Genomic DNA, 72,089 nt, shown 5'->3' with positions numbered 1-72,089 from the left:
GGGACTTTGTCTTTTTTTTGTCCACAAGTTTCATAACTTTCTGAATTTCTAATGTCTTTATTACTGCACAGAGCACGGGGCTGAAATTCTATGTTGTTTTTGTTTTCACAGGTTGTTATTGCTGACTTTCAATCATGATAGTTTAAATCGTTAAACCAAGAATTACTCATTGCCAAGAACACAAAAATATCTGATGAAGACTAGATGAAACCTTTGAGCATAAACATTTCTAAAGTGTGAATAAAATCCCAATATCCTAATTCGGTTTCTATGTCTCTATTGATATACATTGGCTGTATTCTTACTATAGAGTGTTGAGTAATGTTGTAATAGAAAGGGATTGTTAATGAGTACTATTGCACTGTTGACAATTATCTTAGCTTATATAAATCTGTGACATAATTTATTCCTTAGACATCAATTTGGGATCAGGCAATAAGAGAAAAGTAGATGCCAAAATTTTTTTGAGCTGGAATATATTTGTCCTCAGTACATTATTGTATTTAATGACTCTAAAGACGAATCCTCTGAAAGAATACAACAACATTCTCAGTGTAGTAATGCCTGCAATAGTGGAATAGCTTCAAATTACACTGTTGCCACAACCTTCACAGTGGGGTTCAGTATCTGAAGGAGGGGCCAACAAAAAAATGAAAATGCTATACAAGAAATATGAATTTAGAAGGCATGGGGGCCAGGTGGAGACCTCTTTCTTGAAGAGGCACACCAACTTCTGGCCTGGTCTGCTATTTATTTACTTGAATATACATTTGCACTTTAGCAATACATACAGGTATATCAAAGGCAAAGTTTGGTAAACAGGAAAAGGATTACCAGGTTAGGGAACTGCCTTGAGCCTTTGAGCCCATAGCAGGGCAATATTAGGCTGATTCTCAGCCCTCCTGAATATGAAAGTCCATTGTCCTTCCAATGATTCTTTTTGCATTAATATGCTAATTGCTGCTGGCTTTAGCCTCAGGCACACTGTCAGACTTTCTATGCATCCCTTATAAATACTTTCTTCTTCTTCCCTGAGTGTTTTCAAATTCATCCATATGTGTATCCTAGTTACCACATCTCCTTCACTTTCATTCATGGCCTAATCAGTGTATCCTCAACTGTAACAACCTATTAAGAACATATTTCAGTGGATCTCAATGAAATAAAGTAGAAAAGAATGGGATCCTCATCAAGATGTGAACAGTTAACAGGAAAAGATCCTGTTGTGTGTGTGTGTGTGTGTGTGTGTGTGTGTGTGTGTGTGTGTGTGTGTTTATGAATGCACAAATACAGTGTGCTTCTCAGCTTTGTAGCTCACCTTCTTGAATGACTTAGGAGAAAATTAGTGGTTGTCAGGATCCTCTCTAACTATGGACCAACCTACCTATAATTTGTACCACCCATCATTAAGAACAAAGATTTTTGAGATTTCATATGGTAAAGGGAAATATAAATCCATTTCCCTCTGTCTCTCATTTAATGAAGTTTCAGATTTAGCAAGTTAGAAAAAAGACTTTCTCAGTTACACACCATGCAACTGTCTAAAGTTCCTTAACTTTGGGCCTTCACCACCTCCATCTGACCTTATTTCTAATTTCTCTTTACTATGTGAATAAATCCAGCAACCTTTCTCACCTGCATCCTATGTGCTCTCTACTCACAGTTGAAACACTTCCAAGACTTTCACTCATAACACCCTCCTGTTTCCAGATAATTTCCTTAACACTGAATCATACTATTGAACACTTCAAGATCCGGGGGGGAAAAATTGCCTCCACTATACAAACTTCTCAAAAGAAACCACACATCACTAATCACCTAGCAATCTCTTTTGAATGTAAAATATTATCACAGACATTAAAAATCTGCATACAAAGCTACTTTATATCAAAGGGAGAATAACATTAAATTGTCAGCAAGAAAAGACAAATGTAAAATTTAGAGGAAGAGAGATGTTAATAAAACAAAGGATGTGGGAATAAATTTAATTAGTAAATTAACTAGCAGATGAAAATGCTCATCTGGGCAATCTACATTTAGCATAAACGATAGAAACAAGTTTACTAGTAGTTATTTAGTACGGAGAGTTTAGCTGTGTGACAGAGAGGAGATTTTCTCTGGCATTGTCTGCCAGTGTCTTTCTAAGACCCTAAATACAGGCCATTTTAGTAAATACAGACTTGTACTTTTCCCTCATTGGATTTTCTCATTTTTCCATAGCTTTGGTTACAAATAGGTCCTAAAGAACTACATTTGACTGACCGTGAGGTTTTTAATTTCTTTGGCTTAGTTTAATGGTTCTGTAGTAACATTCATTAGATGAGTAGGAGGGATAAATAGGTGATTAGGAGGGATAAATATATATGCATTTTGAGAAAAATTTGGTCCTATCCAATTTTCTATATGCTCTACTCTTAATTAGAAGAACATATTAAGAGATTAAGTTAGGTAACTTTATTGTGCCATGTGGTTTTCTTTTCATAATTGACTGTTCATTTTATATTACTGACAAGTCTTTACCCAGGTATAAAAGATGTACTAGTTATTGTATGGATTTTGTCTTGGTGACCAATAAATACTTGAAAACTATTTATTTATTTAAGACTATGTTAGTCATTGATTTGTTGAGTTTCTAAAGTTTGTTTCTTTTATTTGGGACAATCACAGAAATTGTGAATCACATGTTTTAGTTTATTAACTTTGGGCCAGAGTAAAACCCTAATACACATATAAGTAAAATCCTGTGTCTTAGATTGTTCCAGATAAATAACTACACATGCCATGTATAAAATATGAGCCACAGGTGCGGGGGGTGTGAGGGGCATGGTTACATAAGTACTGAAAAATTCCACCTGTCTGTATTCAAAACACATTTTCATATGATAAACACAGGAAGTCTATTTGATTAATTAAGGAGCATATTGAGAGGTTTGCATTAAAGAGATAAAGATGTTTGCTAATGGTTTCAGTAATAAGTAATTATCTACATTCAATTAGTCCAATATGTAGGAAAAAGTAACCAGGGAGAAATTAAAAAATCATGCAATGTTTTATATGGTTTCCTAAGAAAATAGTTGAGCTCTGATTTATATAATTAGTTTCTTGTTCTGTTATTTTCTGATATTTTTGGGGGATTTATCTGGAGATCCAGAAAATATTAACTATTAGATAATTTTTTAGGTTGTACTCAATGAATGTAGAGGCTTCCAGATTCATAATATTTTAGAAGATATGGGGGCCAGATAAATATAACAGATGGAATAAAATGGCAAGAATTGCAATTATTAGAGAAAGGCAAATTACAAAATTGAAAGACCTAACAAAAAAGAAAAGGGAACCCTAGTATACTGCTGCTGGGAATGCAGACTGGTGCCATCCCTAGGGAAAACAAGTATGTGATTCCCTTAAAAAATTTTAAAAATAGAGCTACTAATTTTAAAAACAGATCCAAATTCTAGGAATATATCCTAAGAATCCTGAAAATTCTATTAGAAAAAAATATATGTACCCTTATATTCATAGCAAAACTATTTACAAGAGCTAAGATCTGGAATCAGCCCAAGTGTCCATCAGTAGATGAGTGGATAAAAAAGCTGTGGTACATTTACACAATGGAATACTATGCGGTTTAAGATAGAAAGATCTTTTACTCTTGAGACAGCGTGGAAGGGCCTGGATAGTGTTATGTAAGTGAAATAAGCCAGTCAGAGAAAGTTGAAAGTTCTTATCAGACTTGGGCAAAAGTAGGTTTATAGTCATTTGTATGGATAATGATACAGTAATTAATAAATAATAAAAAATTAACCTGGAAAAAGAAAAAAAATCCCAGCCAAATAGGCAGCTATATCTGGAGCCTTATTCCAGATCAGATAGAAGGAGCATTTATCTACACTAATAAAAGAGAAAGATGCTAATTGACCGTACCTCCGCTGTGCCCACAGCCAATCAGGAGTGATATGCAAATAAACCCAACTAAGATGGCGGGTAAATATGCATATGCAGGTGGGGCAGGTAGTGCCTGAGGTAGCCCGCAGGGTCCAGGCAGTGATTGGGACCAGGCTGTGGCATGGACAGCGCCTGATGCTGCCCATGGGGTCCAGGCAGCGATCAGGACCTGGCAGGCCCGGCGGACAGCGCCTGACATTGCCAGCAGAGTCCAGGCGTGGATTGGGACCGGGCAGTTCCTGCAGGCAGCGCTTGATGCTGCCCATGGGGTCCTGGCGGCGATCGGGACCAGGCAGGCGGCATGGACAGCGCCTGACATCACCTGGGGGTCCGTAGGCAGGGGTGGCCAGGATCTCCGGGATCACTGTCTGCCCCTGGGCCACCTGAGGACACTGGTGGAGCAGTCTCGGGTTGAACATTTTAATGAAAATGGGATGCCTGTGCCCTGCCCCACCGCACCCTGTCCCTGGAGAGGAGAGGGAAGTGGGCAGTTAGGAGGCACTGGGGCTCCGAAGTGGCTGGGAACAATCTGCAGGCGAGCTACCAGGAAGAGGTGCTGAACCATGAGGATGCAGAGGGCTGGCTGATGGAGGCGAGCAAAGATGCAGATGAGGTGGCTCTTGCTGGTGCTGAGCTGGAAAAGTGCATCGACAGCCTGATGGACAAAATTGCCTTTCTGAAGAAAGTGCACAAAGAGGAGATCACTGAGCTGCAAGTGTAGATCCAGTAGGCTCAGATCTCCATGGAGATGGATGTGTTCTCCAAGTCCGACCTCTCCACTATGCTCAAGGACATCCGCACCCAATAGGAGAAGCTGGCTGCCAAGAACATGCAGAATGCCGAAGAATGGTACAAGAGCCACTTCACCGTGCTGACCGAGAGCCCTGCCAAAAACACCTACACAGTGCGGGCCAGCGACTGCTCAAGGCCAAGACCCTGGAGATGGAAGCAAGCTGGGGCATGAATGAAACGCTGGGAAAACAGCTGCAAGAGCTGGAGGATAAGCAGAACTCCGAAGTTAGTGCTATGCAAGACACAATCAACAAATAGGAAAATGAGTTGAGAACTACAAAGAGTGAAATGGCACGATATTTAAAAGAATACCAGAACCTCCTCAATGTGAAGATGGCTTTGGACATTGACATTACAGCTTACAGGAAACTCTTGGAAGGTGAGGAGACCCGGCTCAGTTTCACCAGCGTGGGAAGCATAGCCAGTGGCTACTCCCAGAGTTCCCAGGTCTTTGGTGATCTGCCTACGGTGGTTTACAGACTAGCTCCTACTTGATGTTCGCTCGCTCCTTCCCTTCTTAATACACCAGCCACATTCAGGAGGAGCAGATCAAGGTGGAGGAGACCATTGAGGTTGCAAAAGCTGAGGAAGCTAAGGTTGAACCCCCTTCTGAGGGAGAAGCTGAAGAGGAGGAGAAGGAGAAGGAAGAGGCTGAGAAAGAGGAAGGAGAGGAAGAGGAAGAAGGTGCCAAGGAAGAATTTGAGGATGCAAAGAAGGAAGAAGGAGGTGAAGGTGAAGGAGAAGATGCCCAAGAAGCTGAGGACGAGAAGAAAGATGAAGGTGCTGGGGAGGAGCAAGCAACCAAGAAGAAAGATTGAGCCCCCCTTTCCTTAATTATTTCAGGAATAATCCTCCCAAAACCAGGTCAACCCCATCACCAACTAAGCAGTTGAGTTCCCGATACTATATGAATTAAGAAGTCAATATATATAACATTCTGAGGTGACTCAGGTTGGACATTAAATGTTATGCTATGACTTTTCTCCTTATGCAGAGTATCTGTTTGCTTGCAGAGTGGCTTCCTGGCTTGCTGCCAGCCTGTGCATGGTCCACACTTATGAGTTCAAGATCTATGACAATGTGAATAATTCAGATATTTACAGTAAAAACAAATGAATACACGAATTCACTGATGTTAATGTTAAACTTCATGGAAAAAATAGTCCTTTGAATCTTTAGTGGTTAGAAATTAAAGACCTCAAATCATGTGCAATAAACAGTAAATAAAGTTACACTGAATGACCAATAAAAAATACATTATAGGGCCAGGAAACGTTCAAAGAACTGGGGAACCATTCCCAGATCAGGAAGAGAAGTCACAGAGTGTATATTATTGCTACAAATACAGTATTTCCTACTACTTACAACATATACAATGTAATGTATTACATGCCTTCCTATCGCATGAAGTAAGTATTCTCATAGAGTAATACTGGTACATATGTTATAGTTCTGGCAGTATGTCATATCCTAACTATATTAATAAAAGGGTAATATGCTAATTAGACCATGAGACCTTCCAGATGTCCTTCCGGACAAAGCCATGGTGGCAGGGCCGAGGCAGAAGCGGTTAAGGGTGATCAGGCCAGGAGGGGAGGGCAGTTGGGGGTGATCAGGCTGGCGGGGGGTGCAGTTGGGGTGAAGCAGGCCAGCATGCAGAGTGGTTAGGGGAGATCAAGCAGGCAGGCAGGTGAGTGGTTAGGAGCCAGTAGTCCCACATTGCGAGGGGGTTGTCTAACTGCCGGTTTAGGCCCGATCCCACAGGGGTCCCAGATTGGAAAGGATGCAGGCCAGGCTGAGGGACACCACCCCCGTGCATGAATTTCGTGCACCGGGCCACTAGTATTGAATAATATCCACCCAGAATTGGCAAAGTAGACAAAGCTGGTGAGACAACTCACAGCCGGGATGGGCAGAGGATGCCTGGAGAATAGTAGGATAGGGGTTCTGGGCAGAGCTGCTGGTCTAATGAGCTGAGAACGTCACAAGGAAGCTGCAGGGCAACAAGTCCTCCTCCCTTGGAGACAGGCAGTAACATCCCAGTGTGGAAAGGAAGTCCACAGGGCTGCTGGCGGTAGGTGATTCTAGATCTAAGTCCACAAATGCGAGAGGCTCAGCCCCAGAAGGTCCGCCTGAAGAACTGCCCCAGCTGTGCGGTGCTGGGGTTACAGAAGCTAGCAGACATGTGGTTGTTTTTCCTCTGTTTTGACTTTGTTTTTATATGCTAACTCCAGGTCATTGGACCTTTCAAAAACACTCACCCTTGGCTGTGGTGCAGGTGGAGGTGTGGACTTGTGGAGTCTGGGGAGAGACTGTGGAGGAACGTGGCTTGGGGAGAGGTGATCAGGAATCCAGCACAGAGACATTCCAGACCCTCCAAACCTAAGGAGCCATTTTTCTCCCAGCAGCCTCAGGGCAGCTAATATAGCCACACTCAGACTACACCCTGAGCTGTACAAAGGTCACAAAAATGGTGACTATCCCCAAAGAGCCCTCAGGGACTGGGTTGAAGACAGGACTTTCAGTCCCAGAAAGTGTGATACAGCACCCTCCCTACTTATAGTCCTGAAAGAAACAGCTGCTTGAGTGATTAAGATGGACAGCAGACAGACAGGTTAAGTGGGCAGATTGGTCTTGCCTGCTTGCAGTCAAGGCTGTGAAGATAGACACAGAAGACTGCTGGATCACTTGGAACTTCAAAACAGTGCTGAATACCTAACAAGAAACAGGGAAGCAGCACACAGAACAGAAGAATTGGATCTTAAACCAGCCCCCTTGGGGCAGTAAAACTCAGGTTAAATGAACAGCCATCTTTTATTTTTATCTCTCGATTAAAAATTTTTTAAAATTGTTTTCCCTTATTTTTTAGTTATTATTTTTTCTTCATTCTATTTTTTAATTATTGCTATTTTATCATTTTAACATGTTATTTAATTATTTTTAAATTTTCTTTTATTCTCTCTGTTTTCTTCTTGTTCACTCATTCTAATTCTACCTCTTCTATACTGAACTTAGGTCCTCCCTCTATTGATTCAATTCCTTAACCTTACTTTCTGTACATAAGCTCTGCCTCTACAGATTCTGCCCCCAGCCAGCCCCCCCCCCCCCCCCCCCGCTTTTTCTGGGTGTTTGTTCTTTGCATTTTGTGGTTTATCTCTTTGTTCTATGGTGTTTTCTCCCAACATAAAGTTTTTCTGCCGTTCTTTTCCTTTTCTCAATTACTTTTCTTATTTTTTCTCAGTATCATTTTTGCTCTCTTTTCTTTCTCTTAATTCTCTTTTCTCTAGTGATCAATTATATAGGGGTTATTGGTTTCGTGAGTACATTCATGTTTTGCTCCATTTGTGTCGTGTCTTGTTGTGTTGTATTTTGTGCTGTTCACTCAACGTGGTAGAGAGCTAGACACGTAACCAGACACCCCAAGAGGAGACTCCATTTTTGAATGGGACAATAAGACTCAAGATGCAACTGACCCAAGAGAACACAAATATTCCAAGTGGAGACATTCCTAGATTACCCAGCCCAGAAGACTGGAGAGATTGCACCACTGGGTCCCACAAAGCATCTACTATATAAGACAAACACAAAATAAACCTGGGTGGCACAGCAGTTTGATCTAATACATAGGAACAATCACAAAGGAATAGCAAAAAATGGGAAGACACAGAGACAACTCCCATTCAAAAGAAAAAGAAGAATCACCAGAAAAGGAAATGAATTAAATGGAGCCAAGAGCCGAAACCGGTTTGGCTCAGTGGATAGAGCATCGGCCTGCGGACTGAAAGGTCCCGGGTTCGATTCCGGTCAAGGGCATGTACCTTGGTTGCGGGCACATCCTCAGTGGGAGGTGTGCAGGAGGCAGCTGATCGATGTTTCTCTCTCATCGATGTTTCTAGCTCTCTATCCCTCTCCCTTCCTCTCTGTGAAATATCAATAAAATATATTTTAAAAAAAAAAATGGAGCCAAGTAATTTCTCTGAGAAAGAAATCAGAGCAATGGATATAAGGACACTGTAAAGTATGGAAGACAAATTCAACAACATGTGTAAGAATCAAGAGGAAATGAAGAAGAATCAAGAGGAAATGAAGAATGACATAACTGCAATAAAGAATACAATGAAATGTTTCAGCAGTAGACTACAAGAAGCTGAGGACCTCATCAGTGAGCTAGAAGACAATAGAAGACAAGGGAGAAAAAGCCACCCAAGCACAGCAGTAACTGGAAAGAGAACTTAAAAAGCAGGTGAAGAGCCTAAGAGAGCTTTGGGACAATACGAAATGATGCGGCATCCACATAATAGGGGTGCGAGAAGGAGAGGAAGTGGAACACGGAATAGAAAACCTGTTGGAAGAAATAATGACAAACCTGCCCTGATTTGAGGAGGAAAAAAGCCACAAAAGTCCAAGAAGCACACAGAGTCCCAAAAAAGATGAACCCAAAATGACCAACAACAAGACACATCATAATTAAACTGGCAAACATCAATGACAAAGTGAGAATCTTAAAGGATGCCAGAGAGAGACAGAAAGTTACCTACAAGAGATCTCCCATTAGACTGTCAATTGATTTCTTAACAGAAACACATCAGGCCAGAAGGGAATGGTATGAAATTTACAAAGTGATATAAAACAAGGGACTGAATCAAAGAATACTATACCAACAAAGGCTATCATTCAAAACTGAAGGTGAAATCAAGAGCTTCACAGACAAAAACAGGCTAAAGGAAGTTATTACCACTAAGCCAGCAAAGCAAGAAATGCTAAAGGGACTGCTGTAAAAGTAAGATATAGAAAGGGAAGAAGGAACACAGGCATAAAGAATAAAAATGGTGACAAGCAAGTACCTATCAATAATAAAATAAAATATAAATGGATTAAATTCTCCAATCAAAAGACATAGGACAGCTGAATGGATTAGAAAACATAACCCATATATATTAGAAAACATAACCCATATATTTTCAAGAGACCCACCTCAGAAAAAAGGACTCACATGGACTGATAGTGAAGGGATGTAAAATAATTTTTCAGGCAAATGGAAATGAGATAAAAGCTGGGGTAGCAATACTTATATCTGACAAAATAGACCTCAAAGTGAAGGCCATACCAAGAGATAAAGAGGGCTACTTCATAATACTAAAGGGAGCAATTTAAAAAGAAGATATAACTCGGGTAAACATATATGCACCTGATACAGGAGCACCCAAATACATAAATAAACTTCTAGAAAATGTCAAGGGAGAGATTCACAGCAATGCAATCATAGTAGGGTAGTAGGGTACTTTTATACCCAACTAACACTACTTGATAAATCCTCTAAACAATAAATCAGCAAAGAAACATCTATCCTAAATGACTCACTAGATCAGATGGAACTAATAGAAATCTTCATAACATTTCACCCCAAAGCTACAGAATATACAGTCTTCTCATGTGCACATGGAACATTCTCAAATATAGACCACATTTTAGGACACCGACAATGTCTCTTCAATTTCAAGAAGACAGAAATTATTTAAACCTTCTTCTTAGATCAAAATGGCATAAAATTAGAAATCAACTACAATAAAAACAATGAAAAAAAATCAAACACTTGGAGACTAATAGCATGCTATGAATCAATGACTGGGTTACCAAAGAGATCAAAGAAGAAATAAAAAAGCATCCTGAAAATAAATGACAATGAAAGCACAACAATCCAAAATCTATGGGACACAGTGTTGAGAGGGAAGTTTATAGCTCTACAGGCCTAACTCAAAAAACAAGAAAAAAAATGGTAATAAATTATCTAACCCTATAACTTAAAGTATTTGAAAGAGAGTAACAAGAAAAGCCCAGAGTAATCAGAAGAAAGGAAGTAATAAGGATCAGAGTGGAAATAAATGACATAGAAACAAACAAACAAAAACTAATACAAATGATCAATCAAACTAAGAGCTGGTTCTTTGAAAGGATAAACAAAATTGATGAACCTCTAGCTAGGCTCACCAAGAATCAAAGAGAGAGAACCCAAATAACCAAAATCGAAATGAAAGAGGTGAAGTAACAACCGACCTCATAGACATTAAAAAGATTGTAAAAAATACTACAATTATACTCCAATAAACTGGACACCCTATATGAAATGGACATATTTCTAGAAAAATACAATCTTCCGAAACTCAAAAAGGTAGTATCAAAAAACTTAAATATCCTGATACCTACCAATGAAATTGAAGCAGTAGTAAAAAGAAAAAATCCTGCAAACAAAAGCCCTGGCCCAGATGGCTTCACAGGGGAGTTTCACCAATCATTCCAAGAAGAACTAAAACCTATCTTTCTGAGTATTCAAAAAAAGTCAAGAGGATGGAATACTTGCAAGGTTTTTTCCATGAAGCCAGTGTTACCCTAATCCCAAAACCAGATAAAGACACTACAAAGAAAGTGAATTACAAGCCAATATCCCTGATGAATGTTGATGTTAAAATCCTCAGCAAAATTCTAGGAAATTGGATCCAGCATTACATTACAAAGATCATACACCATGACAGTGGGATTTATTCCGGGGATGCAAGGCTGGTACAATATCCTCAAATCAATAAATTTGATACATCACATAAACAAATTGTAAGACAAAAATCAGATGATCATATCAATTTATGCAGAAAAAGCATTTGACAAATTCCAAAACACTTTCCGGATGAAAACTCTCAACAAAGCGGGAATAGAGGGATCTTATCTCAACAAAATAAAAACCTTATATGACAATCCTACAACCAACATCATACTCAATGGGCAAAAACTAAAACCATTTCCACTAAATCAACATAGTACTGGAAATGCTAGCCACAGTGATCAGACAAGAAGAAATAAAAGGCATCCAAATTGGAAAAGAACAAGTAAAGCTATCATTATTCACAGATGACATGATATTGTACATAGAAAACGTTAAATACTCCATCAAAAAACTACCAGACTTAATAAATGAATTTGGCAATGGAGAAGTATACAAAATTAACACCCAGAAATCTATGGCTTTTTTATACAGCAATAATGAACCCTCAGAAAGAGGAACTAAAAAAAAAAATCCCATTTACCATTGCAACAAAAAAAAAAATTAGAGGAAGACATAAACAAATGGAAGAATATACAATGTTCAAGAATTGGTAAAATCAACATTATTAAACATCCATACTGCCTAAAACAATCTAAAGATTCAATGTAATCTCCATTAAGGTGCCAATGGCATATTTCACAGACCTAGAACACTCTCCAAAAATTCATATGGAACAAAAAAAAAGACCCAGAATAGCTGCAGCAATCCTGAGAAAGAAGAACAAAGTTGGAGGGATCACAATACCATTATCAAGCTGTATTACAAATCCACTGTTCTCAAAACTGCCTGGTACTGGCACAAGATCAGACGTATAGACCAAGGGAACGGAACAAACAACCTGGAAATTGATCCAAGCCATAATGCTCAATTAGTATTTGACAAATGAGGCAAGAGCATACAATGGAATCAAGACAATCTCTTCAATAAATGGTGCTGGGAAAATTGGACAGATACATGCAAAAAATGAAATTAGACAACCAAATTCCATCGTACACAAAAATAAACTCAAAATAGATAAAGGACTTAAATGTAAGATGGAAAACCATAAAAATCTTAGAAGACACCATATGCAGCAGAATAGCAGACAAATGTCATAGCAGTATCTTTATCAATACATTTCATAGGACAATAGCAACTAAGGAGAAGATAAACAAAAAGGGACTTCATCAAAATAAAAACTTCAACATCAATAAAACAACAAGAAAGCCCACTGCATGGGAGAACATATTTGCCAATGCTATCTTTGATAACGGTTTAATCTCCAAAATTTATAGAAAATTCATACAACTTAACAAAAGGAAGAAAAACAATCCAATAAAAAATAGGCAAAAGACCTAAATAGACACTTCTCAAAAGAGAACATACAGAAAGCCAAAAGACATATGAAAACATGCTCAGAGTAACTAATCATCCCAGAGATGCAAATCAAAACAACAATGAGGTACCATCTCACACATGTCAGAATGGTTATCATCAACAAATTAACTAAAGACAAGTGCTGGTGAGGATGTGGAGAAAAAGGAACCCTCATGCACTGCTGATGGGAATGCAGACTGGTGCAGCCACTGTAGAAAACAATAAGGAGATTCCTCAAAAAATTAAAAATGGAACTCCCATTTGACCCAGTAATCCACGTCTAGGAATATATTCCAAGAAATCAGAAACACCAATCAGAGAGGATTTAGGCACCCCTACATTCACAGCAACACAATTTACAATAGCTAAGATTTGGAAACATCCTACATGCCCATCAGCAGCTGAGTGGATTAGAAAACTGTGGTACATCTACACAATGGGATACTATGCAGCTGTAAAAAAGAAGGAACTCTCACTCTTTGTAACAGCATAGATTGACCTGGAGAGCATTATGCTAAGTGAAATAAGCCAGTAAGAGAAAAATAAATATCACATGATCTCACTCATTTGTGGAATATAATGAACAACATAAACTGATGAGCAAAAATTGAGCCAGAGGAAGAGAAGCATTGAACAGAGCATCAAACTTCACAGGGAAAGCAGAGGAGGGTTGGAGGGGGTGGTAAGAGATCAACCAAAGGACTTGTATGCATGCATAAGAGCATAACCAATGGACACAGACAGTAGGGAGGTGAGGGCATGTGCTGGGGGTGGGAGCAGCCTTAGAGAGGTTAGTGAGGGGAAAGAAGACTTATGAAATATTTTAAACAATAAAGAATTTAAATTATAAAAACACAAAACTGTTTTGCTTACTCATGATGGTAAACCTATTTTTGTGCACCCCTGTAGTATTTATAGCAATAATGTGCAGGCTGAAAGTTACAATCTTTGTAAAGACTAACCTTGTTAATGAGGCATGACGGGAATGAATAATAATAAAAAATTTTCCAGGTTTCCAGTCTCCCTCTAGTTGCCAACTCTTACAGAAACACATAATGAGAAGACTGGCAAAGAAGAAATTTAATTTCTATGTTTGCATTCCCTGTGTGACAAAGCAGAGTACAAATAGGAAGGATGGTTAGAATTGACAAATAGACATTATCCATTAGCTGTACCTTTTCTCAGGAAACACAAAGAGAATACTTTCATGAACAATTAAACACTACCTATTTCAAACAATGAAAAATAGTAATAACCTAGGATTTAGGGTATTTTATTAATTGTTTAATGGACAATGTTTATGATCCCAAATAAGTTTTTCAGGCATTATGCCAATGGTCTGTGACACATTCTGTACCATTTCTGCACCCAGGAGACTAAAATTCTGTACATGGGAAATTGGAAAAGACCAGACTTCATTTTTGAAATTATAAATTGATGCTTTTCCTTCAAAAATGCAGAAGAACATTTCGTTGTTCTTCCTTAGATGAAATTGGAACATCTTGCTCTTTTTCTTTAGGTAAAGTCTTGACATTTTGTCATTCTTACTCATCTGTAGGTGACACATTCATTCGGCTCTTCTCTCTCATCTGTTCTTTTGCATGTCAGAAAACCCAAAATTGAGAAGAATGACAACATAATTAAAGGAATGAACCAAAGTTGAAGCAGGTAATTGGTTCTTTGCCCCATTTTCTTCCTTTTTTTCCCGAGGAGGTGGCCCACTATCAATACTACCTCCACTGCCTTCTTCAGGCAGTTGGGAGGGTACCACCCCGGGTTGCAATGGCAGTGCTGTCTGTTGTAGCAGACTCCTTTCAGATTGCAGGTCTTAGGTTCACAACCAATTGTTAGATGTAACCTATGGTAACACCTACTTTTGATGCAGACATGTTCTGCCCCACACTCTGTCCCATCTTTCACATCACCAATGTCAGGTGTGGTCATCCCGAAGTGATAGTCGGTACCCCAGCAGATGACACCATTGAGGTGAGTCCAATGCACAGTAGAATGATCTCTCAGATGGGGAAGTTCTGTCACGTTTTCACACTGAATCCTCCCGCACAAGGTATCTGAGATGTTACATTGTACATATCTAGCATTCATTAAACCATAATTCCCAAAACGGTCACCTCGGGTGTTCATTTCTGTGTAGCAACTCTGATTTGCACTCTTGGCCTCTTTGCCAAAAATGTTCCTACACTGCTCTTCACGGTTATTGCATCTCTTTTCATAGCAGTAACCACCGCCCTTGCATGTCGCCCCATTCTGCACATACACATCCTCTGGACAATGGTAGGATGTCCCATTGCACCACTCTGGGAGATCACAGTCATTTTCCTCTTGTCTACAAACTTCGCCTGTTGGCAGGATCTGGCAGTCTTTACAACAAAGCCCAAAAGCACAAGCAGCCCCAGCGCTGAGAGTGCAGTTGGACTCACAGCAGGGATCTTTCATACACAAATGTAAAGCACCACAGTCACACTCTTCTCCTACTTCAACCACACTGTTCCCATACTGTGCAACTGTGAAGATGTTCCCCCTATTTGATGAAAGGTACAAGCAATTTCGACTTGCAGTGGTGTTCATGAAGCTAGCATAACTGCAGTTGCTGAATTTTGTTGTACTTGTTTGATATGAAAACATTATGCACTGTTTATGTCCACATGTACAAGTTTTGTCATCATCATGATGCATACCCAAATTATGACCAATCTCATGTAACACAACATATGCAAAAGAATACACATTATCATTGATAAAACTTTCAACTCCACAGTTAAAATTAGGGTCACATACTACTCCAATAGAAGATAAGCCAAGGTCAATACCATACCCACGCATTACAAAAATATGTGCAACATCATGGGGAAAGTGCTTATTAAAGTTAGCTTTCTTCCATTTGCAAAATGCGTCTGGGAGACTATTTATTTTATCTATTGAAATGGGTTTTTTTGCAGTCCAGACCTCAATTCCCATTAAAACCACTTCAACATCCAATGACTTCAAAGACTTATGTACTCCATTGACCACAAGGAATACTTCATAGTGCACAGCTGTGGTGTTACTTTGGTGATGAAGATAGCGATTGTGGTCCACCACCACTGCCAGTTCAAGAAGCCACCTGTGGGTCCACCAGCCTTCATACCCACTCTGCATCAAAGTGAAATTAGCACTCTCCTGAAATTTCAATTGTCTTGCTATTTCTTCATCTGTTAAGCCACATTTCATGGGTGGCAATTGTGTCTCTTCACTTTTCATCCTATATAAGAGATGTTCAAATGTGGTAGAAAGTGTCTTGGGCTCTATTTTATAAACAACGTCATTTGTCTGTAATATTCCTTGAAAACCGTCCAAACAGGCACTGAGGGCAAGCAGTGATTCTGGGTCTCCTTCCACATAACCATGATAGTAGCAGTCAACCTATATAATAAAAGAGTAATATGCAAATTAACCATCACTCTGCTATACCCAGAAGCCACACCCACCAGCCATGCCCATCAGCGAATCAGGAGCAAATATGCAAATAAACCCAACCAAGATGGCTACAGCCACAGAGAGCAGGAGGGAGGCTTGGGTTTCCCCAGAAATGGAGGAAGCCAAGCTTTCCGCCTGTCCTTGCCGGCCTAGGCCTCCACTCAATGCTACAAAGTTTCAATGATAGAAGATACATAAGTCCAAACAGAAATGGCGGCAGCCACATAGCTGGAAAGAGCAGGAGGCTAGGGTTGCCCCGGTGATGGAGGAAGCCAAGCTTTCCATACACCATGGCCAGCCCAGGCCTCCACTTAAGGCTACAAGGTTTCAATGATAGAAGATACATAAATCCTCCCAAAAAATGGCTGCCGCCACGGAGCAAGCAGAAGGCTTGGCTCTGCTCCAGGCTACAAAGTTTCAATTGTAGAAGATAAATAAACCCCAGATACCAGGGCCTCCGCTTGGGTCACCAGGGGGAGTGGCCAGCCTGCAAACCACCACAGGCCCCTCTCCCAGGCCGCCCCATGCCCCAAGGGAACCCCCACCCTGATCCGGGACATCCTTCAGGGCAAACCAGCTGGCCCCCACCCATGCACCAGGCCTCTATCCTATCTAATAAAAGAGTAATATGTAGATTGACCATCACTCCAACACATAAGATGGCTGCCCCCATGTGGTCAAAGATCCTGCCCCCATGTGGACACAAGATGGGTGCCACAAGATGGCCAGCAGGGGAGGGCCGATGGGAGGGACCAGGCCTGCAAGGGAGGGCAGTTGTGGGCGATCAGGCCAGCAATGGAGGGCAGTTGGGAGGGACCAGGCCTCCAAGGGAGGGCAGTTGGGGGCGATCAAGCCAGCAATGGAGGGCAGTTAGGGGTGACCAAGCTGGCAGAGGAGGGAAGTTGGGGGCAACCAGGCCTGCAGGGAAAGGCAGTTGGGAGAGACTCAGGCCTGCAGGGGAGAGCAGTTGGGGGGGACCAGGCCTGCAGGGGAGTGCAGTTAGGGGAAAACAGGCTGGCAGGGGAGCAGTTAGGCATCAATCAAGTTGGCAGGGGAGTGGTTAGGGGGTGAGTAGGCTGGCAGGCAGAAGAGGTTAGGGGCAATCAGGAAGGCAGGCAGGTGAGCAGTTGGGAGCCAGCAGTCCTGGATCCCAGTAGGATCGGGCCTAAATGGGCAGTTGGACATCCCTCGAGGGGTCCCAGATTGGAGAGGGTGCAGGCTGGGCTGAGGGACAACCCCCTCCTCCGTGCACGAATTTCGTGCACTGGGCCTCTAGTCCTATCTAATAAAAGAGTAAAATGCAGATTGACCATCACTCCAACACACAAGATGGCTGCCCCCATGTGGTCAAAGATCCTGCCCCCATGTGAACACAAGACGGCCGCCACAAGATGGCCAGCAGGGGAGGGCAGTTGGGAGGGACCAGGCCTTCAAGGGAGGGCAGTTGGGGGCGATCAAGCCTGCAAGGGAGGGCAGTTAGGGGTGACTAAGCTGGCAGAGGAGGGAAGTTGGGGGCAACCAGGCTTGCAGGGAAAGGCAGTTGGGAGGGACCCAGGCCTGCAGGGGAGAGCAGTTGGGGGGACCAGGCCTGAAGGGGAGGGCAGTTGGGGGGGAACCAGGCCTGTAGGGGAGGGCAGTTAGGGGTGACCAGGCCTGCAGGGGAGGGCAGTTAGGGGAAACCAGGCTGGAAAGGGAGCATTTAGGCATCAATCAGGCTGGCAGGGGAGTGGTTAGGGGGTGATCAGGCTGGCAGGCAGAAGTGGTTAGGGGCAATCAGGAAGGCAGGCAGGCAAGCAGTTCGGAGCAAGCAGTCCTGGATTATGAGAGGAATGTCAGATTGCCCGTTTAGGCCTGATCCAGGTGGGCAGTCGGACATCCCTCGAGGGGTTCCAGATTGGAGAGGGTGCAGGCTGGGCTGAGGGACACACACCCCCGTGCACGAATTTCATGCACCAGGCCTCTAGTCTATCTAATAAAAGAGTAATATGCAAATTGAACATCACTCCAACACACAAGATGGCTGCCCCCATGTGGTCAAAGATGGCTGCCCCCCTGTGGACTCAAGATGGCTGCCACAAGATGACCAGCAGAGGAGGGCAGTTGGGAGGGACCAGGCCTTCAAGGGAGGGCAGTTTGGGGCGATCAAACCTGCAGGGGAGGACAGTTATGGGTGACCAGGCCGGCAAAGGAGGGAAGTTGGGGGTGACTGGCCTGCAGGGAAGGGCAGTTGGGGGGGTGGACCCAAACCTGCAGGTGAGAGCAGTTAGTGGCGACCAGCTAGCAGGGGAGGGCAGTTAGGGGTAATCAGGCTGGCAGGGGAGCAGTTAGGCATCAATCAGGCTGGCAGTTGGGGCAGTCAGACATCCCTCTCGCAGTCCAGGCCTCTCAGAGTCCAGGACCCCCCGCTCATTATCGCCTGCCTGCAGCGGAGGTGGCAGAGGCTCCTGCCACCACCGCTGTGCTCACCAACTGAGAGCCCGGCTTCTGGCTGAGCTGCGCTCCCCCTGTGGGAGCATACGGACCACCACGGGGCAGCTCCTGCATTGAGTGTCTGCCCCCTGGTGGTCAGTGCATATCATAGTGACCGGTCATTCTGCTGTTCAGTCGATTTGCATATTAGGGTTTTATTATATAGGATTAGAGGCCTGGTGCATGAATTCATGCATGGGTGGGGTTTGGCCAGCTTGGCCCGGGGGACAGGACATGGGAGGTTGGCTGGCCTGCCTGCTGGTCGAACTCCTGGTCGAGGGGACAATTTGTATATTAGCCTTTTATTATATAGGATATACACTGAGTGGCCAGATTATTATGCGTTCAGAGATTATAATAATCTGGCCACTCAGTGTATATTAGTTTTAGGAGTACACCCAATTTATTAGATCTTATAAAACTTATTAAGTGATTATACTGATAAATCTCACCGCATCTGATAAAATGCATTCATTGTTATTAGAGTACTAGAGGCCCAGTGGACAGATTTGTGTATGAGTGGGGTCCCTTGGGGTGGCCCCAGCTCATGCCTCCAGCTTCGCATCCCCTGCTCTTGACCCCAGCCTGGCAGCCCGGTAGGCCTGCCTGGCACCTAACCTTGGCCTGGAGCTGCCCCCATCACCTGATCCACCAACACACCTGCAGGATGATCGATCAGGGCAGGGCCCTCCGCCCTGCTACCTCAGTGCCTGGGAGCCGGGCAGCAGCCCTGCCCCCACCACTGCCAATGGTCACTGTCTGTGGGGCCATCAGGTCCCTTCTTGCATCCATCTTGACCTGGTACCACCCCCTCACCTGCTCCACCATCCTGCCACAGTCCTGCTCTTGTTGGGGCCCATCTGGGCCAGCAGCGCCTCCACTGCTGCCTGCTGCCATTCCGCGTCACTGACACCTGTCATGTTCCATTCCCCCCCAGCCCTCGTGGTCAGCACACATCATAGCAAGCGGTGGAACTCATGGTTGAACTCCCAGTCAAACTCTCAGTTGAAGATCGCCCAAGGGGACAATTTGCATATTAGGCTTTTATTATATAGGATTATTGACCACATTCCCCTTGCTATAGTTTACATCTCCATGACTGCTCTGTTACTACCAATATGTACTTCTATATTTCTTCACCTTTTTTAAAATTTTTATTTTTTATTAAGGTATTATATGTGTACATATCTTACCATTGCCCCCCCACACCCAACTCCCATACATGCCCTCATCCCCCAATGTTTTGCATCCGTTGGTTACTCTTATATGCATGCATATAAGTCCTTCGGTTGATCTCTTATTTCCCCCACCTCTCCCTAACCTTCCCACTGTAATTAGACAGTCTGTTTGATGCTTTACTGCCTCTGTATCTATGTTTTTGTTCATCAGTTTATGTTTTTTATTATCCACAAATGAGTGAGATCATGTTGTATTTTTCTTTCATTGACCGGCTTATTTCACTTAGCATAATGTTCTCCAATTCCATCTATGCTGCTACAAATGGTAAGAATTCCTTCTTTTTTATGGCAGCATAGTATTCCATTGTGTAGATGTACCACAGTTTTCGGATCCACTCATCTGCTGATGGGCACCTAGGCTGTTTCCAAATCTTAGCTATTGTAAATTGTGCTGCTATGAACATAGGGGTGCATATTATCCTTTCTGATTGGTGTTTCTAGTTTCTTAGGATATATTCTTAGGAGTGGGATTACTGGGTCAAATGGGAGTTCCATTTCCAGTTTTTTGAGGAAACTCTATACTGTTCTCCACAGTGGCTGCACCAGTCTGCATTCCCACCAACATTGCACGAGGGTTCTTTTTTCTCCGCATCCTCGCCAACACTTGTCGTTTGTTGATTTGTTGATAATAGCAATATTGACAGGTGTGAGATGGTATCATTGTCATTTTGATTTGCATCTCTTGCATAATTAGTGACTTTGAGCATGTTTTCATGTGTCTCTTGGCCTTCCTTCTGTCTTCTTTAGAAAAGATTCTATTTAGGTCCATTGCCCATTTTTTAATTGGATCATTTATCTTCCTTTTATTAAGTTGTGTAAGCTGTCTGTAGATGTTGGAGATTAAACCTTTATCAGTGATAACATTTGCAAATATGTTCTCCCATACAGTACGGTTTCTTGTTGTTTTGTTGATGATTTCTTTTGCTGTGAAAAAGTTTTTTATTTTGATGTAGTCCCATTTGTTTATTTTCTCTTTGGCTTCCGTTGCCCTAGGGGCAGTATCAGTGAAAAAGTTCTTTCGGCATATGTCTGAGATTTTGCTGCCTGTGGATTGCTCTAGTATTTTTATGGTTTCCCATGTTATATTTAAGTCCTGTATCTATTTTGAGTTTATTTTTGTGTATGGTGTAAGTTGGTGATCTAGTTTCATTTTTTTGCATGTATCTGTCCAATTTTCCCAACACCATTTATTAAAGAGACTGTCTTGACTCCATTGTATGCTCATGCCTCCTTTGTCAAATATTAATTGTGCATATTGGTTTGGGTCGATATCTGGATTCTCTATTCTATTCCATTGATCTATATGTCTGTTCTTGTGCCAGTACCAGGCTGTTTTGAGGACAGTGGCTTTGTAATACAGCTTGAAATCTGGTATTGAGATCCCTCCTACTTTATTCTTCTTTCTCAGGATTGCTGTGGCTATTCGGGGTCTTTTTTTATTCCAGATGAATTTTTGGAGAGTACTTTCTAGGTCTGTGAAATATGCCGTTGGTATTTTAATGGGGAGGGCATTGAATCTATAGATTGCTTTAGGTAAAAACATTTTAATGATGTTGATTCTACCAATCCATGAACATGGTATGTTCTTCCATCTGTTTACGTCTTCCTCTATCTCTTTTTTCAGTGTCCTGTAGTTTTTCCCATATAGGTCTTTTACCTCCTTGGTTAAGTTTATTCCTAAGTATTTTAATATTTTGGGGCGATGGTAAATGGGATTGCTTTTTTAGTCTCTCTTTCTGTAAGTTCACTATTGGTGTATAGAAATGCCATAGATTTCTTGGAATTAATTTTGTATCCTGCTACATTGCTGAATTCATTTATTAAGTCTGTTAGTTTTTTGATGGAGTCTTTCGGGTTTTTTTATGTACAATATCATGTCATCTGCAAATAAGGACAGCTTTACTTCTTCTTTTCCAATTTGGATGCCTTTTATTTCTTCTTCTTGTCTAATTGCAATGGCTAATACTTCCAGTACTATGTCAAACAGGAGAGGTGAGAGTGGGCTTCCCTGTCTTGTTCCTGTTCTAAGGGGAAATGGTTTTAGTTTTTGTCCATTAAGTATGATGTTTGCTGTGGGTTTATCATATATAGCTTTTATTATGTTGAGGTATGATCCTTCTATTCCCACCTTGTTGAGAGTTTTTATCAAGAAAGGGTGTTGGATTTTGTCAAATGCTTTTCCTGCATCAATTAATATGACTATGTGATTTTTATCTCTCAATTTGTTTATGTGATGTATCACATTTATTGATTTGCGGATATTGTACCATCCTTGCATTCCTGGGATAAACCCTACTTGATCATGGTGTATGATCTTTCTGATGTACTGCTGGATCCGATTTGCTAGAATTTTATTGAGGATTTTGGCATCTACATTCATGAGGGATATTGGCCTGTAATTCTCCTTCATTGTGTTGTCTTTACCTGGTTTTGGTATTAGGGTGATGCTGGCTTCATGGAAGGAGCTTGGAAGTATTCCTTCCTCTTGAATTTTTTGGAATAATCTGAGGAGGATAGGTTTTAGTTCTTCCTTGAATGTTTGGTAAAACTCTCCTGTGAAGCCGACTGGCCCTGGGCTTTTGTTTGCCGGAAGCTTTTCGATGACTACTTCAATTTCTTTCATAGTTACTGGCATATTGAGCTGTTTAGATTCTTCCTGATTGAGTTTTGGAAGGTTATATTTTTCTAGGAATATGTCCATTTCCTCCAGGTTGTCCAGTTTGTTGGAATAGAGTTGTTCGTAGTATTTTTTAACAATCCTTTGTCTTTCGGCGGGATCTGTTGTTATTTCACCCCTTTCATTTCTGATTTTGTTTATTTGGGTCCTCTTTCTTTGCTTCTTGGTGAATCTGGCTAGGGGTTCATCAATCTTGTTTATCCTTTCAGAGAACCAGCTCTTGGTTTTGTTGATCTTTTGTATTGTTTCTTTGGTCTATATGTCATTTATCTCCACTCTGATCTTTATTATTTCCTTCCTTCTGCTTACACTGGGCTTTTCTTTTTGCTCTTTTTCTAACTCTTTGAGTTGTAGGGTAATTTATTACCATTGTTTCTTGTTTTTTGCAGTAGGCTTGTAGAGCTATGAACTTCCCTCTCATTCTGTTTTCGCTGTGTCCCATAGATTTTGGATTGTTGTGATTTCATTGTCATTTGTTGCCATGATGTTTTTTATTTCTTCCTTGATCTCTCTGGTAACCCAGTCATTGTTTAATAGCATGCTGTTTAGTCTCCATGTGTTTGATTTCTTTGGGTTGTTTTTATTGTAGTTGATTTCCAGTTTTATGCCACTGTGATCTGAGAAGATGCTTGATATGATTTCTATCTTCTTGAATTTGAAAAGACTTTGCTATGTCCGAATATATGGTCTATCTTTGAAAATGACCCATGTGCACTTGAGAAGAATGTATATTCTGTGGCTTTGGAGTGAAATGTTCTGAAGATGTCAATTAATTCCATCTGGTCTAGTGAGTCATTTAGGATTGATGTTTCTTTGCTGATTTTTTGTTTAGAGGATTTGTATAATGGTGATAGTGGGGTATTAAAGTTTCCTACTATGATTGTATTGCTATCAATCTGTCCTTTGATATGCTCCAGGAGTTTTGTTATGTATTTGGGTGCTCTTGTATTGGGTGCATATATGTTTACCAGAGTTATTTCTTCTTGTTGGATTGCTCCCTTTAGTATTATGAAGTGGCCTTCCTTATCTCTTGTTATGTCCTTCACTTTGAGATCTAATTTGCCAGATATAAGTATTGCTACCCCAGCTTTTTTTTTCATTTCCATTCTCCTCAAAAACCTGTTTCCATTCCTTCACCTTCAGTCTGTGTGCGTTTTTTTCTGAGGTGTGTTTCTTGTAGACAGCAGATATACGGGTTGTGTTTTCTTATCTAATCTGTTACCCTATGTCTTTTAATGGGTCATTTAATCCACTTACATTTAAAGTTGTTATTGATAGGTACTTATTTGTCGCCATTTTTATTCTCTATCCCGTGTTCCTTCTTCACTTCCTATTTCTTTCTTTCTTTCTTTCTTTTTTTTTTTTTTTTTTTTTTTTTTTTTTTTTTTTACAGCAGACCCTTTAGCATTTCTTGCATTGCTGGTTTGGTGGTAATAAATTCCCTTAGTCCTTTTTTGTCTGTGAAGCTCCTGATTTCACCTTCAATTTTGATTGGTAGCCTTGCTGGGTACAGTATTCTTGGATTCAGACCCTTCCTTTGCATGACTTTGTATATTTCATTCCATTCCCTTCTGGCCTGATGAGTTTCTGTTGAGAAATCAGTTGCTAGTCTGATGGGGGTTCCTTTGTATGTAACTTTCTGTCTCTCTCTTACCACTTTTACGACTCTTACTTTGTCATTGGTGTTTGCCAATTTAATTATAATGTGCCTTGGTGTCAGTCTTTTGGGGTTCATTTTGCTTGGGACTCTGTGAGCTTCTTGGATTTGTGTGGGTTTTTTCTTCCCTAGATCTGGGAAGTTTTCTGTCATTATTTCTTCAAACTGGTTTTCTGTTCCTTGTTCATTTTCCTTTCCTTCTGGAACCCCAATTATGCGGATGTTGTTTTGTTTCGTGTTGTCCCAAAATTCCCTTAGGTTCTCCTACTGCTTTTTAATTTTTTTTTTCTAGAAGTTGCTCTACTTGGGTATTTTTTCCCATCTTGTCTTCTAGTTCACTGATGCGGTCCTCTGCTTCTTCTGGTCTTCTCTTGATGCTTTCTATTGAGTTCTTTACAGCAGCGATGTCATTTTTCATTTCTTCTTGGTTCTTCTTCCTTTCCTCTTGGTTCTTGCTCATATTTTTGAATTTATCTTCCATTATTTTCAGCCACCTTATGACCATTTCTCTGAATTATTTCTCTGGAAGGTTGCTTGCCTCCATTTTGTTAACTTCCTTTTCTGGTGATGCCTGCTTTTCTTTCATATGCAGGCTGTTTCTTTGTCTACCCATGGTCTCTCTTCTCTGGATGTCTGGTTATGTAGTTCTCTCTCTCCTGTTGTGATTTAAAGGCACAAAATACAGCACAACCAGGTACAACATGCAAGGCACTGAACAGAAATGTATTCACGATATTAATAACCTCCAATAAAGGTGACCACCAGAGAAAGGCAAATTACGGGATAGGAGAGAAAGAGGAAAAAGAAAGAAAAAAAGAAAAGAAAAAAGGAGTGTCAAAATGAAATTGAGAAATGGGGGGAAAAAAGTAAGAGAGACAAGAAAGAGACTAAGAGAGAAAGGGGAACAAACTATATATATGGGGATAAAACTCCAATAGAACAATCACTAATCCCAGCAAATGCCAGCAACAAGTACCTGGGGATTAATACAAACTACAACACCAACTAATATTGAGTGAGGCAAGGGAAAACAGAAGCACAAAACAAACAAAAAACAAACAAACAAAAAAGAATAAGCAAAACAATCTCACAAAGAAGCATAAAAATTCGATATAATCAACATTCAAGCAAGCAACAACAAAAGGACAGAGAGAAAAACAATTTTTTGGATAGTTAAGACAGCAAGGAGAGAGGTGTGTATGGACTTGGAACAGGGGATTGAAGATGATATATAAGTAAGGTGAAATTTTAACAGGGGGTAAACAGAAAAAATAGGGAATATCTAAAGCAGGAAAGGGCTAAGATAAACAGGACACACAAAAGGTAAAGATTTGGAAGAGAGTGATGGCATAAAGGTAGGGTTGAGATAGAGTAAAACGATGCTAAAGGAAAGATGAAAATAGAATGTAGAACACTAAACCCAAAGTAAAATAAAGAGAAAATAAAATGATACTTTAAAAAAAAAGAGATAAAATAGTAGTAGTAATAATACTGATTGAAAATAAAAATGTAATAATTAAAAAGGTAAAATCATGTCATGAAAAAAAAATAGTTTCTTCAGTAAAAGATGCAAAAAAATGAAAATAAAAGAATAAAAATAAATAAAAATAAAATGTGGAGTAGTGAAGGTTATTCACTTTTTCTGTTCTGTTTGGCCTGATTCTCAGTCCGGACAGTATTGCAGTTCCCTGCGTTCCACTGCTCTTCAGTGTTGTAAGCCAGTCCTGATTGTAAGCAGGCGGTGTGTCTTAATTTCTTGTAGTCCTTTATTTTTGATTACACAAGAGTCAATTTGTGATTCAGCCCCTGGTGGTAGTGTTTCTGGATTGACTTCCGGGTCTATCTATGGCCTCTCTAGGCAGTGTTAGAGCCTTCTTTCCCTGTGGCACTCACTACCGGTTTGTGGGAGTGGGCTGCCTCAGAGCTGGCTCTCGGATGGTCACTCCCCGCTCTGATCCCCAGGTTCCAGAAAAACACTTTCCCCTGCAGTCTCCCAGGGTGTCCCCAGCTGGGTGATCCTATGTATTGGGCTTAGTAATCAGAAGCAAGGATTTGAAGAGGAAAAAGCCCAAGTGTGCGAACAATGGGTCTGCGCGCAAGTCTAAGCAGCCGGCACACCTTTGAGATTCTTAGGCTGTCCCTGCACGTCAGATCAAAATGGGTTGCTTTTTAGAGATCCCTTCTGTTAGCAGCTCTGAGGACCCTCTTCCACATTTACGGATCCCACCAGCCCCAACAGCCACCTATTTTTCTAGGCACAGACTTCTCTGGTCCTCCAGCTCCCGCACAATGCGCGTTCCTCTCTCCCACTGGGACCAGAGATCTCACCTTATCCCAGGCGAAATCTGACCTTTCCTTGGTGAGTGTAGAGCTCCTCTGAATCCACGTGTTTGCGCCAATTGGGGACCGGTGTTCTGGGGCTCGCAGCTTTTCGGTGGGTGCCGCAGTTGTGGATTTTCAGGCTTCCGATAAGCTCTACTTTCCCTTTCAAGATGTTGCAGATTCCTTGTCCGAGCCCGTAGCTCCGGGAGGGGACCCAGCTGCAGTGGGGACTGCCAGGTCAGGGGAACCCCGTCTAGCAGTCCCCCACCTTCTTCTGGAGTTTAACTGTCCCTTAACTTGCCAACAAACTCTCCTCATGTGACCCTCAGCTGTTCTTTCTTTCTGCTCTGGGACAAGGCTCGGAACACGTCTATCTATTCCACCGCCATTTTTCTCCCCTTTCTTCACCTTTTTAATCAAACCTTCATACCTACCTCCCATCTGACAACCATCAAAATGTTCTCTGTTATGAGTTTATTTCTGTTCTGCTTTTCCTTTATTTAGTGTGTGTTTTTTTTAAAAATTCAATTGTTGATAGGTATGCATTATTGACATTTTATTGTTGATATTTTTAATCACTTCTTCTTTTTCTTCTTCTTTTCCCTTTAACACTTCATGTAATACTGGTTTGGTGTTGGTGACTCTTTTATCTTTCTCTTTCCCTGGAAACTGTTTATATGTCCTTCAACTCTAAATAATAGCTTTGCTGGGCGGACTAATCTTGGTTTTAGGTCCTTGCTTTTCATCACTCTAAATATTTCTTGCTAATTTTTTTGGCAGGCAATGTTTCTGTTGAGATATCAGCTGAAAGTCTTATGGGAGCTCCCTTGTAGGTAAGTAACTGCTTTTCTTTTGCTGCTTTTAAGATTGTTATGTCTTTAACCTTTTGAATTTTAATTATGATGTGTCTTAGTGTGGGCTTCTTTGGATTCATCTTGTTTGGAACTCTCTAGGCTACCTGGATTTGTATTCTATTCCCTTCACTCAGTTAGGGAAGTTTTATCTACCACACATGCATATGGGGCCAGCCTGTGCAGTCTCTGCCCCTCCTACCAGTGTCAGTGGCTTCTTTATATCTTTATTGCAGGACTTTTGTTAGGCTATATTTCATGTGGTTCAGAATGATTGTTGTTCCTTTGTTTAGTTGTATTTGTGATGTGGTTGTGGAGAATGAGAGTACAGTAAAACCTTCATATAACTGTATATGAATAAACTGTGTTTTGCACTCACCTCTGTAAACTTACTTTTTCCCACCCCGTATATTAAAGACAATAAGAAAAATAATATATGGAAGCATTTTAAAATATATTTCTTGAGGAATGTGAACAAATAATTTATTAAGAATGAAAGGCAGTCCAATTCTACAAACAAGAAATTGAAGCCAAAGATTCCCATCAAGATGGCAGCATATGTGAATGCAGTACAGTAAACCCTCGATTTTGTAGACCTCGATTTAAAGGACTTTGAATTTAACAGACAGAATTTCTGGTCTCTATATCATATGTGAAAATGAATACCCTGTTAATTTTGAAATGCTTTAAACCAATATTTGTTTATAATTTAATTAATATGTTAATGCTTTGTTATTCATTGTTATTTTTAGCAAATAGGCTATATGTTGGAGAAAAAGAAATTATTAATTGTCCTTATTCCTTCCTGTGTTCCTTTTTACATCCAATTCTGCCAAACTGCAAGGGTCAAAGTATCAATTGGGCTTCACATTGTTGTCATGTAGGTTTAGTAGAATTAAGTCAGAAAAAAAATAGTTTTCCATGAAAAAAGTGTGAACATAGTAAGGAAGACATCAAATTCAGAAAAAATTTTTCCAGAGAAAAGATGTCAAGGTAATGAAGATAAAAAAAAAATCAAGCAGGATGAGTACATAATGCAGAAGGGAAAGGGACCTTAATTGGGCATTTTTCATTTTTATATTACCTACTAGGGAAGTGGATTTGAAATTGAAGACAGAGCAGAATTATCTTTCCTGTATTTTTTCAATTTGGACAGGGCCTTTGATGTTCTTACTTTAACCACTCTCAGTACTTAATAATCTGATGATGACTGTGGATATTAATGCTATAAATAAAAGCTAGCTTGGATATGTAAATTACTGAATGCAATTTGACAAATTTCTAATGTGTATCTTTGCCCCAACCACTCTAAGTTTGTGCTTATGACCATTAATTTGTTTAGGTCTGCATTATTCATTTATGTTTCCCAACTGTGTAGCCCAGTGTCTGCAGATTACATGGTTTTATTAATATTTTGTTCACAAAAGAAAGTAACAAATCATTATTGTCATAATATATTGTGCTTGTACACAATTTCTCATTTTCACAAATATGTGCTAATATGTTTGTATTATTGAAGCTAATATTTTTGTGTATTTATTTTTCAAATAAGATATATATATTGTTTATCACATAAATACATCTATATGAAGATTGAAATTGAAATTATGTTGCAATCCTAAAATTGTGGGGATTCAGATGTTTGTGCTGTGTGAGAAATTATTACCTCCCCCGCCCAAGCTTTTCTCCATCCTTTTGGGATTATTGATTTTCTTTGCATTTCTGAAGGTATTTTGTTTTGTCTTCAGTACACTCCCATCTCCAATTGCTACTCTTCTAGTTTGATTTTATTCCTTTTACATAGTGCTAAAAATGTTGTTCTTTATAATATAATGAAATATAAAAACATTTAAGTCACATCCCATGGTATTCTCCCTTCCAGAACCACCATTGTCTATTGCTGATTGAACATTATGGTACACTAGGCCTGATGCATGAAATTCATGCAAGGGGCTCGGCCCTCGTAGTCACGGATGCTTGCCTTAGCCCTCGCACCCTGGCTTTGTCCAGAAGGATGTCTGGTCTAATTAGTATATTATGCTTTTATTATTATAGATTATTATAGACTAGAGGCCCGGTGCATTAAGTTTGTACACTGTGCAGGGCAGCGGGGAGAGGACCCCTCAGCCCAGCCTACACACTCTCCAATCTGGGACCCCTTGGGGAATCCAGATCGGGCCTAAACAGGCAGTAGGACATCCCTCTCACAATCCGGGACCACTGGCTCCTAACTGCTCACTTGCCTGCCTGCCTGATTGCCCCTACCTGCCCCCGTGCTGGCCTGGTCACCCCCAACTTTCTCCCCCTGCCAGCCTGGTCGCCCCTAACTGCCCACCCTGCTGGCCTGGTTGCCCCTTACTGACCCCCTGCTGGCCTGGTCACCCCCACCTGCCCCCCCACCCATTGGCCTGGTTGCCCCTTACTGACCCCCTGCTGGCCTGGTCGCCCCCTCAACTGCCCCCCCTCGTCGGCCTGGTTGCTCCTAAATGCCCCCCCCCCACTTGCCTGGTTGCTCCTTACTGCCCTCCATGCCAACTTGGTTGCCCCCAACTGCCCCCACCACGGACCTGGTCACCCCTAACTGCCCCCTGCTAGCCTGATTGCCCTTCCTTCTCCCCATGCTGGCCTGGTTTCCCCCAACTGCCCCCACCACAGACCTGGTCAACCCTCACTGTCCCCCTCCCCCACTGGCCTGGTCACCCCCAACTGCTCCCCCTGTGGGCCTGGTTGCCCCATGAAACCTGCTGCTTGGTCATTTGGTCACCCCTCACTGACCTCCTGTGGGCCTGGTCGCCCCATGCAGCCTGCTGCTGGGTCGTTTGGTTGCTCCTCACTAACCCCCCTGCCAGCCTAGTTGCCCCACGCAGCCTGTTCGGTCATCCGTTCGGTTGTGATGGTCGCTTAAGCTTTTATATATATAGATACTAATATATGCATAACATAATTGATAAATTTTTTAATATCTCCCACAGTTTTGTCAAATTGGCCAATCTCAGTGCCTTAATTACCACCTCCCTTTTCACTATTATTCATAGCCTAACTCACAGTTTTCCAAAATATAAGTAACAATCCAAAAAAGCACAGTTTTGTACCTTTCAACCAAGGAAAAGTTACTAGAATAGGAAATAATAAATGTCACAGATTCCCCTCAAGATGTGAATACTTGGTAAAGACTCTTGTCTATGTACATATATTCTTTCATATACAAATTCTACTGCTTCTTTCCTTTACACAAAATTTTTGAATGACTTACCAGCAGAAAATTTAATGGTTCCATAGTCCTTTCTAGCTACAGCTGTGTTCATTGATAATTTGTATTTTTATTTGAGACCATCCCCTTTTTGTCTCTGGATAGATTACATTCTAGATGTAGTTACCTAGCAGCAAGCCTCTCCCAGTTCTTTAGCAACTGGTTAAAGTTCTTCCTCATTGTGACTCCACCATTTCCATCAAACTTTACTTCTAACTACTCTTCAATAGGTATAAATATGACTAATCTCCATCCTATGTGTTTCTTGTATACAGTATAAACACTTTAGCTTCAGTAGGTTCATTAAACTGTTGCCTTAATCACAGATTAAGTTCCTCAACAATGAACCATGCTGTGGTTCAAGTATGTCAAGTTCCAGGAAAAGGTTGAACCCAATGGTAGAATATTTTACAAGGAATCCAGACATCATAATCACCAGTAACTTTATAAGTTCAGTGAAATAGCAGAGACATTTCATATCTGCACATAAATATATTTCATTTGTTAAAATGGCTGTCAGTAGGAAAAGGAAAAGAAAATTTAACACAGAGGAAGGTGGGTAAAAAGTAGAATGGGAATAAATTTAATAGATAAATTTACTGGCTGGTAGTATAAAATTGCCAATATGGGCAGACCCATATTCAGCAAGTTGTCTGAGGTTAACCAAGGAAGCAAATTTAGTTATTCATTATCCTTGAGAGTTTACCTGTGGGACAGACAGAGAGGTTGGTAATGTCTGCCAGCTGGATACCTGCCAGTGTCTTTCTATTTTTCCCGCAGTTTGGTAAGTTCATTCCAAATCTGCATTTTTTTCTTCATGGAATTTTTCACTTTCTCTCTACCTTCCATCACAACTAGTTTCTAAAGAATCTACTTAGAACTATGACTGGGTTAATCTCTCTTTTTTTTTTGTGTGTGTGTGTGTGGTTTGGGCTCTCCCAATTACAATAGGAGAGACAGAACAATGTACACCAGGGCATTCTTAGAGCATCCAGTTCAGTTGAACAAAGAGACTACACCACTGGCTGTTATAATAAACATCACAAAAATGAGTGATTTCATAGAAACTTATTGCCTAACAACTCTAGAGGATAGAATTCCAAAATCAGCATCCACAATGCCTTACTCTCTCTGAAGATACTAGGGAAGGATTTATAGTAGGTATCTCTCTGTCTTCATGTAGTCCTTGCCCTGTGCAGCATGATTCAATTTGGACATGATTCTCTTCCTCTGACCAAATTTGCCACTTTAAGTAGGACACCAGTCACATTGAATTAGTCTCCCCACCCCAATTCCATTGTTATCTACTCCTAATGTGTCATTCTCCAATAACCTCATTCCCAAATAAGAACATTTTCAGAGATTAAAAATGGTGGCGGAGTAAATGGAATCTCAGACATGTTCCCAGGACCACACTGGAATTACAACTAAAATACAGAAGAACCACCCTGAAAAAATAGTCTAGTAGGAGGGGCAAAGTTGCTAAAGGGCTGGTCAGTCTCCCACAGACAGCAGCTGAAATAATGGAGAGATATGTCAGCTGTAGGGAGAACTCTGGGATCTAATCCCCAAGTTGGGACCCCCCAGGAGCTAGCACCAGAGCTGATAAAGAAATCAACATATCATATGGCTGCGTAAAAAAGCAGAGTTGCAATCTGCCAGGAGAGAAGGCTGGAAATGCAGGCACCCTCTTATATGAGTCAAGCACAAAATTTCCTGTGCAGCCCTTCACCTTGTCCTCTGGTAGAGGGAGGTCAGAGAAGACTGGAGATGTCTGAACAGAAGCCAGGATCAAGGGCTCTGGGGTTGGAGCTCAGGAGGCAAACACTCTAGTTTCCTGTGCTGAGTCATTCCCTCACACTGTGGAGGTCATCTTTCTCAGTCAAACCAGTGTTATCATGACATTTTTGCCTGGGAAGACCCACTCTATTGTAAAATTACCTGACCCACCATATGGAGTTTCTGAGGCCCATTAAGAGATTGAGAATAACAATTATCTTCCAGGCAGAAGCAATTATCCCACCCTGTTGGAAAACCTATCACCCCACATGTGAACAATTGCCTGTGGTCTAGTCAAGACTGAATCCAATCAGTCTGCAGGCAGAGGTGGTTCACTAGAGGTTTTGAGTCTTTGCCTGACCTAATTAGTCAGAAATAGCATTTTGGTTCCCTGCCATAGACACCATCCCAGATTGTCAGTGATCAAAAGCAAGGCAGACCCTCAAGTGCTTGCAAGTGACACTTGGGGGACCAACTCCATGGGGGAAGGAAGTGCAACTCAGAACAGGATTAATCAAGGTGTGAAACTCAAGGCAGACCCGGCATCTGGGCTAAAGTGTCCTTGACCACTGGACAGCTAGCATGAAGATATTGGGGTCAAAACTCACTGGCTGCAAGTTTGAGAGGAGATCCTTCCCACACATGGGACATCAACAATCAAGTCCCAAGTACAACAGGAGAGCCCAAACAACGTGCACAAGGGGCATTCCTAGAGCATTCAGCACAGGTGAATTAAGAGACTACACCACTGGAACCTTCAAGACACTTTCTACATAAGGCCATCCCACAAAGATTGGGAGGCATAGCAGTTCTATCTAACACATGGAAACAAACATAAGTAGACAGCTAAAATGGGGAGACAAAAAACAGTCCCCTAATAAAGGAAAAGAAGGACTGTCCTAATAAAGGAGCTCAATGAGATGGAGGCAATAAATCTATCCAAAATAGAGTTCAAAGCAATAGTTTAAAGATGTTTAAAGAACTTAGTGCAAATTACAACATTATGAGATGAAAAATAGAGGCCATTAACAGGAACCAGACAGAAATGAAGAATAATATATCTGACACAAAGAACACATGGAAAGGGATTAAAAGTAGATTGGATGAAGCAGAGGATGAATCACCAATATGGAAGACAACGTAGAAATAAATATGCAATTAGGGCAGCCAATAGAAAAATGAATTAAAAAGCAGGAAGATAGCTTAAGGGAGCTTTGGGAGAACATGAAATGTAACAATATCTGTATTACAGGAATACCAGAAGGGGCAGAGGATAATCAAGGAACAGAGAATCTGTTTAAAGAACCTACCCAAACCTGGTAAAGGAAAATGCCACACAAGTTCAGGAGGTATAGAGAGTCCCAATGAAGATAAACCCAAAGATAATACCCACAGCTAGACACATTATAATTAAAGTGGTAAATGTTAAAGATAAAGAAAGAATCTTAAAGGCAGCAAGATAGTTAGAGAAAATTACATACAAAGGCGTTCCCATTAGAAAGCAACTGACTTCTCAAGAGAAACACTTCAGGCCAGAGGGAGTGGCATGAAGTACTCAAAGTAATGAAAACAAGGGCTTAAATCCAAGATTACTGTATCCAGCAAGGCTGTCATTTAAAAATAAGGTGAAATAAAAAGTTTTCACACAAAAAGAGGTTAAAGGAATACATTACCACCAAACCAGCAATGCAAGAAATGTTAAAGGAACTGCTTTAAGAAGGAGAAAGGGAGAGAGAGAGAGAGTATCATGGGCATAAAGAAAATAAAAATTGCAATAAATAAATACCTATCAATAATAACCTTAAATGTAAATGGACTAAATGCTCCAGTCAAAAGACATAGTGTGTCTGAATGGATAAGAAAACATCACACGCACACACACACATACACACAGTCTATAAGAGATCCACCTCAGAACAAAAGATACATACCAACTGAGAGTGAAGGGATGGGAAAATATATTCCATGCAAATGTAAAGAAAACAAACAAACAAAAAACTGGAGTAGTAGACAAAATAGACTTCAAAACAAAGGCCATAAAAGGAAACAAAGTAGACCTCTTTGTAATACTAAAGGGAATGATTCCGCAAGAAAATATAACACTTATAAACATATATGCACCCAGTATAGTAGCACCCAAGTACATTAAAAAATTCTTGATGCAATTTAAGGGAGAGATTGACAGCAATACAGTCATAGTGGGGGACTTTTGCACCCCACTAATATCACAGGATAAATCTTCTAGACAAAAAAACAACAAGGAAACAGCAATCTTAAATGACACTTTAGAATAGATGGAACTACTTCACATACTCAGAATACCCCAACCCAAAAGCTATGGAATATACATTCTTCTCAAGGGCATGTGGAACATTTTCAAAGATAGACCACATGTCAGGACACAAGCTAAGTTTCTACAAATTTAAGAATATTGAAATTATATCAAGCATCTTCTCAGACCACAATGGCATGAAATTAGAAATCAGCTACAATAAAAATGCTCAAAAACACTCAAATACATGGAAGCCAAATTGCATGTTATTAAACAATGAGTGATTTAATAAGTTAATTATTAAATAATTAAATGGTTAAATAATTAAACAGAGATCAAAGAAGAAATAAAAAATATCCTGGAAATAAATGTAAATGAACACACAACAATTCAAAATCTATGGGACACAGTGAAAGCAATCCTGAGAGGGAAGTTCATATCTCTATAGGCCTACCTCAAAAAAACAAGAAAAACTGGTAATAAGTTATCTAACACTACAACTTAAAGAATTAGAAAGAGAACAACAAGACAAGCCCAGAATAAGTAGAAGGGAGGAAATAATAAAGATTAGAACAGAGTTAAAGGACATAGAGACCAAAAAAAAAAAAAAAAAAAAAAAAAAAATCAGTAAAACCAAGAACTGGTTCTTCAAAAAGATAAACAGGATTGATAAACTTCTGGCCAGACTCACCAGGAAACAAAGAGAGAGGACCCAAATAGACAAAATCAGAAACAAAAGAGGTGGATAAACAACTGATCTCACAGAATTACAAATTTTCATTAAAAATACTATGAATGGCTGTATTCCAACAAATGGAACAACCTGTATGAAATGGACATATTCCTAGAAAAAACAACCTTCCAAAACTCAATCAGGAAGAATCAGAAAACCTGGATAGGCTGATAACTACTGTAGAAATTGAAGCAGTTAATAAAAACAAACAAACCAACAAACAAAAAAAACACCTCCGAGCAAATAAAAGCCTTGGTCCAGATGAATTCACAGGAGAGTTTTACCAAATATCCAAAGAAGTAACACCTATTCGTCTAAAACTATTCCAAAAAATTCAAGAGGAAGAAACATATCCAAACTCTTTCTATCAGGCCAGCAATACCCTAATTCCAAAACTAGATAAAGACACGACAAAAAAAGAGAACTACAGGCCAATATCCCTGATGAACATAAACACCAAAATCCTCAACAAAATTTTAGCAAATCGGATCCAGCAATACATTGAAAAGATCATACATTTATGACCAAGTGAGATTTATTCTGGGAATGCAAGACAATATTAGCAAATCAATAAATATGATACAGCACATAAATAGATTGCAAGATAAAAATGACATGATCATATGAATTGATGCAGAAAAAGCATTCAACAAAATCCAACACCATTTTTTTTCATAAAAACTCTCAGTAAAGTGGGAATAGCGGGATTGTACCTCAACATAATAAAGGCCATATATGACAAACTTATAGCTAACATCATACTCAATGGACAAAAACAAAACCATTTCCTCTATGAACAGGAACAAGACAGGGATGCCTTCTTTCATCACTCTTGTTCAACATAGTTCTGGAAGTCCTGGCCATAGCAATTGGACAAGAAGAAGAAATAAAAGGCAACCAAATTGGAAAGGAGGAAGTAAACCTGTTATTATTCACAGATGACATGATATTGTACATAGAAAACCCTAAATACTCCATCAAAAAAAACAACAACTACTAGATTTAAAAAATGAATTCGGAAATGAAGCAATATGCAAAATTAACACCCAAAAATCCATAGCATTTTTATATATCAACTAGTGGCCCGGTGCACGAAATTCGTGCACATCAAAAGGGGATTAATTAGAGGAAACAATTTAATATTGCTATTTGCCCTTTCTCTATAATAGAAGTGTCAGAGATGAAAGAAAATTAGTAAAATGTATGTGAAAACCTTCCTCCTGTCAGAGTCTGGGGCACACCATGGGACCCAGAGTCAAGTCCCTGCCCACCCACATGCACCTCAAAATCTTGTGAGACACAGACCCGCTCCCCCCCCACCATTTGGGGTAGATACAGACCTGGCTAGTCCCACCCTTGTCAAGCCCCACCAGGCAGGGAACGTAGCCTCAGGTCCCCTGGCCCGGCGCCAGGATGGGGGGCATGGCCTGAGGTCCCCCAGACCAGACCGAGGTGGGGGGCATGTCTTGAGGTCCCCTGTCAAGCCCCACCAGGTGTGGGACATGGCCTGAGATCCCCTGTCAAGCCCCACTGGGTGGGGGGCATGGCCTGAGGTCCCCCGTCCTGGCGCTGGGGCCAGGGGAGCAGCCTGAGGTCCCCTAGCCCAGCACCAGGACGGGAAGTGCACCTTGAGGTCCCCCATCAATCCCCACTGGGTGGGGGGCGTGGCCTGAGGTCCTCTGTCAAGCTCTGCCAGGTGGGGGGCATGGCCTGAGGTCCCCTGGCCTGGCGCTGGGGCGGGGGGAGCAGCCTGAGGTCCCTTAGCCCAGCACCAGGACGGGAAACGCACCTTGAGGTCCCCTGTCAAACCCTGCTGGGTGTGGAAGGTGGCCTGAGGTCCCCTGTCAAACCCCACAGGGGCGGGGGAGGGTGTAGCCTCAGGTCCCTGCTGATTGCTTGTTAAGGCTCCTTATGGGAACTTAGCCTCAGCTGTGGGTGCAGCCATCTTGGTGACAGAGTGATGGTTAATTAGTATATTCCCTCTTTATTAGATAGGATAGTGAACTCTGAGAAAGAGAAAATAAAAAAAAACAATCCCATTTACCATTGCAACAAAAAAACTTAAGATACTTAGGAGTAAACTTAACCAAGAGGATAAAAGACCTGTACTCTGAAAACTATAGGACATTGAAAAAAGAGATAGAGGAAGATAATAAACAAGTGGAAAAATATACTATGTTCATGGGTTGGTAGAATCAACATCATTAAAATGTCCATATTACCCAAAGCAATCTGCAGATTAAATGCAATCCCTATTAAAATACCAAAAGCATATTTCACAGACCTAAAACAAACTCTTCAAAAATTTATATGGAACAAAAAAAGATCCCAAATAGCCACAGCAATGGAAAAAAAGAAGTGCAAAATTGGAGGAATCAGAGAACAAAGTTGGAGGAATCACATTACCAGATACAAGTTATACTACAAAGTCACTGTGCTCAAAACATCCTGGTACTGGCACAAGAACAGGCATATAGATCCATGGAATAGGACAGAGAACCCAGAAATTGACCCAAGCCACTATGCTCAGTTAGTACCAGTATTTGATGAAGGAGGCAAGAGCATACATTGGAGCAGAGGCAGTCTCTTTAATAAATGGTGTTGGGAAAATTGGACAGGTACATGCAAAACAATGAAACCAGACCACCAACTTATACCATACACAAGAATAAATTCAAAATGGATAAAAGACTTAAATATAAGACATGAAACCATAAAAGTCCTAGAAGAAACCTAGGCACCAAAATCTCAGACATCCCTTATAGCAATATGTTTACCAATACTTCTTCTAGGACAATGGAAACTAAGGAGAAAAATAAACAAATGGGACTACATCAAAATAAAATGCTTCTGCACTGCAAAAGAAAGTATCAACAAAATAACAAGAGAGCCCACTACATAGGAGAAAATATTTGCCAATGATATATATGATAAGGAGTTAATCTCCAAAATATATAGGGAACTCATACAACTTAACAAAAGGAAGACCAACAATCCAATTCAAAAATGGGCAAAGGACTTAAATACACACTTCTCCAAAGTGGACATACAGAAAGCCAAGAGACATATGAAAAAAATGCTCAAAGTCACTAATCATCTGATAGATGCAAATCAAAATGATAAGGAGATATCACCTCACCTGACAGAATGGCTACCATCAACAAATTTACAATGACAAGTGCTGTCGAGGTTGTGGAGAGAAGGGAACCCTAGTACACTGCTGGTGGGAATGCAGACTGGTGCAGCCATTGTGGAAACCAGGATGGAGTTTCCTCAAAAAATTAAAAATGGAACTCACATTTGACTCAGTCATCCCACTTCTTGGAATATTCCTAAGAAACCTGAAACATTAATCAGAAAGAATATATGCACCCCTATGTTCATAGCAGCGCAATTTACAATAGCTAAGACTTAGAAACAGCCTACTAGTAAGTGCCCATCAACAGATGAGTGGATAAAAAAGGTATAGTACATTTACACAATGGAATACTCTGTGGCAGTAAACAAACAAACAAAAAAAAAGAACTCTTACCATTTGCAACAGCATCACATGGATGGACCTGGAGAATATTAGTCTGAGCGAAATAAGCCAGTCAGAAAAAGACAAGTATCACATGATCTCACTCATATGTGGAATCTAATGAACCAAAGAAATGATGATCAAATATAGACCCAGAGTCATAGAAGCATGAACAGACTGTTGAACCTTAGAGGGAAAGCAGGGGAGGGTTGGTGGGAAGAGATCAACCAATGAACTTGTATGCATATATGCATGACCCATGAACACAGTGGGGTGTAGATGGCCGGGAGGGAAGGCAGGAGTGGGCTGGAAGAGCTTAATGGAGGAAAAAGGAGAACCTATGTAATACCTTCAACAACAAAGTTATTAAAAAATAAAATAAAATATAATGGTGTTGGTAAAAGAAAATATATTAAGACTTATACACAAGTGTTTGGACACAAAAGTCAAGAAAAATGTCTATTTCATCAGGAATATCTTAGGCTGCTACTGCCCACTGAGCAGACTGAGCAAATAAAGTATGTTTCCAAACACACACACACACACACACACACACACACACACACACACAACATGTCAGCAAGAAAAGACAACTATGAAATTCAGAAAAAAGAGAGGATAATAAAACAAAGAATGTGGGAATAAATTTAATTAGTAAATTGACTAGCTAGCAGATAAAATGCTAATCTGGGCAGTCTACCTTTAGCAGGTAGGCTGGGATAAACCATAGAAACAAGTTTAGTTATTTAGGAGCCTTCAGAGTTTAGCTGTGGGACAGAGAGGAGATTTTCTCTGGCATTGTCTGCAGAGTCTTTACATTAACCTTCCATTTTAGTAAGTACAGGGCTGTACTTTGTCCCTCCTTGGACTTTCTCATTTCCCCTCATTGGATTTTCCAATTTTTCCACAGCTTTGTGTTAGGTCTGATCAAATAATTGAATCAATACTCCCTCCCCTGGGAACTGCCCTTTAGGCCACTTCACAATGGACATTCCACTTGCTTAGACTATATTCCACTTGCTAAGACTATTTATTATCTCTCCCCTCCAGAGTTTCCCAGAATCTGGACCTGCAAAGAGATTCTCCGCCCAGAAAAAGCCCACCTAGAGTCCTTTAAAAAACCTCTGACTTCCTGTGTTTGTGGGGCTGGTGACATTTTGGGACTCAGCCCATCTGGTCTCCAGATGTCTAATCTACACTAATAAAAGAGAAACATGCAAAATGACCATCACTCTGCTACACCCATCAGCCAATCAGGAGTGAGTATGCAAATTAACCCAATGAAGTTGGCAGAGGCTATGGAGCTGGAGCGAGCAGGAGGCTTGGGTTGCCTCTGGTGATGGAGGAAGCCAAGCTTCCCGCCCACGCTGGCCTCTGCTGAAGGAGTGGCTGGGAGCCTGGGGGCAACCCGGGTTCCAGCCTGCCCTGGCCTCCACTCAAGGAGGGGCTTGGAACCTGGGGTGACCCAGGTTCTAGCCCACCATGGCCTCTGCTCAAGGAGGGGCTGGGAACCTGGGAACGGCCCTCAGCCCCTCACCCAGGCTGGCCACACCCCCATGGGGTGAGGGTCCCTGCTGGGGGGCTTGGCCAGCCTGCAAACAGCCATCAGCTCCTCATCCAGGCTGGCCACGCCCCCATGGAGTAAGAGTCCCCGCTGGGGGGGTGGCCAGCCTGCAAACAGCCATCAGCCCCTCATCTAGGCTGTCCAGGCACCCCAGCAGGGAACCCCACCCTGAAGGGTGTGCGGCCAGCCTGAAAACAACCTTCACATAGGCTGGCCATGCCCCCATGGGGTGAGGATCCCCACTGGGGGGCATGGCCAGCCTGCAAACAGCCATCAGCCCCTCACCCAGGCTGGCCAGGCACCCCAGCAGGGACCCTCACCCTATGGGGGCATGGCCGGTGTGCAAACCACCACAGGCCCCTCACCCAGGCTGCCCATGCCCCAAGGGAACCCCCACCCTGATCCGGGACACCCTTCAGGGCAAACCAGTCAGCCCCCACCAATGCACCAGGCCTCAATCTACACTAATAAAAGGGTAATATGATAATTAGACTGGGAGACCTTCCAGGAGACCTTCTGGACGTGCTTCTGGACAAAGCCATGGTGGCGGGGCTGAGGTAGAGGTTGTTAGAGGCCAAGAGGGGAGGGCAGTTGTGGGTGATCAGGCTGGTGGGGGGGCCATTGGGGGTGATCAGGCTGGCGGTGGGGGCAGTTGGGGGTGAGCAGACCAGCAGAGGGGCCAGTTGGGGGCAAGCAGGCCAGTGGGGAGGGCAGTTGGGGGAGAGCATGCTGGCACAGGGGTGGGGCATTTGGGGGCGAGCAGGTTGGCAGGCAGAGTGGTTAGGGGCAATCAGGCAGGCAGGCAGGCAGGTGAGCGGTTAGGAGCCAGCAATACCGGATTGCGAGAGGGATGTCAGACTGCCGGTTTAGGCCCGATCCCTGTAAACCGGCCGTAGGACATCCTTCAAGGGGTTCCAGATTGGAGAGGGTGCAGGCCGGGCTGAGGGACACTTCCCCCCGCTCCCCTCTTCATGCACTGGCTCACTAGTCAATTTATAATCCCTTACCACTTGGGCCTCGTGCATTCCTCCTTTGGTGACCCTAACATTTGGTGCCAAAACCTGAGGGGGTTCCACGGGGATGGGAGCTTCAGTCACCCTGAGTTTGCTACTCAGAGAGCAGTAGGCAGCGGCAACTTGACCTGGGCTTACCTCCGAATCCTACTCTATTGCTGGCCTCGAATATGCTTCCCTTCATTATGGACCCTCTCGAACCAGCCAAGGAGGACTCCGGATCAGGCTTCTCTTCTCCATTGCTGATCCTCCATCCCACACCAGGCAATCTTCTCTAGGTGATTGACATTCCACAATTTCCCCCTTGAGTTTTCTGTCCACTCTCTCTTACTGACTTCTTGAAAGTCTCTCATCTCAAAAGTCCTAGTGCTAGGCCGGAAGACTCCTCAGCCATCTGGCTTTGGGTCCTTCTGGATTGGGGATGCCCAGTCCAGAGGGTCACCTCTCATTTCTCATGGTGATTTGTTTAGCAGCAGGGATGCCTGCCATAAACAGTCACCTTTAGATTTGTGGTCTGTCACTCACTGTTCCTCTCTCATGAGCCATGATATACCCCCACTGCACACTCATGGGGGAGATCATGCCCAACCACTTCATTTTATTTTGTAACATTGTTGGACTATAATATAAACTAGATAATAAGTCTTAATGGTCTGAAATGCACTTTTAATTTTAACACATTGCACAATTTAGATAATTGCTGTCACTGCAATGGAAAATAGTCAGAGTTTCCCTACGTTCAGGCCTTTTTCACCCTCAGTCCCAATCCTTTCTCAGTCCTGCTCTACCCATCAGATCTTTCTCCTTCACACAAAACATCATATCTCTAACACTTCTGATTCTGAATCTACTTTTGACCCAGCAGACCACCAACCTCCACCTCTTACACATCCCCTCCCTCACCTGCAGTAGATTCCCAAAACCCAGACCCTCCTAACCAGCAACTACCTTTTCTCCAAGCCTCTAAGAGCCCAAATCCCAAGAAGCTCCAAAACAGCCTTTTGCCACCTACACTTGCTCTCAGGCCACCCAAAGAGCACCCTCCTCAACCGCCTCTTATAGTCCCTTGCCCAGTGGTCGGCAAACTGTGGCTCATGAGCCACATGTGACTCTTTGGCCCCTTGAGTGTGGCTCTTCCACAAAATACCACTGCCTGGGCGAGTCTATTTTGAAGAAGTGGTGTTAGAAGAAGTTTAAGTTTAAAAAATTTGGCTCTCAAAAGAAATTTTAATCGTTGTACTGTTGACATTTGGCTCTGTTGACTAATGAGTTTGCTGACCACTGCCCTTGCCAATTCTCCCCCTGAGGGAGGTGGCAAGAACTGAGGGCATTATGGTCAATTATGACCAACTTAATAAAATCACTCAAGGCCCTGATGAAAACCCAGCTCTCTTTCTCTTCCTCCTCGTGGAGGTCTTACCACCTTAGACTCCATCTCCCCAGAGGGAGCCCTTCTTCTAAACACCCATTTAATATCCCTATCAGCCCCCAACATATGCCACAAACTTCAAAAAGTAGACCCAGGTCCACAAACCCCTCAAAAAGACCTCATGAACCTGGCCTTTAATGTCTCTAATAATAGAGAGGAGGATTCCCAAATCCAAAAACAAAGGTGAGATCAGTCCTAGGCTGAGGCTCAAAAGGAAGCCTTTCAGCTCCTAGCCACCTCTCTCATGAACTCCAAAAGAAGTGCCAGTCCTCCAACTGAGGCTGAGTAAGGGGCTAAGCCTTCTCCAGGCCCATGCTTCAAATGCAACAAGGAAGGACACTGGACCAAGTCCTGTTCAAACCCGAGACCCCTGCCCAAGGTGTGAAAGGGAAGGCCATTGGAAATCAGATTGCAGTCTGGCCCCTCCAAGTCATACCTCAGCAAGGCTGCCCTCTGGATCTGGTATGGAATTCCAACACCTCCTGGAACTGGCCTCTGAAGACTGAAGCTTCCCAGGCCCTGATAAGGCCCCACAGACTTACATCACCAGGACAGAGCCTTGGGTAATGATTGTGGTGGCAGGTAAGCCAATCTCCTTTTTAATTGACACTGGGGCCACTTATTCTGCCCTCTCCAAATTTGCTGGGACCCTTGTCCTCTCCTCAGTCTCTATTATGGGGGTTGACAGACTAGTCTCACAGCAATTAGCCACCTCACCTCTATACTGTATCTTACTAAATACCTCCATTCACTCTTTTTTCGTTCTACCTCAGTGCCCAACCAGAGCTACTGTGCATCCCCTCATAAAGCCCAGCTGTCCCAAACCACAGTCACCTATCTCACTTTCACTCTCTCACCCCACAAGGCTGAGCCATTCCTTGGACTGTCAACACCTTATCTCCTGCATGACTGTCCTCTCCTCTGAACAAGAAATATTCTCCTTTCTCAGGCTTGCTGGGTACTCTCGCCTCTGAGTTCCCAACTTCAGTTTTCTCGCAAAACTCCTTTATGAAATGACATGGCGAAGGGACCCCCTCACTGAGCCTTTAGATCCCAAGGCCAGCATTCTCACCCCCTTAACACTCTGAAAACTGCTCTCACCTCAGTGCCTTCTCAAACCTCCACCACCTCCCCGCTTTCCCCCCCCAAAAAACAACAACTTTGTTTACTGCAAAACTATGAACACTTACTTAATAGTCAGGCTACCATCAGAAGCTGAACTCATTATCACCCAAACCTTAGCATGTTATCTCTAAGGAAAAATGTGGCAGTTTTAAATCCAAGTGGCTAGAGGCCTGGAAACAGGCTGCTGGCCCGTTCCCTCCTCCCCTGCCTTTTCTCCAGCCTCATATGCCTATACATAAATTTCCAGAGTCTTTGGTAACCTAAAGGCCTTGCTGGGTTAAATGATAAACATCTAAATATTTTAAAATAGTACAAAATACTGAAACACTGATTGCTAGACATGTTTTAATTCACCTGCTCTTAGTTTTTATTATAGAACTTCTCTTGTACTTTGTTGAATGTATATTTTCTTGAAAGTACGAGTGTGTTTAAAGTTTGTTCATAAATATTAATCTAAAAAATGCTGACTATTTACTTTTTGGTAATCATTGGAAAATTAAGGTTTCTAAGAGTTAAGAATTCTAATTAAACTAGAGGCCTGGTACATGAAAATTTGTGCACTGGAGCAGGGGAGTCCCTTATCCCAGCCTGCCCCCGCTCACAGTCCGGGAGCCCTCAGGGGCAGAAGGCAACCTGGCAATCAGGGGAAGGTGATACCTCATCATACCTCTGCTGCTGCCACTGCTGGCAGCGCAAGCCTCAGCCAGCCCTGGTTACCTGGGCTTCAGGTGGCCCTGTGCAGCTGGGCAGCTGCCATCCAAGGTTTGCCTGTGCCTTGGGCTGACCCTGGGCAGTTGGGCAGCTGCCATCTGAGGCTTGCCTGCACCTCGAGCCAGCCCTGGGCAGCTGGGGGGCTGAGAGGACTGGGGAACTCCAGAGGCAGGCGGGGCTGAGGGTACTGGGCGCCACCATCTTGTGGCTGTGGGCACTGCCATCTTTGAGGGCGGGGCAGTCAACTAGCATATTCCCTTCTTATTGGCTGTGGGCATTGCCATCTTTGAGGGTAGGGGAGTCAATTAGCATATTTTCTCCTTATTGGCTGTGGGCACTGCCATCTTTGCGATGGCATGAGGATCAATTAGCATATTCCCTCTTTATTAGATAAGATTGGAAAGAAATTGTATGGTTTTGATAATAGAAGGTATGAGGCATGGACATGCATTTTGAAGGAGAAAGAAAGTGAGTTAAAGTTATAAGAATGTTTGTGAACATTGTAAGAAGGTTTGTGAAAAGTTGAAAGAAGGTTTGTGAATATTATAGAAGACTTATAGGTAGAAATGTTAAAAGGAAGTTATATAAGTAAGCCAGGACAAGCAGAATAGGGAAACTGAGATAGTATAACAGCAATTAGCAGCCATCTAGAAAATCCAGATGCCAAGCAGTTTGCAGAGTAAATGATTGGACAATAAACCTCATTTTGGTATATTAGAGTACAGCCCTCCAAACTAATGTCTTTTTCCTTCCACCAGACCATTTATCTTAATTCTTGTTCTTCTAGTTTTTGCCCCAGTAATATTAAAATTTATAAAATAATTTGTCTCCACCAGGTTACAAGCCATACTTGTACTCAGGAAATACCACCCCTAGATACCATCCTAACCTCCTTTTGTGCCCAGGCCTCATGGTTCTTTTGATCCCCCAGAGCAAGGATGATGGACAGGTACAGGTATAGAAACTCACTGGGCCAGAAAGCTCTGGATGCTAGCAAGGGGCAAAACTGGGAAAACAAGAACCTCACACCCAGGGTAACCTATCCTCCCCTAGCAAATAACTAGTCAGGCAACTAAGGCCCCAGATATTATTCTCCCTAAAGATAACATCTACGCCTCAATTGTATTTCAGTTCCAAGCCCAGAAAAGCACAGAACTGGACAAGTGATGTGTGGCAGCCTCAGGACCAGCTTTTACCACCCAAGTCACTCAACAGGACCGTTTTTTAGCCTTCACCAACCAATCCCTTATGGAAATCATGCTGCTGCAACCCCTTGTTCAGCCCACTACTATCAAAGTCCATTCCCCTGTGATCTTGACATCACCTCTCACAGCAGGAGATAACTATGGAAGATGTGATCTTTGTCCCTATTCCATAAAACAAAAAGGCTGGAATGTTAGGTCTGATCAAATAATTGAATCAATACCCCCTCCCCTGGGAAATGACCTTTAGGCCACTTCACATTGGACATTCCACTTGCTTAGACCACACTCCACTTGCTAAGACTATTATCTCTGCCTCCCCCGGAGTTTCCCAGAATCCCAACCTGCACAGAGAATTCTCCTCCCAGAAAAGCCCACCTAGAGTCCTTTGTAAACCTCTGACTCCTGTCTTTGGGGGCCAGTGCCATTTTGGGCTCAGCTCATCTGGTCTCCAAATGACCTAATCTATACTAATAAAAAGGTAATGTGCTAATTAGACTAGGAGACTTTCTGGGAGACCTTCTGGATGTCCTTCCAGACAAAGCCATGGTGGCAGGGCTGAGACAGAGGTGGTTAGGGGCAATCAGGCCAGGAGGGCATGGCAGTTGGGGGTGATCAGGCTGGGGGGGCAGTTGGGGGGAGGAGGCTGGCAGGGGGGCAGTTGGGGCAAGCAGGTCGGCAGGGGTGGGGAGTTGGGGGCGAGCAGGCCAACTGGTGGGGGCAGTTGGGGGCAATCAGGCTGCAAGCAGAGTGGTTAGGGACTATCAGGCAGGCAGGCAGGTGAGTGGTTAGGAGCCAGTGGTCCCGGATTGTGAGAGGGATGACCAACTGCTGGTTTAGGTCCGAGGGATCTAAACCGGCAGTCAGAAATCCCCTGAGGGGTCCCAGATTGGAGCAGGTGCAAGCAGGGCTGAGGGACACCCCCGGCCCCCTATGCACGAATTTTGTGCACCAGGCCACTAGTCAATTTATAATGTTACCACTTTGGCTTCATGCATTCCTCCTTTGGCAACCCTAACACTGGATATACAACTATATGCTACAGAACAAAATTTGATCAGGACATTCTTCATTTATTCACCTTATTTAATGATTCTGTAGGAACATTCATTTACCTACATATTAGATGAATAGGAGGGGTAAATATATGAGACTATCATAGGCATTATGAGAAAAATTTGGCCCTATCCAGTTTTCTATATGCTCTACTATTAATTAGAGGAGTATACTAAAGATTGATTTAGATAACTTTATTTTGCTACATGGTTTTCTTTTTATAATTGATTGCTCATTTCATCTTGCTTACAAATATTTACCCAGGTATAAAAGATGTACTAGCCATTGTATGGATTTTGTCTTGTTGACCAATAAATACTTGAAAACTATTTATTTATTTAAGAGTATGTTAGTCATTGATTTATTGAGTTTCTAAAGTTTGTTGTTTCATTTATTTAGGACAATCACAGAAATTGTGTATCACATATTTCAGTTTATTAACTTTGGGCCAGAGTAAAACCCAGATACACAAAGAGGTAAAATCTGGTGTCTTAGATTCTTGCTGATAAATAACTACATTTGGCTATGAATAAAATGTGAGCAACTAAAGGGGTTACTTAAGTACTTAAAAAACCACCTGTCTGTATTCAAAACACATTTTCATATGATAAAAACAGGAAATCTATTTGATTAGTTGAGAAGCGTATTGACAAAGGTTTACATAAGGAGATACAAATCTTTGTTAAGAATCCATTATCTATATTCAATTGGTGCAACATGTAGGAAAAAGGTAATCTGGGAGAAGTTAAAAAATCATGTAATGGTTTGTATGGTTTCCTGAGAAAATAGTTGAGCTCTGATTTTTACAATTAGTTCTTGTCCCTTTATTTTTTGATATTTGGGGGGTTTATCTGGGGATCCAGAAAATATTAGCCATTAGATAATTTTTCAGGGAGTACTCAAAGCATGTAGAGGCTTCCTCTTAATATCTTAGGAGGTTTGGGGACCAGGTAAATCTAACAGATGGAATAAAATAGCAAGCATTTTAAATATTAGAGAAAGGTAAATTAGGAAATTGAGAGTTAACAAAAAAGAGAAAAAGGAACCCTAGTACACTAATGGTGGGAATGCAGAATGGTACAGCCCCTGTAGAAAAGAGTATAGAATTCTCTAAAACAATTTAAAAAAATTGAACTCCTATTTTACCCAGGGATCCCACTTATAAGAATATATCTTAAGAATCCTGAAACGTTCATCAGAATAAATATATGTACCCTTATGTTCACAGCAGAGCTTTTTACAAGAGCTAAAATCTGGAAAGAGCCCAAGTGTCCATCAGTAGATAAGTATATAAAAAAGCTGTGGTACATTTACACCATGGAATATTATGCAGTTTAAGGAAGATGGATCTCTTATTCTTTGAGACAGCCTGGAGGGACCATGAGAGCATTATGCTAAGTGAAATAATGCAGTGAGAGAAAGTTGTAAGTTCTTATCAGAGATGGACAAATGTAGGTTTATAGTCAATTGTATGGAAAATAACACAATAATTAATAAATAATAAATAATTAAACTCTGTTTTGCATACTCACAACTGTAAACTGACTTTTGCACAATCCTATAGTATATATAGTAATAATATACAGACTAAAAGTTACTATCTTTATAAAGACTAGAGCTGTTAATAAGGCATGACTGGCATGAATAGTAATCAGAAAATTTCCCAGGTTTCCAGTCTGCTTCCTAGTTGCCAACTATTGAAGAAACTAAAATTAGAGGAATGGCAAAGAAGAAATTTAATTTCTATGTTTGCATTCCCTGTGTGACAAAGCAGAGTACAAATGGGAAGGATGGATAGAACTGAGACAGCAAATTAAAAAAACACAAATACACATTATACATTAGCTGTACCTTTGCTCAGAAAACACAAAGAGACTAGTTCTGTGAACAATTAAACACTATTTAAAATCATGAAAGGTAGTATATTCTAGGAATTAGAATATTTTGATAGTTGTTTAATGGTCAATATTTTATGATCCCAAATAATAAAAATTCTTAGGGATTATGTCAATGATCTGTGACACATTCTGTAAGATTTCCATATCCAGGAGACTAAAAATTAGTACATGGGAAATTGGACTTCTTTTGTGTAAATTGTTGCTTTTCTTTCTTCAATGCAGTGGAACATTTTGCTGTTCTTCCTTAGATGAAATTGGAATATCCTGCTCTTCTTCCTTAGGTAAGGTCTTGACATTTTGCTCTTCTTACTCATGTGAAGGTGCCACATTCTGTTCTTCACTGTTATCTGTTCTTTTGTGGGTCAGAAAACCCAAAATTAACAAGCATAATAAAAGAATAAAACGAATCAACCAAAGTAGTCCCAGGTAATTGGTCTTTTGCCTCACTGTTCTCCCAGGGGGTGGCCCACTATCAATACTACCTCCATGGCCTCTTTTCCGGCAGAAGGGAGGGTCCCACGCATAGTTGCAATGGCAGTGCTGTCTGTTGTTGCAGACTCCTTTCCGATTGCAGGTCTTAGGTGCACAATCATTTACCAGAAGTGACCTATGGACACACTTTCTTTGGATGCAGACATGTTCTGCCCCACACTCTGTCCCATCTTTCACATCACCAATGTCAGGTATGGTCATCCCGAAGTGGTAGTCGGTACCCCAGCAGGTGACACCATTGAAGTGAGTCCAATGCACAGTAGAATGATCCCTTAGAAGGGGAATTTGTATCACATTATCACACTGAACCCTCCCACACAAGGTATCTGAGATGTTACATTTTACATATGTAGCGTTCATTAGACCACAGTTCCCAAAACGGTCACCTCGGGTGTTCATTTCTGTGTAGCAACTCTGATTTGCACTCTTGGCCTCTTTGCCAAAAATGTTCCTACACTGCTCTTCACGGTTATTGCATCTCTTTTCATAGCAGTAGCCACCGCCCTTGCATGACACCCCATTCTGCACATACACATCCTCTGGACAATGGTAGGATGTCCCATTGCACCACTCTGGGAGATCACATTCATTTTCCTTTTGTCTACAAACTTCGCCTGTTGGCAGGATCTGGCAGTCTTTGCAACAACCCCCGAAAGCACAAGCAGCCCCAGGCCTGAGTGTGCAGTCTGACTCACAGCAGGGATCATCCATACACAAATGTAAAGCACCACAGTCACACTCTTCTCCTTCTTCAACCACACTGTTCCCACACTGTGCAAGTGTGAAGATGTTCTCTGTATCTGATGAAATGTACAAACAATTTCGACTTGCAATGTTGTTTATGAAGCTAGCATAGCTGCAGTTGCTGAATCTAGTTGCATTTGATCTTACTGGAAACATTATGCACTTTTTATGTCCACATGTACAAGTTTTGTCATCATGATTCATACCAAAATTATGACCAATCTCATGGGTAAAAGTGTGGGCAACAGCATACAAATTATTGTCCATTAAACTTCCCACTCCACAATTATGAAAAGAGTCACATACTGTTCCAATAAAGGCTAGGCCAACTAAAATACCAAAGCCATGCTTTACCAAAAGATGTGCAACATCATGGGGAATGCGCTCATTAAAGCTATTTTTTTTCCAATTGCAAAATGTGCCCAAGACATTACCTATAGAACCTATTTTAAAAGGGTTTTTTTCAGTCCAGACCTCAATTCCCATTAAAACCACATCAACATCTAAAGAATGCAAAAAATATTCTACGTCATTGACAATAAAGCATACTTCATAGTGCACAGCTGTGGTGTTGCTTTCGTGATGAAGATAGCGATTGTGGTCCACCACTACTGCCAGTTCAAGAATCCGGTTGTGTGTCCACCAGCCTTCATACCCACTCTGCAGCAAAGTGAAGTTAACACTCTCATGAAACTTTAGTTGTTGTGCTATTTCTTCATCTGTTACTCCACATCTCATGGGTGGCAACTGTGTCTCCTCACTTTCCATCTTATATATGAAATGTTCAAATGTGGTAGAAAGTCTCTTGGGCTCTATTTCATAAACCATGTCATTTGTCTGTAATATTCCTTGAAAACCCCCCAAACAGGTACTGAGGGCAACAATGGATTCTGGGTCCCCCTCCACATAACCACGATAGTAGCAGTCATTCTTTACAAAGGGCTGGTCCTCAAGGAGAGCACCCTGGTCTGAGTAGGTAAACACCCGGAAGTGTCTGGATAGAAAATGCCTGTTGACCTTCATGTGGATGATCTGATTCTGGCCCCCAAAATTCATTCTGTAAGAGAGCCAATCTCCAGTCTTCATGCCTGTTACCTTCAAGGGAATCACCACTTCTGGGGGACCATGGCGTTGCGAGTGCACAACCTGGGACCATCTATATGGGAACAGTATCACCCCCAGCCAGAGTGGCAGGAAAGTGTTCCTCACACACACCAGGGCCTTACTCACAGCCATTATGGTGCCACCCTACACAGACACTGGTGAGAGCAAAATAGGACGGGCAGGAAGCATCACTGTTTTCTCTGAGCTGGGTGTTCAGCATGGACTTTGAATCTGTTCTCTGGCAGGCTCTTACTAGCATAGTAGCACACTGGAAGATAAAATAAAAAGCAGGGTAGATACAGTGTTTGGGGTTATGAGCAGGCCAAGGTGGAGGGGGAAGAAATAGACAAGAGTTAAAATGGATTAGTGTTTGACTCAAGACAAGTCTCAGAATACTTCACGCATTTGTCCTTAAGAAATTTTAAGGCATCACAGTCCATGTGGCTGAGTTGGTTGACTATTGTCCCTTGCACCAAACGGTCACTGGTTCAATTCCTTGTCGGGGATCATACCCAGGTTGTGAGTTCGTTCCCAGTAGGGGGCATGCAAGAGGCAGCCAGTCACTGTTTCTCTCTCATAGATGTTTCTATCTCTTTCTCTCTCTTCATTCCTATCTCTCTTAAAGTCAATAAAAACATATTTAAAAAAAAATTGTAAGGCCGTGTGAGATTGTGTGTGTACAAGAAAATGGTGATTGGTCATAGATTGACACCTTTTGAACCTGGTTGAATGAGACTTAGTGATTAATGATACTATGGTTTAACTGAATGAACATGTGTGAATATTTTCACAATAAATATATAAAACAAAGGAAAGTGGACTTATATCAAATGTTTGAGAGAGAGTTTCTATTTATACCTGTGGACTTGATATAAATATTAATATTTTCAATTTTATTTGTATTATTTTTTGAAATATTTTTTATTTTTCAGTTATAGCTTCCATACAATACTCAATATTAGTTTCAGGAGTGCCCCCAATGATTAGACCTTATATAAAATACTAAGTTATTATCCTGATAAATCTTATACCAATCTAACAAAATACATACATAATGAAAATATTATTGACTATATTCCCTATGCTGTATTTTACATCTCCATGACTATTCTGTTACTACCAATTAGTACTTCTGAATCCCTTCAACTTTTTTACCACACTCCCCAACCCTCCTCTGATCTGATAACCACCAAAATGTTCTCTATACCTATGAGTTTGTTTCTTTTCTGCTTATTTCTTTATTTTGTGGGTGTGTTTTTTTTTCCGAGGGGGTGGTGGATTCATTTGTTGATAGCTATGTATTTATTGACATTTTATTGTTCATATTTTTAATCCCTTCTTGTTCTCCTTCTTCTTCTTCTTCTTCCCCCCTCCTCCTCCTCCTCTTCTTCCTCTTCCTCCTCATCCTCTTCCTCCTCCTCCTTTCCCCCTTTAACATGTCATGTAATACTGCTTTGGTGGTGATGAACTCTTTTAACTCTTTATTTTCCTGGAAGCTGTTTATATGTCCTTCAATTCTAAATGATATCATTGCTGGGCAGAGTAATCTTGATTGCAGGTTTTTGCTTTTCATCACTCTAAATATTTCTTGTCATTCCTTTGGCATGTGAAGTTTCTGTTGAGAAATCAGCAGAGAGTCTTATGGGAGCTCCCTTGTAGGTAGATAACTGCTTTTCTCTTGCTGCTTTTAAGATTCTTATGTCTTTAACCTTTTGAATTTTAATTATGATGTGTCTTGGTGTGGGATTCTCTGGGTTCATCTTAGTTGGAACTCTCTGCACTTCTTGGATTTGTATTCTATTTCCTTCACCCAGTTAGGGAAGTTTTATCTGCCACACATGTATGTGGGGCCAGCCTGTGCAGTGTCTCTGCCCCTCCTACCAGTGTCAGCGGCTTCCTTATATCCTTAGTGGTAGGATTTCTGTTAAGCTATATTTCATGTGGATTAGGATGATTGTTTTTATTTTGTTTAGTTGTATTTCTAATGTGTTTGTAGAGAATGAAGAGTACAGTAAAACATTTATATAACTGTATAAGAATAAGTTCTGAGTTTTACACTCACATCTGTAAACCTATTTTTGCCCACCCCTGTATATTAGAGACAATAATAATAATAATAATATATGGAAGTAGTTTAAAATATTTTTCTTGTGCAATGTGACCAAATAATTTATTATTTAAGATTGAAAGGAAATCCAATTCTACAAATAAGGAATTGAAGCCAAGAATTTACATCAAGATGGCAGCATCAGCAAATGCAATACAGTAAACCCTCAATTTTGCAGACCTTGATTTAAAGGATTTTGAATTTAACAGACAAAATTTCTGGTCCCTGTGTCATATGTGAAAATTAACATCTTGTTAATTTTAACTGCTTTAAACCAAGATTTGCTTATAATTAAACCAATAGGTTAAGACTTTGTTATTAATTCACTGTTATTTTTAACAAATTTTAGTGAATAGGCCATATGTTGGGAAAAAACACTAGTAATTTCATCAATAGAAATGAATATTACATATCAACAGTTATAGTCTACATATTTAAATCCAAGAGTCATTGCTTGTAAACAGTGTTTGGCTAATGATTAGCACATGATCACACCACATTACATGTTGTAATTGGTTCTATTGGCACTTGGACTGACTTTATGCAGTAGTTTTAACATATACCAGCCGATATTCCAATGTGAACTAAGCCATGCCTCAGCTGTGTGCATTTGTTAACCCATGGTGACTGGTGAATGCATGCATTTACTAGACCTATTCAGTATAAATTTACAATTACAGTAATACAGTAAGAAAACTTTATTGTGGAATTAAACTTTTCATACATACTTTATTTTAATTACACAAACATGTCTACATAAATAAAAAGAGGTAAACTAATTTGTCAATTTTTTATCATTGTTGACACATAGGTTTAGTAGAAGTAAGTAAGAAAAAAGAATTTTCTATGAAAAGGTGTGCACATAGAAATGAAGACTTTATAAGTAAGAGAAAACAATGATTCCAGAGAAAAGATGTCAAGGTATGTTAAATGAAGATATTTTTAAAAATCTCACAGAAATGAGTACATCATCCAGGATATCAAAGGACCTTAATTAGGCATTTTTCATTTTTATATTACCTACTGTGGGAAGTGGGCCCGATCAGTGTGTTTTAGGTTTCTCATAGCACATTTCACTTTCCTGTTTTTGTTTTTTCTATTTGTACAGGGGTTCCTGATGTTATTACTTTAAGTGCTCTCAGTATTTAATGATCTTATGTTGACTGTGGATATTCATGTTATAAATAAAAGTTGGCATGGATATGCAAATTATTGAATGCAATTTGACAAATTTCTAATGTGTATTTTTGCCCCAACCACTCTGTCTAAATTTGTGCTCAAGACCATTAATTTATTTAGGCCTGCATTATTCATTTATGTTTCCCAAGTGTGTAGCACAGTGTCTTAACATTATGTGGTTTTATTAATATTTTGTTCACAGAAAAAAGTAACAAATCAGTACTGCCAAAAGTCATTGTGCTTGTACCAGATTTCTCATTTGCATAAAGATGTGCTAATGTGTTTGTATTATTGAGGCAAATATTTTTGTATTTCCATTTTTCATACAAGCTTATGACATAAATGCATCTACATGAAGACTGAAATTGAAAATGATCTTGCAATCCTAAAAATGTGGGATATTTTTGCCTTGTGAGAAAATAGTATCCCATCCCCCAAAGACTTCCTCCATCCCTTTGGGATTATTTATTTCCTTTGCATTTCTGAAGGTATTTTGTTTTGTCTTCCATATACTCCCATCTGCAATTGCTACCCTTCTAGTTTGATTTTATTCCATTTTACATGGTGCTAAATGTGGGGGAGCACAGGATAGTTGGTTGGAGAATCTGTAAGAAGAAATTTCTGAAAGGTCGGGGGCCTCTAGGGTGACCTTGCAAAAGGCAGTAGACCCTGCCTTGACTTTTCCAAACAAGTCTGAGCCCCCAGGTGTTTACCAGAATCTTTATGCTTAATATTAGTGTCCTTGCTTAAAGGACACTGCAGATACATGTGTCCTCCCAAGATTACTTACCCTACTGATTGTATCTAAAAGATAAACTTTATCTCAAACTGCTGTTACAATAAAGGCCTGAAGAGGCAGGTGATCAAGGCTGTCTGGTTCCTTTAGACAGGCAGTCCCTTAGCCCTATTTTTCACAACAATCCTGTGTCAGAGTAATCATTCATCTGTTGCTCAGGGTCTGCTGGTCAGCCCCAGCAGCTAAAAATTGTTCTTCTTTCTAAGAATATAATAAAATATAAACACATTTAAGTAACATACATCTAACCCAGGTACTTCTTCCTTCCAGTAACACCATTGTCTATTGCTGACTGAACATTATAATACATACTAATATATGTATAACACAATTGATAAACTCCTTTTTATATCCCAACAGTTTTGTCAAATTGACCATTCTCTGTACTTTAATTACCACTGTCCTTCTCACTATTATTCATAGCCTAAGTCATACTTTTCTAAAGTATTAGTAACAACGTATTAAAGCACAATTTTGTTCCTTTCAACCAAGTAAAAGATACTAATAGGAAATAATAGGTCTCAGAGATCCCTCTCAAGATGTGAATGCGTGGTAAAGACTCTTGTCTATGAGTGTGCATGTGTGTGTGTGTGTGTGTGTGTGTGTTCATGCATACACAAATCCTACTGCTTCTTTCCTTTACACAAAATTCTCGAGTGACTTACCAGCAGAAGAATTAATGATTCCCAAGGTCCTTTCTAGCGAAAGACATACTCATTGATGGTTTGGATTTTCCTTTGAGACCTCACATGACAAGGAGAAATATAAATACCTCTCCCCTTTTTGTTTCTGGATTGATTAAATTCTAGATGTAGTTACCTAGCAGCAAGACTCTCCCAGTGCTACAGACCATGGCAACTGGTTAAAGTTCCTCTTCATTGTGACTCTACCATCTCCATCAAACTTTACTTCTAGCTACTCTTCAATAGGTATAAATGTGACTAATCTCCATCCTATGTGCTTCCTACAGTATAAACACTTTAGCTGCAGTAATGTTGATTAAACTGTTGCCTTGATCCCAGATTATTTCCTCAACAATGAACCATACTGTGGTTCAAGTATGTCAAGTTCCAGAAAGAGATTGAACCTGATGTAGAATATTTTACAAAGAATCCAGACATTGTTAATCATCAATAATTTTCTCTCTAAGGTCAATGAAATAACACAGAGACATTTCATATCTGCACAGAAATATATTTCATTTGTTAAGAAAACCACTGTCAGTAGGAAAAGGAAAAGAAAATTTAGCAGCAGAGAGAGGTGTGTAAAAACTGGAGTGGAAATAAGCTTAATAGGTAAATTGGCTGGCAGTTTAAAATCATCAATATAGGCAGAATTATATTCGGCAAATTGCTGATGTAAACCAAGGAAGCAAGGTTAGTTATTCATTATCCTTGCGAGTTTACCTGTGGGACAGAGACAGGTAATGTCTGCCAGCTTCATACCTGCCAGTGTCTTTCTATTTTCCCTCCATTTTAGTAAGTCCATTCCAAATCTGCATTTTTTTCCCTCATGGAATTTTTCACTTTCTGGCTTTCATCACAACTAGTTTCTAAAGAATCTACTTAGAACTATGACTGTGTTATTCTCTCTGATGTTTTTAGTACTGCTATAATAAAGCACCACAGAGACTTATTGCCTGACAATTCTAGAGGATAGAATTCCAAAATCAATGTCTACAATGCCTTACTCTCTCTGAAGATACCAGGGAAAGATTTATTCTAGACTTCTCTTCTGGTTTCTGGTAGGTTCTTGCCTTGTGCAGCATGATTCAATTTTGACATGATTCTCTTCCCCTGCCCAAATTTGCCACTTTAAATAGGACATCAGACATATTGAATTTGGGCCCACCCAATTCCATGTCTGTAATGACCTTGTTCCCAAATAACAACATTTTCTGAGGTACTTGGTGCTTGGCTTCAACATATGAATTTTAGGTGATGCAGTTCAAACCTGACAATCTCTTTCGCTTAATTTAATGGCTGGATACCCAAATTTAATTACCTTGTTATTGGACAGAGGAGGAGATACATTTAAGAAAATATTGATATTTAACATAAAAAATTTCATATCCTAGAATATTTTTAGGCTCTATTCTTAAACTGAAAAAGGATTTATTTGGTCAACTTTAGTGAACTAAATAGCTTTCTTTTCCTCATGATAATTGATTACTTATTTCATCCTTTTTCATGTTTTACCTTGGCTTAAAATGTGTTATCTATGTTATTATATTTATGCATTATAATTTCATTTCTAAGATACTAGTGTAAATAGTATTTTTTTAAAAATTTCAAATTCCAGTTGTTGAAAGTGTCCGACTTTTGTACAGTAACCTTACAGTATATTCTTCAAACTTGGCACAACCACTGATTTGTTTCTGGAGTTATTGTTGATTCTTTCAGATTTTCTTTGTAGAGCATCAAGTCATCTGTAAATAGAAGCAGCCTTATTTCATAATTTCTAACATGTATAACTTTTTATTTACTTTTTTATTATGTTAACAAACTCTTGCAACATCTTACAATAATACGTTAGTAAACAGTGGTAAGCCCTGCAGGCATGGCTCAGTGGTTGAGTGTTGACCTATGAACCAGTTCATGGTTCTATTCCCAGCCAGGGCACATGACTGGGTTGCAGGATCAATATCCAGTGTGGGGCATCAAGGAGGCAGCCAATCAATAATTTTCTCTCATAAGTGATGCTTCAATCTCTCTCCTCCTCTCCCTTTCTCTCTGAAATCAATAAAAATATATTTAAAAAACAGTATGGAAAATTATAGGATGTTGAAAAAAGAGATAGAGGAAGACATAAACAAGTGGAAGAATATACCATGTTCATAGACTGGTAGAATAAATATCATTAAAATGTCCATACTATCCAAAGAAATCTATAGATTCAGTGCAATCCCCATTAAAATACCATCCTGGCATATTTCACAGACCTAGAAAGAACTCTCCAAAAATTCATCTGGAATAAAAAAAGACCCCGAATAGCCACAGCAATCCTGAGAAATAAGAACAAAGTTGGAAGGATGAAAATACCAGATATCAAATTATATTACAAAGCCACTGTTCTTAAAACTGCCTGATACTGGCACAAGAACAGACATATAGATCAATGGAACAGAATAGAGAACCCAGAAATCAACCCAAGCCGTATGCTTACTTAATATTTGACAAAGGAGGCAAGAGCATACAATGAAGTCAAGACAGTCTCTTCAATAAATAGTGTTGGGAAAATTGGACAGATACAAGCAAAAAAATGAAACTAGACCACCAACTTGCACCATACCCAAAAATAAACTAAAAATGGATAAAGGACTTAAACATAAGACAGAAAACCATAAAAATCTTAGAAGACTCCATAGGCAACAAAATATCAGACTTATGTTGTAGCAATATATTTACCATAATGCCTAGGACAATGGAAACTAAGAAGAAAATAAACAAATGGGACTACATCAAAATAAAAAGCTTCTGCACAGCAAAAGAAACTATCAACAAAACAACAAGAAAGCCCACTGCATGGGAGAACATATTTACCAATGTTATCTATGATAAGGGTTTATTCTCCAAAATTTACAGGGAACTCATACAACTTGACAAAAAGAAGATAAATAATCTAATAAAAAATGGGCAAATGACCTAAATAGACACTTTTCAAAAGCAGACACACAGAAGGCCATGACATGTATAAAAACATGCTCAAAGTCACTAGTCATCCAAGAAATGCAAATCAAAATGACAATGAGGTACAATCTCACACCTATCAGAATGGTTTTCATCAACAAATCAACAAATGACAAGTGCTGGCAATGATGCAGGGAAAAAGGAACCCACTTGCACTGCTGGTGGGAATGCAGACTGGTGCAGCCACTGTGGAAAACGGTATGGAGTTTCCTCAAAAAATTAAAAATGGAACTCCCATTTGACCCAGTAATCCCACTATTAGTAATATATCCCAAGAAATCATAAACACCAATAAGAAAGAATATATGAACCCCTATGTTAATAGCAGCTCAATTTACAATAGCTAAGATTTGGACATAGCCTAAGTGCCCATCAGCAGATGAGTAGATTAAAAAACTGGGGTACATCTACAATGTAATATTACACCACTGTAAAAAAGAAAGAACTTTTACCATTTGCAAAGGCATGGATGGACCTGGAGACTATTTTGCTAAGCGAAATAAGCCAGTCGGGGAATGATAAATATCACAGGATCTCACTCACTTGTGGAAACATAATGAACAATATAAACAGATAAACAAGAATAGATCCAGAGATATAGAAGCATCGAACAGACAATCCAACCTCAGAGGGAAGTCAGGAGGAGAGGGGGTAAGAGATCAACCAAAGGATTTGTATGCATGCATATAAGCATAACCCATGGACACAAAAAGTAGGGGGGGTGTGAGGGCATGTGCTGGGGGGTAGCAGTGGGTGGGGAGAGGTCAATGGGGGGAAAATGAGACATATGTAATACTTTCAACAATATAGAATTTAAATTTTTAAAAAGTTTCTATCTGGATTCCTTTATAGGAATAAAAGCACTTTTGTCTGTAATGGCTGACTATTGTTATAAGGGATATAAGCAGGGGACCTCCTATTCACCATCTTTATGGACGTATAATAACTTTGAGAGGTTTGGAAGGATTTCAAAAGATATAGGAAGTAATTCGAAGTGAAAAAATAATGTATCAAAAGTTAGGATTTCAGTAAACACACTGCTCATGTGGTAACGAATTGAAGGGCTGTTCAAATATATTGTAGTCTTTCCAAATAGAAGAGTTGAGTGGCATGAATGAAAATAGGCAGAGGATTATTGAGAATATTACTAAGTGTCATATTAACAAGATTTTATTCTTTTGGCCATGGGCCCCATAGCCACAAGCTAGATAATGTTCACAGCATAGATAGTAAGCAGAGGATTTTTCCTCTTGAAGGCAAGATGAATATGTCATAGATCTCTTCCTGAAAGGAAAATAGTATAAGACTTAGTGAAGTTTTTGCATTTCCCTCATTACTAATACTTTGAATATCCTTTTATAAGTTTACTGGCCATTATATAGCCTCTTTTTAGTAATGACTGTTGAAGCTCTTTGCCAGTTTTCTATTGGGCTCTATGTCTTTTTCACATTGATTCGAAGATCTATCTGTCCTATCATAAAGTTGTACTTCTATGTTTTCCTTCAACAGCTTTATCATCAAACTTTGACACTTCGATATGAAGTCAAGCAGCATGATGTAGAGATAAAGATGTATCTTTTACAAATTGATATCCTATCTACCCAGCACAAGTTATTGACAAGATCATTTGGCTTCTTGTGAAGGAGAGACTGTTCCATGATGTAACTGCTGTCTGTCCCACAAGCTGGACCCAGTACATAAAGGAGGTTGCTTTCTGTAACACCACCCCACCCCACCCCCTTAGAGACTGTCTGATAGTAATTGATGTTATTCTGACATAAATCAGCACCGTTCTCTTGCTTCCTATTATGTGATGGTTCCTGGCATCAAAAGGCTCTATCTATGGCTCTTGCTCTAACCTCCCCCTCTCACTATTCTAACTTTCCATTTAACCCCACAGAATTTCTTTTAATTCCTAGAACCCTTTGTTGTGGGCCTTTAAACATGTACACTCTTTAAGGAACAATCTCCCCTGATCCCTGATCACTTCTGCCTGACTAATTCCCATTAATTCTTCTCATATCATCTCCTTTACTTTTGTTTTTTAACAGTTTGAAAATAATGTGCATGATTATGATTTTCTTTGCATTTATCCTCTCAAAGTTTGCTGAGCTTCTTAGGTTGGTGACTTAATGTTTTAAATAAAATTTAGAAATATGTTGGACCACTGATTCTTTTTTTAAAAAAAATATTTCATTGATTTTTTACAGAGACGAAGGGAGAAGAATAGAGAGTTTGAAACATCAATGAGAGAGAAACATCAACCAGCTGCCTCCTGCACACCTCCTACTGGGGATGTGCCTGCAACCAAGGTACATGCCCTTGATTGGAATCGAACCTGGGACCTTTCAGTCCCCAGGCCGACGCTCTATACACTGAGTCAAACCAGTTAGGGCAGGACCATTGATTCTTAAATTTTTTGCCACTCTTCTCTTTTTCTGAGCCTTCAAAACTATATATATATCTTAGATTGCTTAATGTTCACAGGTCAGGTTTGAGAATTGGGATAACCCAAAATTTGTAGAGTATTGAGATATTTTTTTTTCTTATCAGTTAAAGTTCTTGTAAAAATTAATGATATATATATTTTATATTTTTGAACGATTTAACTGAAAAAGTAATCTGAGATTGGCCAATTCTTTGGAATACTGATTCAATCTCTCTAATATTTATTTTAAATGCTGTCTTGATAATTTGCATTGTTTATTATACTTGTTTATCCAAATAGTCAAATTTATTGGTAACAAAACTAATCATATTTTTTTTTTATTATAAATGCTTTTTTGTGATGTCTCCTTTCTATTTCTGCTCATGGTAACCTATGTTTTCTTTCATTTATTTTCTTAATGAGGCATATTAGGGTTTTATGATATTTTAAATCTGTGTGTGTGTGTCGTGTGTGTGTTTTAATCCTCACCTGAAAATGTCCATTGATTTTTTTAGACTGAAAAAGAAAAACATTGATGTGAGAGAGAAACATTGATCTCTCTAACCCCTACACGTGCCCTGACTGAGGACTGAGCCCACAACCCACGAAAGTGCCAACAGGGAACCAAACCCTCAACCCTCTGGTGCATGGGACCATGCTCCAACCAACTGAGTCACTTAGCCAAGGTTTATGATATTTTAAAAATTAATTCAATAACCCCTGGCCAGTGTGACTCAGTTGGTTGGGCCTCATCCTGTGCACTTAAAGGTTGCTGGTTTGATTCCTGGTCAAGGGCACAAGCCTTGGTTTCAGGTTCCATCCCTAGTAGGGAGCATGCAGAAGGCAGCCAATCAATATTTGGCTGCCTCCTGCTCTCACATCGATATTTCTCTCTCTCTCTCTTTCCATTACTCTCTTTCTAAAAATCTATAAACTGAGGGAGGAAAAATGGCGGGGGATTAAACAGACATGTTCCGAGCCTTGCCCCGGAGCAGAAAGAAAGAACAACTGAGGGTCGCACGAAGAGTGTTTGTTGGCAAGTTAAAGGACAGCTAAACTCCAGAAGAAGGTGGGGGACTGCTAGAGGGGGTTCCCCTGACCGGGCAGCCCCCACTGCAGCTGGGTCCCCTCCCGGAGCTAAGGGCTCCGACGAGGAGTTTGTGCCATCTTGAACGGGAAAGTGGAGCTTATCGGAAAGCCTGAGAATCCACAACTGCGGCACCCAAGGAACAGCTGAGAGCCCCAGAACACCAGTCCCCAATTGGCACAAACACGTGGATTCAGAGGAGCTCTACACTCACCACGGAAAGGCCAGATTTCGCCTGGGATAAGGTGAGGTCTCTGGCGGGAGAGAGGAACGCACGTTTTGCGGGAGCTGGAGGACCAGGGAAGTCTGTGCCTAGAAAAATCTGTGGCTGTTGGGGCTGGCATGATCCGTGAGTGTGGAAGGGGGTCCTCAGAGCTGCTAACAGAAGGAATCTCTAAAAACCAACCCATTTTGATCTGACGGGCAGGGACACCCTAAGAATTTCAAAGGGGTGCTGGCTGCTTAGACTTGCGCGCAGACCCATTGTTCGCACACTTGGGCTTTTTCCTCTTCAAATCCTTGCTTCTGATTACTAAGCCCAATACATAGGATCACCCAGTTGGGGACACCCTGGGAGACTGCAGGGGAAAGTGTTTTTCTGGAACCTGGGGATCGGAGCGGGGAGTGACCATCCGAGAGCCAGCTCTGAGGCAGCCCACTCCCACAAACCGGTAGTGAGTGCCTCAGGGAAAGAAGGCTCTAACACTGCCTAGAGAGGCCATAGATAGACCCAGAAGTCAATCCAGAAACACTGCCACCCAGGGGCTGAATCACAAATTGACTCTTGTGTAATCAAAAATAAAGGACTACAAGAAATTAAGACATACCGTCTGCTTAAAATCAGGACTGGCTTACAACACTGAAGAGCAGTGGAATGCAGGGAACTGCAATACTGTCTGGACTGAGAAACAGGCGTGCCAAACAGAAAAACAGAGGAAGTGAATGACCTTCACTACTCCACATTTTATTTTTATTTTTAATTTTTTAATTTTTTTTATTTTCATTTTTTGCATCTTTTACTCAAGAAACTAATATTTTTCTTTTTGCCTCACTTGATTTTACATTTTTAATTATTACATTTTTATTTTCAATCTGTATTATTACTACTGCTATTTTATCTTTTTTTTTTAAGTGTCATTTTATTTTCTCTTCATTTTACTTTGGGATTAGTGTTCTACATTCTATTTTCATCTTTCCTTTAGCATCATTTTACTCTATCTCAACCCTACCTTTATGCCATCACTCTCTTCCTAACCTTCCCCTTTTCAGTGTCCTGTTTATCTTACCCCTTTCCTGCTTTAGATATTCCCTATTTTTTCTGTTTACCCCCTGTTAAAATTTCACCCTACTTACATATATAATCTCCAATCCCCTGCTCCAAGTCCATACACACCTCTCTCTTTGCTGTCTTAACTATCCAAAAAATTGTTTTTCTCTCTGTCCTTTTGTTGTTGCTTGCTTGAATGTTGATTATATCGAATTTTTATGCTTTTTTGTGAGATAGTTTTGCTTATTCTTCTTTTGTTTGTTTATTTTTCTGTTTGTTTTGTGCTTCTGTTTTCCCTTGCCTCACTCAATATTAGTTGGTGTTGTAGTTTGTATTAATCCCCATGTACTTGTTGCTGGCATTTGCTGGGATTAGTGATTGTTCTATTGGAGTTTTATCCTCATATATATAGTTTGTTCCCCTTTCTCTCTTAGTCTCTTTCTTGTCTCTCTTACTTTTTTCCCCCCCATTTCTCAATTTCATTTTGACACTCCTTTTATTTTCCTTTCGTTCTTTTTCCTCTTCTTCTTTCTCTCCTATCCCCTAATTTGCCTTTCTCTGGTGGTCACCTTTATTGGAGGTTATTAATATCGTGAATACATTTCTGTTCAGTGCCTTGTGTGTTGTACCTGGTAGTGCTGTATTTTGTGCCTTTAAATCAACACAGAAGAGAGAGAACTACATAACCAGACATCCAGAGAAGAGAGACCATGGGTAGACAAAAAAACAGCCCGCATATGAAAGAAAAGCAGGCATCACCAGAAAAGGAAGTAAACGAAATGGAGGCAAGCAACCTTCCAGAGAAAGAATTCAGAGAAATGGTCATAAGGTGGCTGAAAAGAATGGAAGACAAATTCGACAATATGAGCAAGAACCAAGAGGAAATGAAGAAGAACCAAGAAGAAATGAAAAATGACATCGCTGCTGTAAAGAACTCAATAGAAAGCATCAAGAGTAGACTAGAAGAAGTAGAGGACCGCATCAGTGAGCTAGAAGACAAGATGGGAAAAAATACCCAAGTAGAGCAACTTCTAGAAAAAAAAATTAAAAGGCAGGAGGAGAGCCTGAGGAAACTTAGGGACAACATGAAATAAAACAACATCCACATAATAGGGGTTCCAGAAGGAAAGGAAGCTGAGCAAGGAATAGAAAACCTGTCTGAAGAAATAATGACAGAAAACTTCCCTGGTATAGGGAAGAAAAAACCCACACAAATCCAAGAAGCTCACAGAGTCCCAAGCAAAATGAACCCCAAAAGACTGACACCAAGGCACATTATAATTAAATTGGCAAACACCAACGACAAAGTAAGAATCTTAAAAGCGGCAAGAGAGAGACAGAAAGTTACATACAAAGGAACCCCCATCAGACTAGCAACTGATTTCTCAACAGAAACTCATCAGGCCAGAAGGGAATGGAATGAAATATACAAAGTCATGCAAAGGAAGGGTCTGAATCCAAGAATACTGTACCCAGCAAGGCTATCAATCAAAATTGAAGGTGAAATCAGGAGCTTCACAGACAAAAAAGGACTAAGGGAATTTATTACCACTAAACCAGCAATGCAAGAAATGCTAAAGGGTCTGCTGTAAAAAAAAAAGAAGAAATAGGAAGCAAAGAAGGAACACAGGTGTAAAGAATAGGAATGGTGACAAATAAGTACCTATCAATAATAACTTTAAATGTAAATGGATTAAATGCCCCAATCAAAAGACATAGGGTAACGGATTGGATAAGAAAACATGACCCATGTATCTGCTGTCTACAAGAAACCCACCTCAGAAAAAAAGACGCACACAGACCGAGGGTGAAGGGATGGGAAAAGGTTTTCCAGGCAAATGGAACTGAAAAAAAAGCTGGGGTAGCAATACTTATATCTGACAAATTAGATCTCAAAGTGAAGGACATAACAAGAGATAAGAAAGGCCACTTCATAATACTAAAGGGAGCAATCCAACAAGAAGAAATAACTCTGGTAAACATATACGCACCCAATAGAGGAGCGCCTGAATACATAAAAATCTCCTGGAGGATATCAAGGGAGAGATTGACAACAATACAATCATAGTAGGAGACTTTAATACCCCACTATCACCATTGGACAAATCCTCTAAACAAAAAATCAGCAAAGAAACATCAATCCTAAATGACTCACTAGACCAGATGGAATTACTTGACATCTTCAAAACATTTCACCGCAAAGCCACAGAATAAACATTCTTCTCAAGTGCACATGGGTCAATTTCAAAGATAGACCATTTGTTGGGACATAGGCAAAGTCTCTTCAAATTCAAGAAGATAAAAATCATATCAAGCATCTTCTCAGATCACAGTGGCATAAAACTGGAAATCAACTACAATAAAAACAACCCAAAGAAATCAAACACATGGAGACTAAACAGCATGCTATTAAACAATGACTGGGTTACCAGAGAGATCAAGGAAGAAATAAAAAACATCATGGCAACAAATGACAATGAAATCACTACAATCCAAAATCTATGGGACACAGTGAAAGCAGTCTTGAGAGGGAAGTTCATAGCTCTACAAGCCTAGTGCAAAAAACAAGAAACAATGGTAATAAATTACCTAGCCCTACAACTCAAAGAGTTAGAAAAAGAGCAATAAGAAAAGCCCAGTGTAAGCAGAAGGAAGGAAATAATAAAGATCAGGGTGGAGATAAATGACATAGAGACCAAAGAAACAATACAAAAGATCAACAAAACCAAGAGCTGGTTCTTTGAAAGGATAAACAAGATTGATGAACCTCTAGCCAGGCTCACCAAGAAGCAAAGAGAGAGGACCCAAATAAAAAAAATCAGAAATGAAAGAGGTGAAATAACAACAGATCCCGCTGAAATACAAAGGATTGTTAAAAAATACTACAAACAACTCTATTCCAACAAACTGGACAACCTGGAGGAAATGGACATATTCCTAGAAAAATATAACCTTCCAAAACTCAATCAGGAAGAATCTAAACAGCTCAGTATGCCAGTAACTATGGAAGACATTGAAGCAGTCATCAAAAAGCTTCCAGCAAACAAAAGCCCGGGGCCAGAGGGCTTAACAGGAGAGTTTTACCAAACATTCAAGGAAGAACTAAAACCTATCCTCCTCAGACTATTCCAAAAAATTCAAGAGGAAGGAATACTTCCAAGCTCCTTCTATGAAGCCAGCATCACCCTAATACCAAAACCAGATAAAGACAACACAATGAAGGAGAATTACAGGCCAATATCCCTCATGAACATAGATGCCAAAATCCTCAACAAAATTCTAGCAAATCAGATCCACTAGTACATCAGAAAGATCATACACCATGACCAAGTAGGGTTTATCCCAGGAATGCAAGGATGGTACAATATCTGCAAATCAATAAATGTGATACATCACATAAACAAATTGAGAGATAAAAATCACATAGTCATATCAATTGATGCAGAAAAAGCATTTGACAAAATCCAACACCCTTTCTTGATAAAAACTCTCAACAAGGTGGGAATAGAAGGATCATACCTCAACATAATAAAAGCTATATATGATAAACCCACAGCAAACATCATACTTAATGGACAAAAACTAAAACCATTTCCCCTAAGAACAGGAACAAAACAGGGAAGCCCACTATAACCACTACTGTTTGACATAGTACTGGAAGTATTAGCCATTGCAATTAGACAAGAAGAAGAAATAAAAGGCATCCAACTTGGAAAAGAAGAAGTAAAGCTGTCCTTATTTGCAGATGACATGATATTGTACATAAAAAACCTGAAAGACTCCATCAAAAAACTAACAGACTTAATAAATGAATTCAGCAATGTAGCAGGATACAAAATTAATGCCAAGAAATCTATGGCATTTCTATACACCAATAGTGAACTTACAGAAAGAGAGACTAAAAAAGCAATCCCATTTACCATCGCACCAAAAAAATTAAGATACTTAGGAATAAACCTAACCAAGGAGGTAAAAGACCTATACACAGAAAACTATAGGACACTGAAAAAAGAGATAGAGGAAGACGTAAACAGATGGAAGAACATACCATGTTCATGGATTGGTAGAATCAACATCATTAAAATGTCCATACTACCCAAAGCAATCTATAGATTCAATGCCCCCCCCCCCCCATTAAAATACCAACGGCATATTTCACAGACCTAGAAAGAACTCTCCAAAAATTCATCTGGAATAAAAAAAGACCCCGAATAGCCACAGCAATCCTGAGAAAGAAGAATAAAGTAGGAGGGATCTCAATACCAGATTTCAAGCTGTATTACAAAGCCACTGTCCTCAAAACAGCCTGGTACTGACACAAGAACTGACATATAGATCAATGGAATAGAATAGAGAATCCAGATATCGACCCAAACCACTATGCCCAATTAATATTTGACAAAGGAGGCATGAACATACAATGGAGTCAAGACAGTCTCTTCAATAAATGGTGTTGGGAAAATTGGACAGATACATGCAAAAAAATGAAACTAGATCACCAACTTACACCATACACAAAAATAAACTCAAAATGGATACAGGACTTAAATATAACACGGGAAACCATAAAAATACTAGAGCAATCCACAGGCAGCAAAATCTCAGACATATGCCGAAAGAACTTCTTCACTGATACTGCCCCTAGGGCAACAGAAGCCAAAGAGAAAATAAACAAATGGGACTACATCAAAATAAAAAGCTTTTTCACAGCAAAAGAAACCATCAACAAAACAACAAGAAACCCCACTGTATGGGAGAACATATTTGCAAATGTTATCACTGATAAATCTTTAATCTCCAACATCTATAGGCAGCTTATACAACTTAATAAAAGGAAGATAAATGATCCAATAAAAAAATGGGCAACGGACCTAAATAGAATCTTTTCTAAAGAAGACAGAAGGAAGGCCAAGAGACACATGAAAACATGCTCAAAGTCACTAATTATCCAAGAGATGCAAATCAAAACGACAATTCGATACCATCTCACACTTGTCAATATTGCTATTATCAACAAATCAACAAACGACAAGTGTTGGCGAGGATGCGGAGAAAAAGGAACCCTCGTGCACTGCTGGTGGGAATGCAGACTGGTGCAGCCACTGTGGAGAACAGTATGGAGTTTCCTTAAAAAACTGGAAATGGAACTCCCATTTGACCCAGTAATCCCACTCCTAGGAATATATCCTAAGAAACTAGAAACACCAATCAGAAAGGATATATGCACCCCTATGTTCATAGCAGCACAATTTACAATAGCTAAGATTTGGAAACAGCCTAGGTGCCTGTCAGCAGATGACTGGATCAGAAAACCATGGTACATCTACACAATGGAATACTATGCTACCATAAAAAAGAAGGAATTATTACCATTTGTAGGCACCTGGATGGAATTAGAGAACATTATGCTAAGTGAAATAAGCCAGTCAATGAAAGAAAAATACCACATGATCTCACTCATTTGGGGATAATGAAAAACATTACAAACTGTTGAACAAAAAAATACAGAGGCAGGAAAGCATCAAACAGACTGTCAATTTACAGCGGGAAGGTTAGGGAGAGGTGGGGGAAATAAGAGATCAACTGAAGGACTTATATGCATGCATATAAGAGTAACCAACGGATGCAAAACATTGGGGGTTGAGGGCATGTATGGGAGTGGGGTGGGGGGGGCAATGGTAAGATATGTACACATATAATACCTTAAGAAAAAATAAAAAAAATAAAAAAATAAAAATCTATAAACTGTTTTTTTTAAATAAATAAAAGTTCATTCAATAAAGTAAATTTTCTCTTTGATGACTTTATTGTGCATCTGTATTCATTTCTTTGACTTCTTTTCTTTTTTCTATTATGACTCTAACTTAGATGTAATATGTTATTTTTCTAATTTTTTGACATGGACAGTTAAATCAATGCATTTTCAGCCCTTTCTTTTTTTAAAACATAGGTACATATGACTATACATTTCCCTCAATACACTGTTTAGTTGAATATTATGTAATTTATATGTATTGTCATTATTTGTATTTCAGTTAAAAAAACTTTATAATTTCCATTTTGATGCTTCTTGACATATAGAATATTTATAAATATATTCTTTTATTTTCAAGTTTAATATTGTGATATTATGATTTATAATAAGATATATATTTTTGGTCTTCATACCAGTTTCTGGCACAGACCTTCTAAAACCCTTCGAATTTTCTGATGAGAACAGTAAGGGTGTCTTTTGTTAATTTGGTGACTGAAAAACAACCTATGGATGAGGGCTGGCTGCCAGTGGAGCTAACCATGTGATTAGAGGGTTTGAACTTTCAGTCTCACCCCACCTCTACCTCCATGGAGGAGAAAGGGGCTACAGATTGAGTTCAATCACCAATGGGCAATGATTTAATGTCATGCCTAAATAATGAAGTCTTCATAATACTCCAAATGAATGTGTTTGGAGAGTTTCTTGGTTGGTGAACATGTGGAGATGCAAGGGAGAGTGATATGCCTGTAGAGGGCATGGAAATTCCACAAACCTTGCCCTGTGCACATGCAGGCTCAATCCCCAGTAGGAGGCGTGCAGGAGGCAGCTGATCAATGGTTCTCTCTCATCAATGATGTTTCTATCTCTTTCTCCCTCTCCTTCTCTGAAATCAATAAAAAAATATTTTTTAAAAATTGTTTGGTCATATGGGGAAATATCACCCCCCCGACACACACACACACTGGAATTGGGTACAGAATCTTAATTGATGATCAGAAGTGATATCAGAATCAGAATCAGAATCATATCAGGCCATTGGTAGTTTTTCTAGTTAACTTTAATGTCTTTGACTTCTAGCTTAATTATATAGGACTTAGAGAATATGTTCTTCTTTATTAAAATTGACTAAATTTTTCTAGGACTTTCTTCTAGCCCACTACAAGGTGGATTCTGGTAATAGTCCATAAGAAGATGAATCAAAGTGAATTTCATCACTTTTGGGTTTAATAGTCCCTCTCTTTATATACTATTAGATCACGTTTCTTAATTATACACTAAAAATCTCATCCTGTAGGACTTATTATCTACTCTTTCTATTACTGTTAAGATAAGTGGGATAAATTTTCCCTCTTAGTGATTGTGGAGTTGTCTATTTTCATATTTTCCCCTGTATATTTGAAGTTACATTAGTGAATGCATACACATTTAGGATTGTCCTATCTGCCTTATATTTGCCTTTTTATCATCACAAAATATTTCACGTTATTTCTAGTAAATGCTTCCTGCCTTAAAGTTCATTATTAAAAATTACTTCATTATTCTTTTATTTGAAGAATTATACTAACTTAATTTGATTAATATGTGCATGGAAAAAGTTCTTTTTCCAGTTTTTACACTCTCTATGCCTTTATTTTTAAATGGTGTCTACAAAAGAAGACAAAAAAAGCAAAAAGAAATAAAAAATTGTGTCTCCAATAAATAGAATAATGCTAGGTTTTATACTTTACTCACTCTGAAATATGGCAGTCTTTTACTGGGTTAATGTAATCTGTTTTACATAGGTATTGTATCTACCATTGTTCTTTTACTTTTTCATTAACAAAATTTTATTGAGCCCTACAGAGATAAAGCATGTTGACAATGATGGGTTCTGAAAACAGAAAAAAAATGACATATTTAAGTTTATTTAGTAATAAATGTGCAAAGAAAAGCACATTATAAGTTTGTTCTCTAGGCCAGTTTATAAGACTTTATGTGATCTGATGTCTCCATCCAGCTTTTACACATACCTAATTTATGAGTTGGGATGTGGAAAACTCTAGAAATTGGTCTCTAGTACTATACACAAAGGACCTTCTCAGACAAGGCTAACCTTAAAACATGCCCTGATAACTGAGGCTAAATGATATCCTTTGCCACATCTGGTTCCTCAAAGAAATGACATCCTCATTCCACAGGCCTCCTGCTGACAGAGGCGCTGAAGGAACAGAATGCACCATCAGTTAGGCTCCTTCACTGCATGAGCAGCATGTGTCCAGAGGAGCTGTCAAGCCTTTCACTCCTCTAGTGGAATCATATTTACTTTTTTCATCTGAATAATGTGGCTTGTTTGCCTTCTGTATGGGATTTTCTTGCACTGATTTCATTTATTGCTTTTTATGAGTTAGCATATCATTTTCTATGCATCTATATGGCACGCTGCTAAGAATAGAATGGCTTCTTATTAAGTAGTTTTATTATATCATTGTATACTTTTGGAGTCATTAGGGTTTTTTTCAAAATGTCTAGCTCTT

General features: G+C 40.2%; 1 protein-coding gene across 1 annotated transcript; it reads right to left on the bottom strand.

Annotated features, from left to right (window-relative positions):
* Window positions 1-14,273: 14,273 nt before the first annotated feature.
* On the bottom strand, window positions 14,274-51,457 carry LOC308251680 (disintegrin and metalloproteinase domain-containing protein 20-like; the record flags this gene model as incomplete). Its single annotated transcript, XM_080675406.1, is given in 4 exon segments — window positions 14,274-14,434; window positions 14,437-16,108; window positions 49,253-51,412; window positions 51,416-51,457. Coding segments are annotated over 4 exon segments (4,035 nt in total).
* Window positions 51,458-72,089: the final 20,632 nt, after the last annotated feature.

The sequence above is a fragment of the Plecotus auritus genome (assembly GCF_963455305.1).
Source record: "Plecotus auritus genome assembly, chromosome: 6".
Classification (NCBI taxonomy): Eukaryota; Metazoa; Chordata; class Mammalia; order Chiroptera; family Vespertilionidae; genus Plecotus; species Plecotus auritus.
The sequence above is the reverse complement of the archived record's forward strand: the minus strand, read 5'-3'. Positions and strand labels throughout refer to the sequence as shown.